This window comes from Coregonus clupeaformis, chromosome 33 (genome assembly GCF_020615455.1).
Source record: "Coregonus clupeaformis isolate EN_2021a chromosome 33, ASM2061545v1, whole genome shotgun sequence".
Classification (NCBI taxonomy): Eukaryota; Metazoa; Chordata; class Actinopteri; order Salmoniformes; family Salmonidae; genus Coregonus; species Coregonus clupeaformis.
Window position 1 is genome coordinate 34,565,738 of NC_059224.1, and position 60,948 is coordinate 34,626,685.

The 60,948-nt window shown below is 43.7% G+C and overlaps 2 protein-coding genes and 2 long non-coding RNA genes across 5 annotated transcripts; 2 read left to right on the forward strand and 2 right to left on the reverse strand.

Moving 5' to 3' along the window:
• Window positions 1-25,908: 25,908 nt before the first annotated feature.
• Window positions 25,909-45,490, reverse strand: cd109 (CD109 molecule). The gene is made up of 32 exons (XM_041861042.2): window positions 45,321-45,490; window positions 45,084-45,112; window positions 44,139-44,366; window positions 43,865-43,990; window positions 43,383-43,422; window positions 41,682-41,763; window positions 41,359-41,452; window positions 41,040-41,208; window positions 40,831-40,940; window positions 39,903-40,181; window positions 39,603-39,704; window positions 39,286-39,348; window positions 38,989-39,165; window positions 38,634-38,786; window positions 37,251-37,340; window positions 37,055-37,124; window positions 36,839-36,956; window positions 36,579-36,696; window positions 35,958-36,071; window positions 34,958-35,176; window positions 34,309-34,450; window positions 33,419-33,595; window positions 33,244-33,325; window positions 32,914-33,142; window positions 32,644-32,815; window positions 32,203-32,393; window positions 31,162-31,317; window positions 30,971-31,036; window positions 30,197-30,330; window positions 29,840-29,996; window positions 26,435-26,537; window positions 25,909-26,320 (listed from the first exon to the last, which is right to left on the reverse strand). Exons 3-32 carry the CDS (start codon window positions 44,313-44,315, stop codon window positions 26,136-26,138), a joined length of 4,095 nt encoding a protein of 1,364 aa, XP_041716976.2. The 5' UTR covers window positions 44,316-44,366; window positions 45,084-45,112; window positions 45,321-45,490; the 3' UTR covers window positions 25,909-26,135.
• Window positions 45,491-46,348: 858 nt separating this feature from the next.
• On the forward strand, window positions 46,349-47,637 carry LOC121549052. 2 transcript variants are annotated; one of them, XR_005996729.2, is made up of 3 exons: window positions 46,349-46,792; window positions 46,918-47,012; window positions 47,215-47,637. It is a non-coding gene; the product is annotated as an uncharacterized LOC121549052 (long non-coding RNA). The 2 variants fall into 2 exon arrangements; XR_005996728.2 differs by having other exon boundaries at window positions 46,918-47,008.
• A 6-nt stretch (window positions 47,638-47,643) lies between these two features.
• On the reverse strand, window positions 47,644-53,088 carry LOC121549051 (crooked neck-like protein 1). Its single transcript, XM_041860869.2, has 14 exons — window positions 52,942-53,088; window positions 52,349-52,501; window positions 52,087-52,178; window positions 51,804-51,962; window positions 51,430-51,596; window positions 51,030-51,208; window positions 50,759-50,929; window positions 50,469-50,660; window positions 50,298-50,357; window positions 50,085-50,165; window positions 49,753-49,992; window positions 49,478-49,579; window positions 49,083-49,331; window positions 47,644-48,318 (listed from the first exon to the last, which is right to left on the reverse strand). The coding sequence occupies exons 1-14, from the start codon at window positions 52,987-52,989 to the stop codon at window positions 47,803-47,805; spliced, it is 2,409 nt and encodes an 802-aa protein (XP_041716803.1). The 5' UTR covers window positions 52,990-53,088; the 3' UTR covers window positions 47,644-47,802.
• A 75-nt stretch (window positions 53,089-53,163) lies between these two features.
• Window positions 53,164-56,043, forward strand: LOC121549053. Its single transcript, XR_005996730.1, has 4 exons — window positions 53,164-53,476; window positions 53,627-53,769; window positions 54,335-55,483; window positions 55,700-56,043. It is a non-coding gene; the product is annotated as an uncharacterized LOC121549053 (long non-coding RNA).
• Window positions 56,044-60,948: the final 4,905 nt, after the last annotated feature.

Sequence of the window (60,948 nt, forward strand, 5' to 3'; positions counted from 1 at the left end):
CGGAAACCGGATTGCATAGCGGAGAAGGTACGGTGGTATTCGAAATGGTCGATGATCTGTTTGTTAACTTGGCTTTCGAATACTTTCGAAAGGCAGGGCAGGATGGATATAGGTCTGTAGCAGTTTGGATCTAGAGTGTCACCCCCTTTGAAGAGGGGGATGACCGCGGCAGCTTTCCAATCTCTGGGGATCTCAGACGTTATGAAAGAGAGGTTAAACAGACTAGTAATAGGGGGTAGCGACAATTTCAGCGGCTAGTTTTAGAAAGAAAGGGTCCAGATTGTCTAGCCCAGCTGATTTGTAGGGGTCCAGATTTTGCAGCGCTTTCAAAACATCAGCTGTCTGAATTTGTGTGAAGGAGAAGCGGGGGGGCATGGGCAAGTTGCAGCAGAGGGTGCAGAGTTGGTGGCCGGGTTAGTGGTAGCCAGATGGAAAGCATGGCCAGCTGTAGCAAAATGCTTGTTGAAATTCTCGATTATTGTAGATTTATCGGTGGTGATAGTGTTTCCTAGCCTCAGTGCAGTGGGCAGCTGGGAGGAAGTGCTCTTATTCTCCATGGACTTTACAGTGTCCCAAAACTTTTTGGAGTTAGTGCTACAGGATGCAAATTTCTGTTTGAAAAAGTTAGCCTTTGCTTTCCTGACTGCTTGTGTATATTGGTTCCTAACTTCCCTGAAAAGTTGCATATCGCGGGGGCTATTTGATGCTAATGCTGTACGCCACAGGATGTTTTTGTGCTGGTCAAGGGCAGTCAAGTCTGAGGAGAACCAGGGGCTATATCGGTTCTTAGTTCTGTATTTTTTGAATGGGGCATGTTTATTTAAGATTGAGAGGAAATTACTTTTAAGGAACAACCAGGCATCCTCTACTGACGGAATGAGATCTATATCCATCCAGGATGCCCCCGTGCACAAAGTGCCCCCGTGCACAATGCCCCCGTGCACAAAGTGAAGTCTATACAGAAATAGTTTGTCGAGATCGGTGTGGAAGAACTTGACTGGCCTGCACAGAGCCCTGACCTCAACCCCATCGAACACCTTTGGAATGAATTGGAACGCCGACTGCGAGGCAGGCCTAATCGGCCAACATCAGTGCCTGACCTCACTAATGCTCTTGTAGCTGAATGGAAGCAATGTTCCTAGAAGAGTGGAGATTGTTATAGCTGCAAAGGGGGGACCAACTCCATATTAATGCCCATGATTTTGGAATGAGATGTTCGACAAGCAGGTGTCCACATACTTGGCCATGTAGTGTACAGTCAGTGCATTCAACTAAAACGTTTGTCTAGTAAGATTTTTTAGGTAATTTAGCATCCAGAGCAAATTACTACTTTTTGCTACTTAGCATGTTAGCTAACACTTCCCCTAACCCTAACTCCTAACCCTAATCTTATCTCCTAACCTTAACCCCTAGCCTAGCTAACGTTAGCCACCAAGCCACCAAGCTAATGTTAGCCACAACAAATTGGAATTCATATCATATCATACATATCATACATATTGCAAATTCGTAACATTTTGTACAAATTGCAATTCGTAACATATCATACGAATTGTAATTCGTAACATATCATAAGAAATGGATGATGGACATCCACAAATTAATACATACCATATGAAGCGTAATACACTGCTTTCAGAAAGTATTTAGACCCCTTGACTTTTTCCACATTTTGTTAAGTTACAGCCTTATTCTAAAATTGATTCAATAGTTTTTTTCCCTTATCAATCTACACACAATACCCCATAATGACGAAGCAAAAACAGGTTTTCAGAATTGGTAGCTAATTTACAGTGGGGAAAAAAGTATTTAGTCAGCCACCAATTGTGCAAGTTCTCCCACTTAAAAAGATGAGAGAGGCCTGTAATTTTCATCATACGTACACGTCAACTATGACAGACAAAATGAGAAAAAAAATCCTGAAAATCACATTGTAGGATTTTTAATGAATTTATTTGCAAATTATGGTGGAAAATAAGTATTTGGTCAATAACAAAAGTTTCTCAATACTTTGTTATATACCCTTTGTTGGCAATGACACAGGTCAAACGTTTTCTGTAAGTCTTCACAAGGTTTTCACACACTGTTGCTGGTATTTTGGCCCATTCCTCCATGCAGATCTCCTCTAGAGCAATGATGTTTTGGGGCTGTCGCTGGGCAACACGGACTTTCAACTCCCTCCAAAGATTTTCTATGGGGTTGAGATCTGGAGACTGGTTAGGCCACTCCAGGACCTTGAAATGCTTCTTACGAAGCCACTCCTTCGTTGCCCGGGCGGTGTGTTTGGGATCATTGTCATGCTGAAAGACCCAGCCACGTTTCATCTTCAATGCCCTTGCTGATGGAAGGAGGTTTTCACTCAAAATCTCACGATACATGGCCCCATTCATTATTTCCTTTACACGGATCAGTCGTCCTGGTCCCTTTGCAGAAAAACAGCCCCAAAGCATGATGTTTCCACCCCCATGCTTCACAGTAGGTATGGTGTTCTTTGGATGCAACTCAGCATTATTTGTCCTCCAAACACGACGAGTTGAGTTTTTACCAAAAAACCATATGACATTCTCCCAATCCTCTTCTGGATCATCCAAATGCACTCTAGCAAACTTCAGACGGGCCTGGACATGTACTGGCTTAAGCAGGGGGACACGTCTGGCACTGCAGGATTTGAGTCCCTGGCGGCGTAGTGTGTTACTGATGGTAGGCTTTGTTATTTTGGTCCCAGCTCTCTGCAGGTCATTCACTAGGTCCCCCCGTGTGGTTCTGGGATTTTTGCTCACTGTTCTTGTGATCATTTTGACCCCACGGGGTGAGATCTTGCGTGGAGCCCCAGATCGAGGGAGATTATCAGTGGTCTTGTATGTCTTCCATTTCCTAATAATTGCTCCCACAGTTGATTTCTTCAAACCAAGCTGCTTACCTATTGCAGATTCAGTCTTCCCAGCCTCGTGCAGGTCTACAATTCTGTTTCTGGTGTCCTTTGACAGCTCTTTGGTCTTGGCCATAGTGGAGTTTGGAGTGTGACTGTTTGAGGTTGTGGACAGGTGTCTTTTATACTGATAACAAGTTCAAACCGGTGCCATTAATACAGGTAATGAGTGGAGGACAGAGGAGCCTCTTAAAGAAGAAGTTACAGGTCTGTGAGAGCCAGAAATCTTGCTTGTTTGTAGGTGACCGAATACTTATTTTCCACCATAATTTGCTAATAAATTCATTAAAAATCTTACAATGTGATTTTCTGGATTTTTTTTCCTCATTTTGTCTGTCATAATTGACGTGTACCTATGATGAAAATTACAGGCCTCTCTCATCTTTTTATGTGGGAGAACTTGCACAATTGGTGGCTGACTAAATACTTTTTTCCCCCACTGTATATATATTTTTTAACGGAAATATAACATTTACATAAGTATTCAGACCCTTTACTCACTACTTTGTTGAAGCACCTTTGGCAGCGACCACAGCCTTGAGTCTTCTTGGGTATGATGCTACAAGCTTGGCACATCTGTATTTGGGGAGTTTCTCTCATTCTTCTCTGCATATCCTCTCAAGCTCTGCCAGGTTGGATGGGGAGCGTTGCTGCACAGCTATTTTCAGGTCTCTCCAGAGATGTTATATCAGGTTCAAGTCTGGACTCTGGTGGGCCACTCAAGGACATTCAGAGACTTGTCCTGAAGCCACTCCTGCATTGTCTTGGCTGTGTGTTAGGGTTGTTGTCCTGCTGGAAGGTGAACCTTCGCCCGAGTCTGAGGTCCTGAGCGCTCTGGAGCAGGTTTTCATCAAGGACCTCTCTGTACTTTGCTCCGTTCATCTTTGCCTCGATCCTGACTAGTCTCCCAGTCACTGCCGCTGAAAAACATCCCCACAGCATGATGCTGCCACCACCATGCTTCACCTTAGGGATGGTGCCAGGTTTCCTCCAGACGTGACTCTTGGCATTCAGGCCAAAGAGTTCAATTTTGGTTTCATCAGACCAGAGAATCTTGTTTGTCATGGTCTGAGAGTCTTTATGTGCCTTTCGGCAAACTCCAAGTGGGCTGTCATGTGCCTTTTACTGAGGACTGGCTTCCGTCTGGCCACTCTACCATAAAGGCCTGATTGGTGGAGTGCTGCAGAGATGGTTGTCCTTCTGGAAGGTTCTCCCATCTCCACAAAGGAACTCTAGGGTTCTTGATCAGAACCATGGGGTTCTTGATCACCTCCCTGACCAAGGTCCTTCTACCCTGATTGCTCAGTTTGGCCGGGAGGCCAGCTCTAGGAAGAGTCTTTGTGGTTCCAAACTTCTTCCATTTAAGAATGATGGAGGGCACTATGTGCTTGGGGACCTTCAATGCTGCAGAAATTTGTTGGTACCCTTCCCTAGATCTGTGTCTCGACACAATCCTGTCTCGGAGCTCTACGGACAATTCCTTCTACTTCATGGCTTGGTTTTTGCTGTGACATGCACTGTCAACTGTGGGACCTTTTATAGACAGTTGTGTGCCTTTCCAAATTATGTCCAATCAATTGAATTTACCACAGGTGGACTCCAATCAAGTTGTAAAAACATCTCAAGGATGATCACTGGAAACAGAATGCACCTGAGCTCAATTTCGAGTCTCATAGCAAAGTGTCTGAATACTTATGTAAATAAGGTATTTATGTTTTTTATTTTGAATAAATTTGCACAAATTTCTAAAAAACTGTTTTCACTTTGTCAATATGGGGTATTGTGTGTACATTGCTGAAGATTTAAAAAAACATTTAATCCATTTTAGAATAAGGCTGTAACGTAACAAAATTTGGAAAAAGTCAAGGGGTCTGAATACTTTCCGAAGGCACTGTATATTGTACTAATTACAGTGTCACAGATTTACATTTACTATGTTACGTCTACCCCTGAGTCCAGGTTTCCATATCCAGTGGTGTAAAGTACTTAAGTATAAATACTTTAAAGTAGTACTTAAGTCGTTTTTTGGGGTATCTGTACTTTAATTTACCAGTTATATTTTTTACTACTTTTACTTTTACTTCCCTCATTCCTTAAGAAAATATTGTACTTTTTACTCCATACATTTTCCTTGACCCCCAAAAACGTGTTACATTTTGAATGCTTAGCAGGACAGGAAAATGGTCCCATTCACACACTTATCAACAGAACATCCCTGGTCATCCCTACTACCTCTGATCTGGTGGACTCACTAAACACACATGCTTCATTTGTAAAGAATGTTGAAGCGTGCCCTTGGCTATCCCTTAAATTTTAAAAACCAATAAAATGGTGCTGTCTGGTTTGCTTAATATAAGGAATTTGAAATGATTCATACTTTTACTTTTGATACTTAAATATATTTTAGCAATTACTTTTACAGTTGATGCTTAAGTATATTTTAAACCAAATACTTTTAGACTTTTACTCAAGTAGAAATTGACTGGGTCACTTTTACTTGTGTCAGTTTCTATTAAGGTCTCTTTAGTTTTACTCAAATGTAACAATTGGGTACTTTTTCCACTACTGTCCATATGACAGTGTGGTCTGGTTTACTATATGTTTTTATATAAAGCAGTTGCAGTATAACTGTACTAATACAGGACCGTTAGAAAACTACAGTGCCTTCAGAAAGTATTCATACCCCTTGACTTATTCCACATTTTGTTGTGTTACAGCCTGAATTCAAAATGGATTAAATATATGTTTTTTCTCACCAATATACCATAATGACAAAGTGAAAACCTGTTTTAGAAATTCTAGCAAATTTATTGAAAATGAAATACAGAAATATCTAATTTACATAAGTATTCACACTTCTGAGTAAATACATGTTAGAATCACCTTTGGCAGTGATTACAGCTGTGAGTCTTTCTGGGTAAGTCTCTAAGAGCTTTGCACATCTGGATTGTACAATATTTGCCCATTATTCTTTTCAAAATCCTTCAAGCTCTGTCAAATTGGTTGTTGATCAATGCTAGACAACCATTTTCAAGTCTTGCCATAGATTTTCAAGCAGATTTAAGTCAAAACTGTAACTCCTGAAAATCTCCCCAGTCCTTAGCGATTACAAGCATACTCATAACATGATGCAGCCACCACTATGCTTGAAAATGGTACTCAGTAATGTGTTGTATTGGATTTGCCCATAACACTTCGTATTCAGGACAAAAAGTTAATTGCTTTGCCACATGTTTGGCAGTATTACTTCAGTGCCTTATTGCAAATAGGATGCATGTTTTGGAATATTTTTCTTCCTTCTTTTCACTCTGTCATTTAGGTTAGTATTGTGGAGTAACTAAAATGTTGTTGATCCATGCTCAGTTTTCTCCTATCACAGCCATTAAACTCTATAACTGGCCTCATGGTGAAATCCCTGAGCAATTTCCTTCCTCTCCGGCAACTGAGTTAGGAAGGACGCCTGTATCTTTGTAGTGACTGGGTGTATTGATTCACCATTCAAAGTGTAATTAATAACTTCACCATGCTCAAAGGGTTATTCAATGTCTGCTTTTTTTTTGTCATCTACCAATAGGTGCCCTTCTTTGCGAGGCATTATTTAGGCTTGCCATAACAAAGGGGTTGAATAATTATTGACTCAAGACATTTCAGCTTTTAATTTTGAAATACTTTGTAAACATTTAAAAATACATAATTCCACTGTTTTTTCAAGATTATTATTTTTTTAATCAGCAACTTTTACAAATTATTATACTCATTAAGAAGAATCAATGTCATCTGAGGTGTCACGTTCGTTGAACGGAGTAGACCAAGGCGCAGCGTTGAAGGCAAACATACTTTATTATCCAAAGTGATAATACGAACAAAACAATAAACGAATAACGTGACGTCCTAGGTTAAACAACCAACACGGAACAAACCAAAAGGAACAAACCAACTGGAACAAGATCCCACAACTATTGTGGGAAAACAGCCTGTATAAATATGGCTCCCAATCAGAGACAACCAGCAACAGCTGACACTCGTTGCCTCTGATTGGGAACCACTCTGGCCAACACAGAAATACAAAACTAGAATCCCGACATAGAAACACAACACATAGAATATACACACCCTGGCTCAACATATAGAGTCCCAGAGCCAGGGTGTGACAGTACCCCCTAAAAGGCGCGGACTGCGACCGCGCCTCAACATAGACCAAACAGGGAGGGCTGGGTGGGCATTCCCCCTCGGAGGCGGTTCCGGCTCGGGCTCGCCCACCACCCTCCAATAATCCCCCGTAGCGCCCCTGGTCCGGTCTGGCCCCGCTGGCTGGAGCTGGACTGGACATCGTAGGAGCGGATTGCTTAAGCTCCGGTGTGTAGCAGCTGACCGGTACCTGACCAGGCACCGGTGACCCAGGCACGGGTTGTGCCGGACTGACGACGCGCACCCCTGGCTTGGTGCGTGGAGCAGGAACGGGCCGGACCGGGCTGACGATGCGCACCCCTGGCTTGGTGCGTGGAGCAGCAACGGGCCGGCCCGGGCTGACGATGCGCACCCCTGGCTTGGTGCGTGGAGCAGGAACGGGCCGGCCCGGGCTGACGATGCGCACCCCTGGCTTGGTGCGTGGAGCAGGAACGGGCCGGACCGGGCTGACGATGCGCACCCCTGGCTTGGTGCGTGGAGCAGGAACGGGCCGGACCGGGCTGACGACTCGCACCCCTGGCTTGGTGCGTGGAGCAGGAACGGGCCGGACCGGGCTGGCGACGCACACCGTAGGCTTGGTGCGAGTGGCAGGAACAGGCCGGGCCGGGCTGGCGACGCACACCGTAGGCTTGGTGCGAGTGGCAGGAACAGGCCGGGCCGGGCTGGCGACGCACACCGTAGGCTTGGTGCGAAGGGCAGGAACAGGCCGGGCCGGGCTGGCGACGCGCACCGTAGGCTTGGTGCGAAGGTCAGGAACAGGCCGGGCCGGGCTGGCGACGCACACCGTAGGCTTGGTGCGAAGGGCAGGAACAGGCCGGGCCGGGCTGGCGACGCACACCGTAGGTTTGGTGCGAAGGGCAGGAACAGGCCGGGCCGGGCTGGCGACGCGCACCGTAGGCTTGGTGCGAGGGTCAGGAACAGGCCGGGCCGGGCTGGCGACGCACACCGTAGGCTTGGTGCGAAGGGCAGGAACAGGCCGGGCCGGGCTGGCGACGCGCACCGTAGGCTTGGTGCGAGGGGCAGGAACAGGCCGGGCCGGGCTGGTGACGCGCACCGTAGGCTTGGTGCGAGGAGCAGGAACAGGCCGGGCCGGGCTGGCGACGCACACCGTAGGCTTGGTGCGAGGAACAGGAACAGGCCGGACCGTACTGGGAACACACACCACTGGCCTTAAACGGGGATCAGGAACGGGCCGGACCGGACTGGCAATACACCTCAGTACCTCTCGCCGTGCCTCTACAACTTCCTTCCCTCCTCTCACCAATGGCTCCCGTAACCCGGTGGCCTTCTCTCCTCGTCTCCCATTTCGCCCTGTGGCAGCCTCCTGCTGCCCAGTCGCCCATGCCGTGTGCCCCCCTAAAAAAATTCTGGGGTTGCCTCTCGTCCGTCCGACGACGACACTGTTGACGCCGTTGCTCCTCTCTCGCCAGGGCCTTAATCTTAGCCCATGGCCCCTTGCCCCCGAGCATGTCCTCCCAGGACCACGATTTGCCCACCTGGGCCATCGCCAACCTTTCCAGCTCCTTTCCCGGCGCTTCCTCCCATGTCCAGGCCGCCTGCTCCTGGACACGCTGCTTGGTCCTGGTATGGTGGGATCTTCTGTCACGATCGTTGAACGGAGTAGACCAAGGCGCAGCGTTGAAGGCAAACATACTTTATTATCCAAAGTGATAATACGAACAAAACAATAAACGAATAACGTGACGTCCTAGGTTAAACAACCAACACGGAACAAACCAACACGGAACAAACCAACTGGAACAAGATCCCACAACTATTGTGGGAAAACAGCCTGTATAAATATGGCTCCCAATCAGAGACAACCAGCAACAGCTGACACTCGTTGCCTCTGATTGGGAACCACTCTGGCCAACACAGAAATACAAAACTAGAATCCCGACATAGAAACACAACACATAGAATATACACACCCTGGCTCAACATATAGAGTCCCAGAGCCAGGGTGTGACATGAGGACTGACATACATACAGCCTGACTTAAAAACGTCAGTAGACTTTACATATAAATCTCACTTGAAAGGGTGATTTACTTTAAATAAATGCAGAAAATGTCTGAAATATCCTTGTTGCCAACATGGAGCCTTGCATTTTACCTTCTCTATCCATACTCATGTCATCTGCAAGATTTACATCAGTCGGTGCTGGCTGTAAAGCCAAACTGTATGGCGCTTGGGTGTGCTTTTCATTTCTGATAGCTCTTTACCATGTCCCTGGAAAAAGGGAGAATTCTAATCTATCTGCTCTCATGGATTACATATTCGTAGAGTCCTCAACAGTATCAAGCAATGGGGAAAGAATGCATATGGTGAGGAGCAGAGGAGACATGGGGTATGTTCTCCACACACATATATATATACTGTTTGGCATATCCTCAACTTTAAAGAGGGAAAAATATAATACAAATGTGAGTGAGGGAGAAAAGCTAATATTAAAAATATATATATAATATATTTAATATTAGCTTTTCTCCCTCACTCACATTTGTATTATATTTTTCCCTCTTTAAAGTTGAGGATATGCCAAACAGTTTGAGCCAGCCACTGGGAAAATTTATAGCAGTGTGATTGATACCACATTGTGGAATAAAGCCCCATATTAATTGGGATTTGAAGCCATAGATCCCTTCAGAACTGTTAGTCGAGCTTACATTGTTCAAATGCAACTATTCTAGATTTGAGGGTAAAGACACTTTGGCTAAACCCTCAAATTACTGTCATTAGATGATAAAGAGCTCTGACTTAAAGCAGTTTTCAATTACAATTATAAATTACATGGACTTACCTATACTCCCCATATGGTCTCCTTTGACTGGCTTAAACATGAACATAAGCACTTATCAAGGATTTAATAACAGTTCATCATCCATTGACCTTATAAAGCTACCCTAGCAGCTTTCTTAATGATAATATCTGCATCAAAGAGGAACCGGATTTGTACATTCACACGAAAAACGTTTCTCCCTATAGCGCAGCAGATTTGCCTATTCATCGGGTTAACTTTCTTTATGGCTTACATAAAGACAGTCCCCAGCTCTGCAGGGCCAGAGAATGGTTACGTCCCAAATGGCACCCTATTACCTATGTAGTGCACTACTTTTGGCCAGATCTTCAAGGGCCCTGGTCAAAAGTAGTGCACTATGTAGGGAATAGGGTGCCATATGGGACAGAACCTATATGATACTACCCACCCTGCAGGAATGGGGCACCCGGAACAATCTCCTCACTGGGGTCCTGCTCTCCACCCTAAGCCCTAGCTCACCACTGATGCTTCCAGCCAGCACTGCGGCAGTGGAAATGTTGCTTCTGGAAGTCTAATATAATCTGGCATAACTGATTCTATCCAGCTCTGCAGCTTTAAAGTGAGAGCCCTCCACAAGGTCAAATGTGTTGCCATTACTGTAATGTCTTTATTAGAATTTTGGATGAAGATTTGATGTTATAACGCATTCACCCAGAAAGACTGAAGACTGATACTTTTGAGAATGGCTATTGTTGTTGTCACGCACAAGGTAAAGGAAGCAATTCTGTGTGAATCAGGTATGGCCACAACTATCATGTTTTCCACACATTAGTCCATTCATATGTACGGTGGTGACACGTGCCACAGAATATTAATGCAGTGGCCTGTTTCTCATTACGCTAAATTGATGACTGTGGTAAGGAAAATGTATGGCAGCTGTCTAAATTTGTACTAGTAAGCTCATGCTGGGCTTGGGCAAAATAAATGAAAGCTCTTCTGCTAATAAGAGAGGCTGGCTGAAGCAGCGACTTCCCAGTAGCTTCACCTGCCTGGCAGCATCTAAGAACTTAACAGTTAGCTAAGGCTCTTGAAAGCTCTAAAGCCGTTTTCAATGGCTTTAAGCTGGAGCCTCTCGTTTTACCTTTGGTCATGTTTGGCCAACCCATGAAGAATTGCCCCCCTCTACCACAACCACTACTACCAACCAGACCCTAGCAGTGTACTGTAGCTAAGCCCCTTTCCCAAATCTGTCCTTTGAGCTCAGTTTTCCACGATACAGCACTTTTCCCATCAGCAGAGACCATCCGGAAACCCCAACTGAGAAACACTCACACTCCCAGGAACCATAAACTGGCCTCTCCTCCTAGCATGTTGGAGAATGACTTACTACAGACGGCCTGTGGACACTGCCAATCATCCATTCCTTTGGTGTGTATGCAGGGAGAGGGCCACAGGCACTCCGGGGCCTGCCCTTTTGCCCTTTCGGTGGAGACAGGCACGTTTTTTCCACAAGCCGTGGGTTTTTGACCCTGTTAAAGGTTTTCAACTCTCCCTTTTTGGGATTCCATTCATAAATCATAGCTCCAAACCATACTTACATCACTGACAGCCATAGTAGTTATTAATGAACTGTATTATTTCATGGGCATCCAAGGAATGGAATGGATATCTAGTTGTTGAACACAGTAGTTACTCGGTTATATGATATATGCTATAAGTTATGTAGGCAGTAACTTGTGGCGGTAGAAAATGATTGTGTTGCGCGTTTACCAACAGTGCTCATTATCTTCAGAACAACCATTATCCCATATTTTCGAAGAGCAGAAGTTCCATGTTAATCACAGTGAATAAGGGTAACTGCCTACAAATGGTACTAAATTAACCCAACTGACTTAAATTGACTAAACTGCGGATTAGATTTATGATTAGATAAAGAAAATCATCAGATCTGGTCTGGGACTCCCAAGTGGATCGCTGTCTTGACAGGTACTGTAATCCCCGTTGTAACTACAGCTGTTTCAAGCCTAGCGACAGAAAACAATAGACATTCGTTCCATCAGCGCTTTAAGTGAAATGTGATGTATAACTCCCATAATGTTGTCTCACATCACAACGTTCTCTTTGATTTCTCAGTGGTGCTCCCAGTAGTGTGGCTAGCCAAGTTGACTCGGTGTGCTTGGCCTGTGAAACCTTAGACTGAATTATGAGTTAGCTTGTGGGAAGAGGACCAGAGGACTTTCCATGACTCCCCGGGATGAGATGAGCGAGTCCTGCCAGATGCATGCATCATCATCACCACGGCTGGCGAGCCGCACTAAGGTCATGTTTGGTTCTTTGTCAGAAACAAATGAGAGCTCCCCCATGGGCTATTCCAAGGGATGGGATGACATCATGACTTGATTCTGGGCCAAATCAGGATTATGCTGGTAAGGCATGTTTGCTTTTGAATCTTATCAAATCAAATCAAATCAACTTGTATTGGTCACATACACGTGTTTAGCAGATGTTATTGTGGGTGTAGCGAAATGTTTGTGTTTCTAGCTCACACATTGCAGTAATATCTAACAAGTAACGATTAACAATTTCACAACATATACCCAATACACAAATCTAAGTAAAGCAATGGAATTAAGAATATATAAATATATGGACGAGCGGCATAGACATCAGTGGGACTTTGTGTTAGGGGGCTTTCAGCTTAATCTGAAGATAATCATTACACAGCTGTGATTTTGGGCTCACGTTTTGAAAGGAGGTAGTTGAAGGGGATGAGTAGGCATTCATAGTTTAAGGGAGTTTTAGAAAAATGTAATCAAAGTTCCATCACTTGTCCTGTTAAGCAATTTTGGATAATTAAGATAATGAGACATGGGCTATTACAGTAAAACATGTATAGCATTGATAGTGTAATGGTTACAGTGCGCCGAAGACGATTTAGTGATACCTTTTATAATTATCTATGAGAGCTAGCGCTCAACCTTTGCACTTATTTCCATGGCAACGGTTATGTGGTGGTGTTGTCTTTTATAATTAAGGGCAGGCAAAATAAATGAAAATATTTGTGACGCTAAGGTTGACTTGGCTGAAATAGTTGCAATACATTCACGGTTTTAAGTAGCCTACCCACAATTGATCATGCATTAAAGCTCCTTCCAATCCAAATATGTCATAGCATTTCTGTATTAAGTGATTCTTGGTAAGTGTTGAATTTGTATTTGTTTATGACATCTGCATCCTCATGGTAAACATTTTATAGGTGTTATTTGAGGTATTTCTTAATTCCTGGACATCATTACAGTGCCTTGCAAAAGTATTCATCCCCCTTGGCATTTTTCCTATTTTGTTGCATTACAACCTGTAATTTAAATTGATTTTTATTTGGATTTCATGTAATGGACATACACAAAATAGTCCAAATTGGTGAAGTGAAATGAAAAAAAAAACTTGTTTAAATTTTTTTTTTTTTATACATAACGGAAAAGTGGTGCGTGCATATGTATTCACCCCCTTTGCTATGAATCTCCTAAATAAGATCTGGTGCAACCAATTACCTTCAGAAGTCACATAATTAGTTAAATAAAGTCCACCTGTGTGCAATCTAAGTGTCATATGATCTGTCACATAATCTCAGAATATATACACCAGTTCTGAAAGGCCCCAGAGTTTGCAACACCACTAAGCAAGGGGCACCACCAAGCAAGCGGCACCATGAAGACCAAGGAGCTCTCCAAACAGGTCAGGGACAAAGTTGTGGAGAAGTACAGATCAGGGTTGGGTTATAAAAAAATATCTGAAACTTTGAACATCCCACAGAGCACCATTAAATCCATTATTAAAAAATGGAAAGAATATGGCACCACAACAAACCTGCCAAGAGAGGGCCACCCACCAAAACTCATGGACCAGGCAAGGAGGGCATTAATCAGAGAGGCAACAAAGAGACCAAAGATAACCCTGAAGGAGCTGCAAAGCTCCACAGCGGAGATTGGAGTATCTGTCCATAGGACCACTTTAAGCCGTACACTCCACAGAGCTGAGCTTTATGGAAGAGTGGCCAGAAAAAAAGCCATTGCTTTAAGAAAAAAATTAATGAATGAATGAATAGTTATGCACGCTCAAGTTTTCTAGTTGTTTGTCTTATTTCTTGTTTGTTTCACAATAAAAAATATTTTGCATCTTCAAAGTGGTAGGCATGTTGTGTAAATCAAATGATACAAACCCCCCCAAAAATCAATTTTAATTCCAGGTTGGAAGGCAACAAAATAGGAAAAATGCCAAGGGAGGTGAATACTTTCGCAAGCCACTGTAACTGGTTATTTGATTGTGACATATGCTCTTACCTAGACCTCCTATTGTGTTCTGTTGAACTGCGGTGTGTTACAGTTGAAGTCGGAAGTTCACATACACCTTAGCCAAATAAATTTAAACTCAGTTTTTCACAATTCCTGACATTTAATCGTAGTAAAAATTCCCTGTCTTAGGTCAGTTTGGATCACCACTTTATTTTAAGAATGTGAAATGTCAGAATAATAGTAGAGAGAATGATTTATTTCAGCTTTTATTTCTTTCATCACATTCCCAGAGGGTCAGAAGTTTACATACACTCAATTAGTATTTGGTAGAATTGCCTTTAAATTGTATAACTTGGGTCAAACGTTTCGGGTAGCCTTCCACAAGCTTCCCACAATAAGTTGGGTGAATTTTGGCCCATTTCTCCTGACAGAGCTTGTGTAACTGAGTCAGGTTTGTAGGCCTCCTTGCTCGCACACGCTTTTTCAGTTCTGCCCACAAATTTTCTATAGGTTTGAGGTCAGGGCTTTGTGATGGCCACTCCAATACCTTGACTTTGTTGTCCTTAAGCCATTTTGCCACAACTTTGGAAGTATGCTTGGGGTCATTGTCCATTTGAAAGACCCATTTGCGACCAAGCTTTAACTTCCTGACTGATGTCTTGAGATGTTGCTTCAATATATCCACATAATTTTCCTTCCTCATGATGCCATCTATTTTGTGAAGTGCCCCAGTCCCTCCTGCAGCAAAGCACCCCCACAGCATGATGCTGCCACCCCGTGCTTCACGGTTGGGATGGTGTTCTCCGGCTTACAAGCGTTCCTCTTTTCCCTCCAAACATAACAATGGTCATTATGGCCAAACAGTTCTATTTTTGTTTCATCAGACCAGAGGACATTTCTCCAAAAAGTATGATCTTTGTCCCCATGTGCAGTTGCAAACCGTAGTCTGGCTTTTTCATGGCGGTTTTGGAGCAGTGGCTTCTTCCTTGCTGAATGGCCTTTCAGGTTATGTCAATATAGGACTCGTTTTACTGTGGATATAGATACTTTTGTACCTGTTTCCTCCAGCATCTTCACAAGGTCCTTTGCTGTTGTTCTGGGATTGATTTGCACTTTTCACACCAAAATACGTTCATCTATAGGAGACAGAATGCGTCTCCTTCCTGAGCGGTATGACAGCTGCGTGGTCCTATGGTGTTTATAGTTGCGTACTATTGTTTGTACAGATGAATGTGGTACCTTCAGGCGTTTGGAAATTGCTCCCAAGGATGAACCAGACTTGTGGAGGTCTACACATTTTTTCCTGAGGTCTTGGCTGATTTCTTTGGATTTTCCCATGATGTCAAGCAAAGAGGCACTGAGTTTGAAGGTAGGCCTTGAAATACATCCACAGGTACACCTCCAATTGACTCAAATGATGTCAATTAGCCTATCAGAAGCTTCTAAAGCCATTACATAATTTTCTGGAATGTTCCAAGCTGTTTAAAGGCACAGTCAACTTAGTGTATGTAAACTTCTGACCCACTGGAATTGTGATACAGTGAATTATAAGTGAAATAATCTGTCTGTAAACGATTGTTGGAAAAATTACTTGTGTCATGCACAAAGTACAAAACTATAGTTTGTTAACAAGAAATTTGTGGAGCGGTTGAAAAACAAGTTTTAATGACTCCAACCTAAGTGTATGTAAACTTCCGACTTCAACTGTACGTATCGAGCCAAATAAAACTAGCCAATTACAAACTGAATCCAAAGAGCTTGGGCAGTGAGCTCATTACATAACCCCAAAAATCTGTTAGCTAATAGCAGATTCAAAGTTTAGTGTTCTTTTCATTTTTGAAAATGTTCTTGTAACCACATCCCATAAGCAATGTTTAGACGGGAACATTTTTGTAATGTTTCCCTTCCCTGATTTTATCAACGTTAACAGCACAAACACATGTCAACATGTGATTGAGTAAATAGCTGCATCCACGACCACACGTGCTTGTTTCAATAAACGGCAACCTCAGCTTGATGCAGTCAGTGTCACTAAGGTAATGGAAATGTATTATTGGGAGATGCAATACAATTATGAAGAGCATGGCAATGGAAATCAATAATTGAATCTGATACTCTGGAGGCTGGGGTCTCCCATAGTGACTGTAAGCTATGTGTGGGATAATCAGGCGCCCCAGTATTGGAACATTTCATCACAACAACAGTAGCTCAAACCTCTGGACAACCAAACCCACCTGGACATACTGGACAGTTTAATAATGATCCTCTAATGATCTATTTGGATTTTCCTTTCCCTGACCTGCCCCTGCGGATGACCTCACAGAGGCAGCTTAGGGTGTACCGAGGGGCCACAGTGACTTAGTGCCCTACCAGGATCCTGAGAGTCAATAGCCCCTGGCAGGCCCTGAGGCTGTGGATTGACTTCTATGGCCAGGGCCCCTGAGTAGAGCTGAGCTCAATACTAATGAATGTCATACATCACCTCCAGCCAGGACTGCTCTGCTCTCTCCAATGTTGGGATGGACTTATGTTGTAATAATGCTTTCACTCTGCATCCCAAATAGTAACCTATTCCTTATATAGTGCACTACTTTTGACCAGAGCCCCTGGTCAAAAGCAGTGCACTATATTGGGAATAGGTTACCATTTGGGATGCATCCTGTGTGTTACGTTACCAAACTGCCTCACTCCCATCCCCGGGGAAACCTTAATAATCAATTTTTATTTTATGACTTCCATTATCCTAGTCAGCAAAATGAATGCTACATTCATAAATTCACACTTGAGTCGTGAGCCATTTATGTATACGTCCATGCCTGGACCTGATCTGCTATGCTCTGGGGTTTATGGAAAGCTGCACTGCATATCTGCCTGCCTCAGTTCACTCCAGATTCCTGTAAACTGGGGCATGAAGAAGAAGCATCCCTTGTTCTGAGGAGCGCCTAGCTGACCAAGATTCACATGACAGTTTAGTATGAATAAAATAATGGAATGAATTGAACGATAACTATTGCTGTTGCGAAGCAGTCGTTAAGTAGATTGAGAAAATAACTTCCCTGGTGCATTAACGAGCCTACCACATCCTTTTTTGTTTTTTTATTGGCAATTTTGTATTATTACTATTATGCTTTAGTTGCGAGAATACTTTCAAACAGAGCAAGAGCAGTGTTTAATTGTCATGGTTACCCTTACCCTGGTCCCAGATCTGTTTGTGCTGTTATGGCTGATATTTTTTCCACTAATTCGTCCTTTGACCAATCACATCTGATTTTTTCACAGCAGATCTTTTTCAGAGCTGATCTGATTGGTCAAAAGACAAATTAGTGAAAGAATATCAGAATTTGGCTGCCTGTGTAAAAGCAGCCATGTCAACGTCTCGTTATGGCATGACAAGGATTGGCAAGGAGTAGCATGATGGCACAAACAGACTGATACCTAGGCTAAGTTACCCTCACCCAAGGTCAGTCGTGTCACTTTTCACTGTAGATAGACATTATATAAATACACTTGTAATGTAAAATGGTGTGAGGATATCCACCCTAAGTGAACCTTAGCATACTGTAGATTTGGTGCTAAACAGATCATAGGTGTTTCTGTGTGGTGTGCTATACTTCCACTGATCCCATATTTTCTTAATTATTTTTGTTGCATGTGGTCTATGAGTCTCTGGCAGTGATCTCGGCCCATCTGCCTTCGATTAACAGTGACAGTCAAAAAGGCTCTCTTCTCACACAGTTTGACTTACACAGGCGATGTGAAAGCATCTATAAAAAGGTTCCTGTTGTTACCTTTTTTGTCATGGAAAGTAATTTACTTTTTTTTCTCACTCAAAACTTTCTCTTGAGCAAGTTTGCCACCTAGTGGTGAAATGGATGACTCTTATGGTCAGCACAGAGCGAAGACCATTCAGGATCCACAATGTATTAATTAAATCTGAGGGAAGGTTATTATTACACATTTTCTCGTTGCCCCAGAGGAAGAGGTGTTGTGAAACTTGGCTCCGTCATCTATCACTAATATGAACCAGTAAGACCGATCTTTCCCAATCTTTAGTCCCAGAGTAGCCCAATTTACAGTGGTTTTGATTCCAACAACTGCTCTAACAATCAATTATGTCTGGTTATCTACAATATAAACTAAAATGTGATGGGTGTCCTTGGTAAATTAATTAGAATGTTGGATTTCTTGTTGGATCCGATGATTGACCTTGTCCTTTACCAACAAATTAGTGGAACTGGATCTTGTTGGAAAATTGGAGCCAGGTGGTTGTTGCAAGTATCATACAGTAATTACTCATCCGCTTTGTCTAAGAAAACACTATTTTCTTCTATGAAATAATACTGAAGCACAGAGTAATTTTGACATTCCTGCCTGTATGTGTTGTTTGATGTCCAAGGGAATGACCAATGTGGTCTGTGCTACATGTGTTGGGTGGGGGTGGATAGATGTAGGATTTACACAAGGGTCTGGCCTATTTAGAATGACTAACGATGAACCAGAACCGTGTGTTTGTATGGAGTAAGAACCTACACTGAGGAAATATTTAACCTTTATTGTGTTTATATTCTCAAGGTCTAGACGCACAATTTTCTGGCTGGGCGTGCGGCGAGCAACGTGTTTATTTACAGGGACGTATCAATTTTTTTTGTACTCGTTGGAACCAGAGGTCTGTCTCTCATGACCAGATACACTAACAAGTAAACAACCGTTCCTCTTGTGTCCTTATTACAGACATAAAACTCACTGTATTATTCCATACTGTACAGTACTGCACAGTGTGCATGATAAAGCTGGGAAAAAACAGGTAGTTTGCTATCAAAGCCTATTTAATTACTATGGGCACATCCGAAATGGAACCCTATTCCCTATATAGTGCCCTGGTCAAAAGTAGTGCACTAAATAGGTAATGGAGCCTATGAAATAAAGTGTTGCATGCTCCAGTCAGTACCATATGGTCCAAAGTCCACAGCTCACCTCTGTAATTCACAGCTGCGTTGAATATCCCTCTAATTGCCCTGCTTCCTGGTTTGGCTGTTCAGGTCTCCCTGGTTGCCTGGGTAATTTCTGAAGGCATATCTCCTGAGCATGACGTCCATCTCTGGTATCTCCGACTGAGTCCAATGTTGTTCTGTTACCAGTGGGAGTTGACATGCAACCCCTTTCTACTGTTGATATACCCTGAAGCACCTCCTAACTATGTAGGGAATAGGGTGCTATTTGGGACGCACACCTAACTGAGATCAGAGGCAGGCTGAGGGGCAGGAAGTGATTTTTGGACGGACCTAGTTGAGAGACACCCAAAGTAAAACCCTGTCTGTGCCATTTGGTGCTGTATCCAGTTCAGACCCAGGCCTGCAAGGCGTCAGATACCGGTAAGCAAAGACAGGATTCCCCTCCTCTGGAAGAAGCAACACTTTGGCTCATGGACATTTACGCATATATAGAACCTTAAGGCTTGAGGCTGAGGGATTTGATTGTATAGTAGTTTGTAGGTTCTTTAGATGCTGGATGGATGACTCTCTAAATAGACAAACACCGGATGGACACTGATTACTCTTTTGAGCTGACGACATTCACACCCATGCATCAACTCAACTACTTCTTGTTCTGTCCCAACGATTAACCAACATCTGACCAATCAGAATAGAGCAAGGTAGAGCTAAGTAGTAGCTAGGTAGATAACCCATAGAGCTAAGCCATAGCTAGACAGATAATCAATAACCATTACAATTCCAAACAACTGATTCACCATTTTTGAGAACTACAAAACAGTGACATAAAATAATCCTACATGATCAACAGGGTAGATGTATGTCAACTCTGCAGAACTATAGGAATTAACAACATCCATTGCAGTTCGTGAGTAATCAGCGTTACAATGCTTGTAGTGAGTACAATGTTGAAGAATCGTAACCAAATGATTCTACCAATATCTGCCATGTAAGTACACTACCAGCAAAGGAGTAGTATGTTGTGATAGAAGTGTTTCCCCTCCCCAGCTGTCAGAAGGAATGCCAATAAATAAAAACAGCAGTGTGAAACAGCATGCCAAGGCCCAGAGGGCATCCATTGACCAAACAAAACCTCAAAGGAACTATGAATAAGGATCCAGAACATGAGGTCAAAATGACCTAACAGACTAACGTCATTCACTACACAGTCTGTCTGCGAGGGCATGATTCCAACTGGGCACAGACGTCAATTCAACGTACATTTCATTCAAATGATGTGGAAACAACATTGATTCAACCAGTGTGTGCCCAGTGGGTTGGTTCTTTGACTTTGTTCGGTCAGGGCCAGATCTCCAACCCCACTCATTTTTTTGTGCCGATTGAACGTTTTTTCAATTATCACTTAATTCACTTGTAACTCTCTCTTCTCCTCATTCTGTGTCCAGTAAGGGCGGTGTGTGGTTGATGTATTTCATCGTCATGGAAACAGCTTGGTTGTATTAAAGAAAATATTGACCCATTTTGAATGTTATACTGTTTTTCGTGCATCCCTGAGCGATGTTCTATCGATTTCCAGGGTCATGTCATGTTTTCATGTGTATCTGAGCTATTCGCCATTCAAGCAGGCAGAAAAACAGTGATGCAAAACTCGTCATACCGGCTGTATTTCTGCCTGCTTAAACGGCTAGCTCAGATACACATGAAAACATCAAATGACACCGGGAATCGATAGAACATTGCTCAGAGATGCACAAAACAATATAACATTCTTCTTCGATGAGGTTTAACGGCGGTTGGCATCCAATAAATGTTGCATTACCGCCACCTACTAGACTGGAGAATAACACCTTATACTCTGGTTAAAAAAAAGTAAATAATAATTATTATTGTTATTAGAATTCTAATACCCTACCATCTAACACTACACTCACAAAACATTTTTAAAAAATGATACCATACTCCAATATTTACATCTATTTAGTTTTACTTCAGGCCAACAGCCTGAAAGCATTGGACACCGCCACTTAACACACACTGTAACGCTTGATGTCAAGTCTCGCACACCCAAATACCTCTCTGCAGCTGCCACCACAACCTCTATTTTCTGCGACTTACGTTCCATCCCTGCAGTACAGTTGATAACCATTGCTATAAATGCCAAAAATCCAATCTTACTGAAACATATATACAGTGCTATGAAAAAGTATTTGCCCCCTTTCTAATTTTCTTTACTTTTGCATATTTGTGATACTGAATGTTATCAGATCTTCAACCAAAACCTAATATTAGATAAAGGGAACATAAGTGAACAAATAACACAACAATTACATATTTATTTCATAAACAAAGTTATGCAACACCCAATTCCCCTGTGTGAAAAAGTAATTGCCCCCTTACACTCAATAACTGGTTGTGCCACCTTGAGCTGCAATGACTCCAACCAAATGCTTCCTGTAGTTGTTGATCAGTCTCTCACGTCGCTGTGGAGGAATTTTGGCCCACTCTTCCATGCAGTACTGCTTTAACTCAGTGACGTGTGGGTTTTCAAGCATGAACTGCTAATTTCAAGTCCTGCCACAACATCTCAATTGGGATTAGGTCTGGACTTTGACTAGGCCATTCCAAAACTTCCAATTTGTTGCTTTTTAGCAATTTTCATGTAGACTTGATTGTGTGTCGCCAGGCATAATGGGACCCATCTCGTCCAAAATGTTGACTCAAGTTTGCCAAAAAGCACCTGAATGATCATCAAGACTCTTGGAAGAGCGTTCTATGGACAGATTATTCAAAAGTATAACTTTTTGGACGACATGGTTCCAGTAATGCCTGGCGAAAACCAAACTCTGCATTCCACAGTAAGAACATCATACCAAAGGTCAAGCATGGTGGTGGTGGTGTGATGGTTTGGGGATGCTTTGCTGCCTCAGGACCAGGACGACTTGCCTTAATAAAAAGGAACCATGAATTCTGCTCTGTATCAGAGAATTCTACAGGAGAATGTCAGACCATCCGTCTGTGAGCTGAAGCTGAAGCGCAGCTGGGTCATGCAGCAAGACAATGATCCAAAACACACAATCAAGTCTACATGAAAATTCCTAAAAAGCAACAAATTGGACGTTTTGGAATGGCCTAGTCAAAGTCCAGACCTAATCCTAATTGAGATGTTGTGGCAGGACTTGAAACGAGCAGTTCACGCTTGAAAACCCACACGTCACTGAGTTAAAGCAGTTCTGCATGGAGTGGGCCAAAATTCCTCCACAGCGACGTGAGAGACTGATCAACAACTACAGGAAGCATTTGGTTGGAGTCATTGCAGCTAAAGGTGGCACAACCAGTTATTGAGTGTAAGGGAGAAATTACTTTTTCACACAGGGGAATTGGGTGTTGCATAACTTTGTTTATGAAATAAATATGTAATTGTTGTGTTATTTGTTCACTTATGTTCCCTTTATTTAATATTAGGTTTTGGTTGAAGATCTGATAACATTCAGTATCACAAATATGCAAAAGTAGAGAAAATTAGAAAGGGGGCAAATACTTTTTCATAGCACTGTAACTTGTTGGTTTATCCCTCTGTACTGGTACAGATCTACTACTCACATCACTCCTCTCAGGATCCCTCCCCCTTGACCCATCTTCCTCTACTTTCTTCACTGCCTCAGCATATGACAACTTCTGCACTACTCTAACCCTGGAAACCTCAACCTGCCTCTCTCGCATGGGACATTTCTGATCCCCAGCCCAATGGGCACCACTACAATTAACACATACCACTACTTTCCCCAATGCTACACATTCCTTTGTCTCATGCCCTTCTGCACACTTCTCTCACCTAGGAACATCCCTCCTACACACTGCTGCCACGTGCCCATAAGCTTGACACCTGTAACAACGTAATGTATTTGGCACAAAAGCTTGTGCAGGATAACTTATATATCCTAACATCACTTTGTCGGGCAAAGACTCAACATAAAAACTCAAAAGAACAGACAATGACTTTTCTGTTTCTCCACTCACGCCACCCTGTCTGCGTCACACCAAATGACGAGCATCACAAACACCGGGAATCTTCCCCTTCAGTTGGTCAGCTTTCACATTTACCGCTACCCCAGTAATCACTCCTTTCAATGGCGCCCTTTTCTTGAGAGCAAAACAATTCTCATCTCTTGTCCTCATTCATTTAACATGGAGCGCCTGCTCCCTCTGACCAGCAGAAACACAATTATCACAAGACCACTTCTCGTTACCTTCACCGATTCCACAGCACCCAACTCTGTTTTCAACCCCCCTGAAACCACAAATGGATCAGCCAAAAGGCAAGGGTCCACTTTTTCCAAAACCTTCACTCCTACTGTCACAGACTCCTCTTTATTCTGACAATTTGCGCAATCCTCGAACTTCACCACACCTACCATCTCCGATACTTTGCTCTCATTCACTTCCATTTCTACTCCTGTCTTCAACTCACTCTGCTTACACTTTCTACCATTCTGCTTTAAACATTTACATGTATTACATTTTAGTCATTTAGCAGACGCTCTTATCCAGAGCGACTTACAGTTAGTGAGTGCATAATTATTATTTTATTTTTTCATACTGGTCCCCCCTGGGAAACAAACCCACAACCCTGGCGTTGCAAATGCCATGCTCTACCAACTGAACTACACGGGACTGTAACAAACCATCTCCTTTTTTCCCGCCATTTTTAACCGACTCAAGTTCACCCTCTTCCTCCCTCTCCCTCTTTGACCTCCTCTGCCTCTCTTTTTCCCTCCATTCCTCCTCCGTATTCCAAGTATAACTCCTTATGATAGTACTGCACTTCTCTTGACATACATCTTGTTCTTGCCTTGTCAAGGGATGCCATTTAATCACAATCTCTGTACAATCAGCACAAACCCCTCGGGCATCACAATATAACATTTAAAATAGGTCAACCTTTTTTTAAAGGGGCAGTGCAGTCAATAACATGATTTTCCTGTGTTTTTTTTAAACATATTTCCATACTATGAGGTCGGAATAATTCTGTGAAATTATGATAATGATGATAATGAGCTGTTTGAAAAGACCGCCTGAAATTACAGCTTGTTTTGCATGGGTGGGGTTTTGGACCGCCTGGCGACATCACCAGGCGGTATAAGTTAATAGGCCAATAACAAAGCGAGTTTGCCCTCCTCTCTGCCAATAATAGCTATTTTTCAGGTTACATATCCCTCCCATTAGGCTCCTCCAATTAGGCCCCTAGGTCACTCAGACCACTCCCAGACAGTCCTAGCAAAATTCTTGCTTGAGAAATAGCTTTTTGCTAAGAAGCTTTTTTGTATCTTTTTTTTTTATTATTTTTTTAATTGAAAACAATCACAGTAAGGTACTTAATTGTTACCCATAAATTATATGATATTGAGATCAAAATGGCTGCATTGGATCTTTAAAACTCCACTCTGTAAATACCTGACATGACCTCTAAATTCCAGTGCCCCACCATTTGTGACTTGGTAAACTGCAATGTGTCTCAGTAATTATATGTTAGTGAACACTAAAGAGAGAATTCATTTCAACATAAAATGTCTAGTGAATACTACAGATAGCACTTTCTGTAATGGGTAATTCCCGGAAAGTATTCCCGATGCATACTGTCTGTCATTTACTTCAAAAAGGTTTGCATGAGAGGCTGGAGGGGTTGTGAACTATGTGTTGTCTGATCTGTTCTGCCGTTTCCAGTTGCCAGCCACTTGAGTATATACAGGTATAGGATCTTAAATTGACCAGTTTCTCACAGCAGGAAAATTATCCTGCAGCAACAGGAAATTTGAATTATTGTGTGGATTATAATGAATGGACATTTTTGTCGGGGTTGATACATTTTTAGTTAGGGCAAATCAAGTCTGACATGTTTAAGTGGAAATTACAAACTTTAGAAGCCTTTTTAAACCTTGAATACACTAAAAGTTTTCATTTCCTGCAATAACAGGGTGATCAAATTAAGATCCTACACCTGTATTACTCAGGTCAGTCAGTCTGCTCTCAGAGAAGGGTGTCTTTCTCTTTATTCAACAGACTTTACATTACATTGTACACTTTCATACCCAACATATGAAGACATATCAGATTGTGACAGTCAGTCATTATATTGATTGTGATATACTATATTGTACTTTTCATGAATGCCTTAAAAGTGATGACAAGAAGAATTGAAGTAAATGCATAATATGCCTGTAATGTTCTGCAATCTGGTAAACCTCTATTTATATTTCACTTAAATGTCCAATAAAAAATTCTAAACAGTATTTACAAACATTCCAGTGCATGAATAAACCCCTACAACTTATCCAGAACGCTGCAGCCCGTCTGGTGTTCAACCTTCCCAAGTTCTCTCATGTCACCCCGCTCCTCCGCATACTCCACTGGCTTCCAGTTGAAGCTTGCATCTACTACAAAACCATGGTACTTGCCTACGGAGCTGTGAGGGGAACGGCACCTCCTTACCTTCAGGCTCTGATCCTACACCCAAACGAGGGCACTACGTTCATCCACCTCTCGCCTGCTAGCCCCCCTAACTCTATGGAAGCACAGTTCCCGCTCAGCCCAGTCAAAGCTATTCGCTGCTCTGGCACCCCAATGGTGGACCAAGCTCCCCCACGACGCCAGGACAGCGGAGTCACTGACCACCTTCCGGAGACACTTGAAACCCTACCTCTTTAAGGAATACCTGGAATAGTATAACAGTAATCCTTCTACCCCCCCCCCCCATAAAAAAAGGGGTGGTTGTCCCACTGGCTATCCTAAGTTGAATGCACCAATTTGTATGTCGCTCTGGATAAGAGCATCTGCTAAATGACTTAAATGTAAATGTAATGACTGTGAGATGTCTAAGACAAAACATACTGCAGAGCAAGATTGAATATAACGTTGATTTTAAAAAAAATACTTCCCCAACCTATTCAGTAAAATCACAGTTTCCACTTACTTATTATTAAACAACCGAATGATATAACAAGTCTATACAGATCTCTTTTACAAACTGCAGGCCAGGAGGACAAGGAGAGAACAGGCGAGAGTGGCCACATGGTGGCAGACAGATATACTGCCAGACACATAGGCCTCCTGTCCTTTACACTGGCTGCAGTCTTCCCCACAGAATGAGCAGGCGTCCATGTCATTCCTCCAATAGGACTGGTATGTCCTCACCGTCTTCCTCCCTTGGTATGAAACAAGAAAGGAAACAATTAGTTTACAGGTACAAGTCCACCAAGAGATTTCAAGTAATTTCATGCCTCATTTTGAATGTGTGTTGAAACTTAAGTATTGCTTACGGGGCTCGTAGTAATCATAGATGAGAACCGTTGCATCCTGGACGTTGGCAACCTTGAAGTCCATGATTAGAGGGATTTTCACACACATCTCCTCTGTCATCACCTGAGGAGAGAGTCAACATGAGAATACAACGAGAGGTGGTTTCCCTGCTGAACAGTGAACTTGATGTCATATAACACAAGTTTTGACTTCTGACCAATGCCTCCATACCTATAATGAGTACTTATAACAATCATACAGTGGGGGGAAAAAAGTATTTAGTCAGCCACCAATTGTGCAAGTTCTCCCACTTAAAAAGATGAGAGAGGCCTGTAATTTTCATCATAGGTACACGTCAACTACGACAGACAAATTGAGGAAAAAAAATCCAGAAAATCACATTGTAGGATTTTTAATGAATTTATTTGCAAATTATGGTGGAAAATAAGTATTTGATCACCTACAAACAAGCAAGAATTCTGGCTCTCACAGACCTGTAACTTCTTCTTTAAGAGGCTCCTCTGTCCTCCACTTGTTACTTGTATTAATGGCAGCTGTTTGAACTTGTTATCAGTATAAAAGACACCTGTCCACAACCTCAAACAGTCACACTCCAAACTCCACTATGGCCAAGACCAAAGAGCTGTCAAAGGACACCAGAAACAAAATTGTAGACCTGCACCAGGCTGGGAAGACTGAATCTGCAATAGGTAAGCAGCTTGGTTTGAAGAAATCAACTGTGGGAGCAATTATTAGGAAATGGAAGACATACAAGACCACTGATAATCTCCCTCGATCTGGGGCTCCACGCAAGATCTCACCCCGTGGGGTCAAAATGATCACAAGAACGGTGAGCAAAAATCCCAGAACCACACGGGGGGGACCTAGTGAATGACCTGCAGAGAGCTGGGACCAAAGTAACAAAGTCTACCATCAGTAACACACTACGCCGCCAGGGACTCAAATCCTGCAGTGCCAGACGTGTCCCCCTGCTTAAGCCAGTACATGTCCAGGCCCGTCTGAAGTTTGCTAGAGTGCATTTGGATGATCCAGAAGAGGATTGGGAGAATGTCATATGGTCAGATGAAACCAAAATAGAACTTTTTGGTAAAAACTCAACTCGTCGTGTTTGGAGGACAAAGAATGCTGAGTTGCATCCAAAGAACACCATACCTACTGTGAAGCATGGGGGTGGAAACATCATGCTTTGGGGCTGTTTTTCTGCAAAGGGACCAGGACGACTGATCCGTGTAAAGGAAAGAATGAATGGGGCCATGTATCGTGAGATTTTGAGTGAAAACCTCTTTCCATCAGCAAGGGCATTGAAGATGAAACGTGGCTGGGTCTTTCAGCATGACAATGATCCCAAACACACCGCCCGGGCAACGAAGGACTGGCTTCGTAAGAAGCATTTCAAGGTCGTGGAGTGGCCTAGCCAGTCTCCAGATCTCAACCCCATAGAAAATCTTTGGAGGGAGTTGAAAGTCCGTGTTGCCCAGCGACAGCCCCAAAACATCTCTGCTCTAGAGGAGATCTGCATGGAGGAATGGGCCAAAATACCAGCAACAGTGTGTGAAAACCTTGTGAAGACTTACAGAAAACGTTTGACCTGTGTCATTGCCAACAAAGGGTATATAAGAAAGTATTGAGAAACTTTTGTTATTGACCAAATACTTATTTTCCACCATAATTTGCAAATAAATTCATTAAAAATCCTACAATGTGATTTTCTGGATTTTTTTTCTCTCATTTTGTCTGTCATAGTTGACGTGTACCTATGATGAAAATTACAGGCCTCTCTCATCTTTTTAAGTGGGAGAACTTGCACAATTGGTGGCTGACTAAATACTTTTTTTCCCCACTGCTCAAAAAAATAAAGGGAACACTTAAACAACACAATGTAACTCCAAGTCAATCACACTTCTGTGAAATCAAACTGTCCACTTAGGAAGCAACACTGATTGACAATAAATTTCACATGCTGTTGTGCAAATGGAATAGATAACAGGTGGAAATTATAGGCAATTAGCAAGACACCCCCAATAAAGAAGTGGTTCTGCAGGTGGTGACCACAGACCACTTCTCAGTTCCTATGCTTCCTGGCTGATGTTTTGGTCACTTTTGAATGCTGGCGGTGCTTTCACTCTAGTGGTAGCATGAGACGGAGTCTACAACCCACACAAGTGGCTCAGGTAGTGCAGCTCATCCAGGATGGCACATCAATGCGAGCTGTGGCAAGAAGGTTTGCTGTGTCTGTCAGCGTAGTGTCCAGAGCATGGAGGCGCTACCAGGAGACAGGCCAGTACATCAGGAGACGTGGAGGAGGCCGTACGAGGGCAACAACCCAGCAGCAGGACTGCTACCTCCGCCTTTGTGCAAGGAGGAGCAGGAGGAGCACTGCCAGAGCCCTGCAAAATGACCTCCAGCAGGCCACAAATGTGCATGTGTCTGCTCAAACGGTCAGAAACAGACTCCATGAGGGTGGTATGAGGGCCCGACGTCCACAGGTTGGGGTTGTGCTTACAGCCCAACACCGTGCAGGACGTTTGGCATTTGCCAGAGAACATCAAGATTGGCAAATTCGCCACTGGCGCCCTGTGCTCTTCACAGATGAAAGCAGGTTCACACTGAGCACATGTGACAGACCTGACAGAGTCTGGAGACGCCGTGGAGAACGTTCTGCTGCCTGCAACATCCTCCAGCATGACCGGTTTGGCGGTGGGTCAGTCATGGTGTGGGGTGGCATTTCTTTGGGGGGCTTCACAGCCCTCCATGTGCTCGCCAGAGGTAGCCTGACTGCCATTAGGTACCGAGATGAGATCCTCAGACCCCTTGTGAGACCATATGCTGGTGCGGTTGGCCCTGGGTTCTTCCTAATGCAAGACAATGCTAGACCTCATGTGGCTGGAGTGTGTCAGCAGGCCCGCCCGTTCCCCAGACCTGAATCCAATTGAGCACATCTGGGACATCATGTCTCGCTCCATCCACCAACACCACGTTGCACCACAGACTGTCCAGGAGTTGGCGGATGCTTTAGTCCAGGTCTGGGAGGAGATCCCTCAGGAGACCATCCGCCACCTCATCGGGAGCATGCCCAGGCGTTGTAGGGAGGTCATACAGGCACGTGGAGGCCACACACACTACTGAGCCTCATTTTGACTTGTTTTAAGGACATTACATCAAAGTTGGATCAGCCTGTAGTGTGGTTTTCCACTTTAATTTTGAGGGTGACTCCAAATCCAGACCTCCATGGGTTGATAAATTTGATTTCCATTGATAATCTTTGTGTGATTTTGTTGTCAGCACATTCAACTATGTAAAGAAAAAAGTATTTAATAAGATTATTTCATTCATTCAGATCTAGGATGTGTTGTTTAAGTGTTCCCTTTATTTTTTTGAGCAGTGTATATAATAGTAACACTTACAGAGTCCAGGTAGAGGATGACTTTCCCCGGAGGCGTTTCCACTCTCCGAACCACATCGTTGGTCTCAATGCCATCCTGAGTCAAGATGAAGCCACTGAGAAGGCCCACGTCGAGAATGGCCATGCCAGTCTGGTTAATGCCCTGGCCCTCCAGCAGACTGCAAGAGAGCAATACATAAATAGCTACATCTAACGCAGTAGGTACTTAACCTTTAGTAGCATACTGGCACGCCAGACCATGTGGTCCTTTCCAATATCTGTCTTATTTAACAGCAAGCGATTGAAAACAGAGATTTCTTTCTTGTTTTCCATTTTTAAGTTGTAAATGTGTGTTACCAAGCCAAACTCTAACTCTTACCTTGTGCAAATGTAGAGATGGATGTAGTACATGTTAGTGTCAAACAACTCTATGTGCAAATCAAAAGCCTCCTGTGTAGTGTCTCTCCGTTTTCGTGACAAACCTCTGCTCTCTAAATTGTAAAACACATTCATCTAGAGAGAGAAATTGAGAGATATAAATAAAGGACAGGAAAATCTAAACAATTTACAGGCATTTTTCATTTCCATTGTTTAACTGACAGAATGTTTTCTTCAAAATGACTGCAGGCTGATTTGTTGCAGCCCATTCACACGGATGAAAACAGGTCAAGATGACTGAGACTAAAGGCCGATTAACGTTTTGCAGCAGCAGGCTCCATCATAAACTCCCTGGGACACAATCGGACAGTGTTAGCGTGAGATAGGTGTACTCAAATAACAGTGCAAAGTGGACATTTTTACTATATATTTTGGTTATTTCTTATCCTTTTGATATGAGTTTAGTCATTGGTATGATGCAGCAGGCTGGGTAATCACTCACAGCTGTAGAACGTTTTGTTTTCATGTGTTGTACCTTGTTCTAGGCACTGGCAACCTCTATGTCATGGGGCTCATGTGAATACTATAATAGCCCAGCAACCGGGGTGGCTTAGCTTTTGTCTGTAATGTCTTGTAATCACTTACTAACGCAACATTGCTTGGCATGGTGGGTCTACTATTATGATCGCTAAACCAGGGTGACAGGTTTTCATTATTGAGATTGATGGAAATTGTTGGCAGACATGACATCAAGTACATATAAGATTATCGCTACCTGAAACAGAGCAAATCCTTGGCCCTTGGCAGAAACCTTTAAGCGTACCTCTCGGCCTGTCTCAATCTGAAACGTAAATCACAGCAATCAGTTGCAACATCATCACTAAGATGGCGCCAACCTGGAGAATCATGCGCTGATTTGTTCTTTATCAGTAGATATTCATTTGAATGGGGATATTTTTTATTTACCTCTCGGATTTGGTATAGCAAATAGTTGGTGTAGTTGATGTGGAAGCTGGCCACTGTAGTTGAGGGTGCTGTGTTGACTGTAACGTGGAGATTGATGAGTTGAGACCCACTGTAAACTGCATACTCAGACAAGGCCTGCAGGGCTATCACTGTATCCTGAGGAGAGAAAGGGACAATAAAGCAGCTAGACTCCGGCAGCGTCCCAAATGGTACCCTATTCCCTATATAGTGCACTACTTTTGACCAGGGCCCTAGGGCTCTGGTCAAAAGTAGTGCATTTTGAAGGGGAACAGGGTACCATTAGGAACTCAACCCTAGACTTCATTTCCAAATATGGAGGCAAGAAGAGGCCACATTCATACACCCTTTTACTAAATGAATGCCAATTCCCACAGAATGAAACCAATATCTGTTTTTGCTTTGGATGTTGTTTGTGTGTCTGAGCACGGACTGGGCTGCTCACAATAACTTTTCTTTTAGCCCAGCCAGCAACAGAAAGTCTCCCTAACGACTTGACAGAGCAGCTGTTCCTTTTCCCTGTTGGTTATTATAATCCTCTCCCTAGCTCTAGAGGTATCTCCATGTCAGCTCAATACAGCCAATTCCTCCTAAATCCTATCTTCACTGAGTATCTCTTGTAAGCTCTTGGGCCCCTAATATCTTTTTATACCCTAACTCTATCCGTGGTGGGATTTTGGGTAATGTGGAAAATTTTATCACAACGTGCCTCACAGCACTTGAGGGACTTCATTTCAATCCATTTGACTGACACAGAACAGGCTCCATAAACACTAGACTAGGGGATTGTTCTTTTGGGTTTTGTGAATGTTCCTTTTGATTATATTCAGTGAAACTGGAATACAGTATGTTCTGAGCCAACCTAACTGATCTGGACTCAGAGATTGACCCTTTAAATGCTTCTGTTCTGACCCAGCCTAACTGATCTGGGTTTAGACACTGACCCACAGTGACCCTTGAAACGCATATGTTCTGACCCAGCCTTGCTGATCTGGGATCAGAGCCCGACCCTTCCTTCCTTGCCTGTGTGGAGCCGTATCCTCCCAAGTGGTTCCTCTGCTGGCTGAGCCATTTCATGAGGCCGAAGCCCTCCACCACCCTGGAAAGCTTGTGGAGGGAGAGCAGCAGGTAGGCAGCCATTTCGATGTCTGCGGAGCGTGGCTGCCACGACTCAGAAAGCCCTACGCCTGATGAACTCCAGGATGGAACACCGTCTGCAAACAGAGGAAGTAACGGAGGGAAACACAAATTAACTACATCATCAACAACAACAACAATGACGACAACATCTGGAAGAGAAGGCTTGCACTGTATATAGAATAACGTATCATTAAACATGCAGAAATCAAGAAAGTGTCATCAATTGAGTGTTTTCTAAATTCCTCTTGAAATGTTTTTACATATAGCTAGCACCTTTGTAAAGAGGTGTCTCATCCATCCCCATCCAACTCCCCAAGTGTTTACCCTTCATCTCTGCTCGTCCAATCAGCTGTGCCAGCGCTCGGTCTGCACTCTCGCTGTTGGCCAGGGCCAGAGCGTAGGTGGCCAGACACAGGCTGTAGTTACTGGAGATCCCTAGAGCAAGCCTGGTCTCCAAAAACACCAGGGCCCCGGACACCTGGCTCGCATACATGTTCTGAATAATAGAAACAAAGAAAAGGCCAAGATTTAACAGACTCAGATTTAACAAACCAAATACTGTAGCACAGAATCTTATTGTAGCATGACTCCCACCTTGTAGCTGTCATCCTCCAGTAGAGCCATGAGAACGTAGGCTGTGAGAGATACAGGGCCATCCAGGCCTCCCTGGAGCTCAGTGTGGATGACCCGGCCGGGCTCCAAGAAGGCCCCGTCATCCCCCTGCTGGGCCCCCAACCAGGTGGCAGTACTGACCAGCACTCTGCCGTCGATGGAGATGAAGGGCCTCGCCTGCAGGAAGCACTTCAGTACGAACGCAGAGAGCCTTCAGAGAGAAAACATGGATACAGGGTTACAGACAGACAGACAGACAGACATACATACAGACGGACGGACGGACGCAGACACACCGGCCGAGTTACTCACCATGTGCTTCCAGAGTAGTCACTATCCCCAAAAGCACTGAAGGAACCATCATCTCTCTGGTAGGACAGTTCATGCTCATAACCTACATGGTTAAGAGACCAAAAGGTTCATTATGAATCTTCATCGTACAAATTTCAGCTCAGTGACATGCGAGTTGGTATTATTAGCAATGCACCTTTCATCATGTAAGATGTGGCTTTAATCACGGTATCATGATCAGCTTGTCCAGACGCGGTCAGATACTGGATGACATAGATGTTGGGCGCAAAGTGGATCATGTTCTGCTCCCCGCAACCATAAGGCATCTGGATGAGGGACTCCAGGCCCGTGATGGACGGTCCAAGGATGTCACCTTTTACACCAAGAAAGAATATAAATGAAAGAAGAGAGTGACCAGATAGAAACCATGAGATATGACATCTTGGTCTCACAATGCATCACCAGACTGAGACAGCTCGTACCATAGAATTAGGAATTAGAATACAAATAATTGAATAGGATCTCTATTGTCGACATCCAAAGGAGCACACGTGGTAACAGACAGCTTAACAAGTAACAAACAAACATGGGCTTCCTTTAATATGGTGACACACAATTAGCCTAACAAGTAACAAAAATACATACTCTTCCCTTATATATTTACAAGAGCTGCCACTTAAACAGCAAGCATGTTTACCGGGCAACAAATACAAACAACCAAAGTAGCCTGCTAGATTGACAGGTTGACTACAGTGACAGATGCAGCACTCTGTAGGGTTCCATTCTTAGAAGGGTAAGAAACAATCACACAGCTGCTGACCATAAAAAGTGAAGGAAACGTTGCCAAACATGTCATTATTTTCCACTGAAATGTATGATTCAACCTGTTTGAGGCTTTGTCTTTGCTTGTCATTCTTTGTCAGTGTTTCCAAAGAGTGTTCATTTCGCCATTTTATAGGGGTAAAGTGTTCATAAAAAAAGTCAAATATATTGTGAATATGCTCATTATAAGACCGTAGGAAAGGAGTTTTGGGTCACTAGCTTGTGACTGGAGTGGAAGAGGCCAAGCTGGATGTGTTTGCATACCGACTGCAGTCACTTGTGCTCGCTGACTGCCCTCCACAACATCTGCAGGGAAGGTGAATGCCATTTCCCTGTAAAGGCTTTTCTCTGTCCCCACCAGCTCCAGAAACATGGTCTTTGAAAAAGACTGCTCATGTCCTTCAGGCTACCAAAACAACAAGGACGAAAAATGAGTACACACAAATAAACAATAATGTGTCATACGACCTGGGCGAGACTGAAAAGTATTTTGAAGAAGCTGCTGCTACTCTGTTAAGTATTTATACAGTCACTTTAACTCTACCCACATGTACATATTACCTCAACTACCTCAACTAGCCGGTGCCCCCGCACATTGACTCTGCAACGGTACCCCCCTGTATATATAGCCTCCCTACTGTCACTTTATTTTACTTCTGCTCTTTTTTTCTCAACACTTTTTTGTTGTTGTTGTTTTATTCTTACTTTTTTTGTTTAAAATAAATGCACTGTTGGTTAAGGGCTGTAAGTAAGCATTTCACTGTAATGTCTGCACCTGTTGTATTCGGCGCATGTGACCAATAAAATTATATTTGATTTGAAATTAATTTGATACTCCAATTAGGAGAAAAAAATGTATTGCTTTCGTTAACTTGTAAGTTTATCAAAGTAAAATGAAACTTGTGATCTGTACCTTGACCAGAACCATCCGGCGGACGGCGTCAGAGGCCACAGACGATTTGGCTTTGACCGAGATGGGGATCTCCCCCAGGACCAGTGGCCTGATGGGAAATAGAACAGAGGTTCCTTTCTGACTCTCCACAGACACAGTACGTGTACTGGCCATAGAGAGCTCCTCATTGTCCGGGAAGACAAAATCAAACGAGTCACTCTGGGCAACAATCACCATCACCTGGAAGAGGAGAAGAAGAGCAAACAAAGAGAGAAAGAGAAGAAAGGGAAGTCGCCCAGATCACATTACACGTTTCTCAAAAGACATGGAATGTATGGAGAGGCAAAAGGAACTGTTCTTTACCGCCAAATGTTTGTCATGTAACAATATTACAGATTAGAACTATGATAAATGGATTGTCTTGTCTTGATAAATGGATTGTCCACATAGAGGTGAGTGATAGTGCTGGGATAGGTCCCTGTTGGATTAATAGGTACAATGCTTTGTTACCTCTGGCATACAAACATACAAAGTGACCCAAACTGGTTCATTCTTGTTCTGGCTGCAACTCCACTACAGGATTCTATTTGTAACTGTAAACTGGGTGGTCGAGCCCTGAATTCTGATTGGCTGAAAGCCGTAGTATAGCAGACTGTATACAACGTGTATGACAAAACGTGTATTTTTACTGCTCTAATTACATTGGTAACCAGTTTATAATAGCAATAAGGCACCTCGGGTGTTTGTGGTATATATTCCAATATACCACGGCTAAGGGCTGTGTCCAGGCACTCTGTGTTGCGTCGTGCTTAAGAACAGCCCTTAGCCGTGGTATATTGGCCATATACCACACCCCCCCGGGCCTTACTGCTTAAATATGTTATGGTGAATGTGTAAAATAGGGAAATCAATACTGTAACATGTACTGTAGTGAGAGATTCTCAACACAGTAAATAATATAAAAGTGGCTATGCCAGAGAGACATCTGAGAGGCACATTGATGCCAGACAGTGAAGCTCACCTCAAGGTCCTGTTCAAGGTAGTTGAAGAGAGTGACCTCCACGACCAGCAGCTCTCCTCGGATGATGAAAGCAGGTAGATTCAAGGACAGAAAGAAGTCCTGAAACACTGTGAGCTGAAAACACAAGAGAGGAGAGGAGAGGAGAGGAGAGGAGAGGAGAGGAGAGGAGAGGAGAGGAGAGGAGAGGAGAGGAGAGGAGAGGAGAGGAGAGGAGAGGAGAGGAGAGGAGAGGAGAGGAGAGGAGAGGAGAGGAGAGGAGAGGAGAGGAGAGGAGAGGAGAGGAGAGGAGAGGAGAGAATCGTAGATTAAAGTAGAGTAGAGAAGGGTAGAGTAAAGTAGAGTAGAGAATCGTAGATTAAAGTAGAGTAGAGAAGGGTAGAGTAAAGTAAAGTAGAGTAGAGAATCGTAGATTAAAGTAGAGTAGAGAATTGTAGGTTAAAGTAGAGTAGGGTAAAGTAGAGTAAGTCTATCTGGGAATGAACAATGACTCGTAGGGGGCCAACATGCATATCAGGGTGTGTGTGAGGATATAGTACAGGAAAAGTTGGTAAATAAAATATTGCATCGGAGCTATTAGAGTGTGCAGCTTTTCCTTTTCTTCTAAAGGGTATAGAACAGTACCTTTGCAGGGGTCTCAATGATGCCCATTCCCAGATCTGCAGACATGACAAAGGCAGTGGCTACCCAGGATGTAATGCTGTCTGGTACAGTCAGAGGGAACTCAGCTGTGGTAGAATCACTGTGACCAAGATAAAGAAATGCATGTCGTCAGTAAAAATAGAATTAATGCACATTTAATGAAAGTGTGTGTATGTGTGTGTGTGTGGGTGTTTGGGTGCGTGGGTGCGAGTGTATTATGGACCATGGTTCCTGTCCATCACCCTGTGTTGGTGTCCAGCCACAGCCAGGTCTCAGGGAAGTCCCTGCGTTCCCGAGGCTCCTGCTCCTCCTGTTCCATATCATCCCCCTCATCACCAAGCGATTGGATTCCCTCCCCTGCTGTAGGGAACACAAGGGTTAACACAGCCAAGATAAATACTGCACATAGGCCAACTGGAATCACAATGTGCTTTGTGGGTAATTATATCTGAGCTTACGGAATTGAGGTCTCAATTGCTCCCCCATCTTCTCCAACTTGGCATCTGTCAAAACCATGATGCCAGATGTCTGGGGGTGTAGAGAAACAATCACAAAGAACATAAGAAATATGCAAATGTTCATAGGAATGTGATATATAGTATGTGTGATGGTCTTATGGCATCTGATATGCCTGTCAAGGTCACAGCTAGCCACCGTAAAGATGGAGTAGGGATCTCCCATTCTCCTGGCGCCGGGGGGAAAGTCTGTCGTCTTTATGCCGTACTCTGCCATCTCCTCCAGCACCTGAGAAAAAACACCATCATTCACTAAAGCCTGCTACTGTTACAATCTACACAGCACAACAAAACAGCTCGAGACAAATATGCAATGTATTGTTAAGACCTGTTTGGTCAGGTTCAAAACAGACAGTTCATAGTGACTTTGTTTACACCTGACCGATACTTGGGTGGGGGCAATAGATAGTGTTTCATACGTGTACCTGCACAGGATATTATGTCATGTACAATATGTGTGGTGCACATTGAAAGTCAGACAATGAAAAGCTGTAGGGAATCACAAAATGACAAAAAGCTCGCCATAGACCAGGGTTGGGCAACTAGCGACCCGCGGGGCTCCCCCCTTTTGTAGGCCCGCGGATCTATTTCCCCCCAAAAATATAATTTTTTTGCCTGACCCATGAACACTTGATAGGGGGATGAGGGAGGACAGGAAAGGAGGAGAGGATAGAAGAGGGATGCAACAACAACAAAAAAATGGTGGTCTCAACTTACTGTTGAGAGTTAGAATAGTAGAATACACAAGGTGCAATTTCTAAATTTGGTTGTGCATTAACAGTTTGTCTCATGTTATGTCAGTTACTGACAGTCACTCAATTTTTTGATTGGTGTGTTAGTCTATCCAGCTATCTAAACTTGTATTAAAGTTGGCTGAATACAGACTGGGCACGAGCCCAGGGAACCTGACCTCCAGAGGGCCCCCATTTATTTTGTTAGTCACTCTCACTCAGATATCATATTAACATGGCATAAGTCATGGCAAAACGTGTAGAATTGCATGAAATGTACTTAAAAACAAAAAAATATTATCTCTGCTTCAAGACAGGGGCCAGTAAAATGTTTTGCCTGTGAGATGGGGGGACCCCCAAACAAATCTCGCTTAGGGCCCACAAAAGGCTAGGGCCGGCCTTGGCTGCTGGTATAATGCATTTATTTAAGAGAGTTAAGTAGTTTAACTGCACAATTAGATTGAATGCACAAATCAGTTGACTCCATGTGTGGGTATGGATGTGGGTAAGCAGACCCACGAGCCACTGCGGCCCCTCATGATGAGTTCAGATTTTTTGTGGCCCCCACCCCCAACAAAGTTGCCCATCCCTGTGTCATCACTGGTGCTATCTAGTCCAAGGTTACAAAATGGATCACACTCTTTTGTGAAACAAACAATGTCTTTCAAAACGAGAAGTACATACAGTCTCTGCTTACATGCATTTTCCTTATATTACTGAATTCTGTGGCAGTCAAGTTCACGCATGTTTTTGATGCTGTTTTTTGCTTTTACGACATTGGTCTTCCTCACCATGTCCTTGGTGATGTCATTGTGTGAGTGGGGCCAGCATGTTGCCTTATCCACCACCAGAATCCCCACCAGTGACCCAGGCTCAGCCACAGACACCTTGAGAGACACCTTTTCAGCAGGCCTAACCCTGTCCTCACTCCAGCTCAGAGACACCTGCCAGACAGAGGTCACACCACAATATACTGGGGCAGAATATCACAGTCAAGATGATGAATGACTATACTGCTAAGTTGACTGTTACTTATTCCAATGATTCAGTTTAGAGATATGATGAAGGGCATTGGGTGTCTCAATCTTCACCTTGAGCTGGCGCAGCACTACAAATGTTCAAAGTAAAATAACAGATGACAACTACCTTGTTTTTTAGATCTTGGGCGATGGGAACATGAAGTGCATCATTGAAGATCTCTCCATCTGAATGTACACAGTATACGACAATGCAGGCCAAGGGAGCCCAGGACTCCTGTGGGGTCAGGGTGAGGGAAGAAGAGCTGCCTCTTCCAGAAGACAGCACCTGTCCCCTGGACATTACCTGAAGACAGGGGAGACAAGAGAAGAATGCTGGGCCTTTGGATACTTACTGATGAGATTAAATTAAAGATCAATCTTTTAAGGTATCATTATATGACAGGTAAACTGCTGAGGTACTTACCAGGTAGTGAAACTCTTTCAATGGGAAATTGCTCTGAAGTGTCAACTGGAGCGGGACATCAACCTTCAGAAAATCAATGTTTGGTTTTATCACTTACAGTAAATATACCACGAGGATCTCACCATGTTACTAGCGTTTATGAAACTGTCCATTATTAGCGCAAGGTGCTCAAGCCTAAAGCATCTCACACATTTATGACACAATCTGGTATGGTGTCCATATTAGGACAGCCTCAGTCTCAGCTGGACTTCTTTCAATCTCCTAATACGGACATCTGGTAACATTGATTTAATCTTAACCATCCCTGTGAGATTTACCTGTGGAGTTGAACTGGACTTCTGGATCTGCAGGTACGATTTACTGGGGGACTTGTAGCTGCTATAGACCTGTAGCATCTTATAGCCATCCTTGAATGAAGCCTATATATTTTTTTTAAATATCATTAAAATCAATCCTTGAATGAAGCCTAAAAAATATGAAATATTATCACAAATGATGATATCTTTACCATGTACTGCGGTACCTACAACAGGTACAGTTCAATACAAAAGAGAGATACTGTACATTGTTGGAAGTTGGCAGTGATTTTGAAACAGTGATTTTGAAAGGCCACTTACATCTAGAGTGAGTGTTGCCACCTTATCTGAGAGCTGTATGTGAATGGGGATGACCCCGTCTGCAGGCACAGGTAAAACCATTGTCTGGACTTGTATCTCATCTGGCATTGGAGGGAGGCCAGGACCAGTAGAGTTCAGCACCACACGAGGCAGCATTAACCCCAAGTCATCCAACTTCCAGCTCCATGGACTGTGCCTTTGCTGTGTTACCGAAATTGTAACAGTCTTCCCCTGATCACCTCGAGTCAGGGGCCGCTTGTCGTACGTGGATATTTTCAGCTGCAAGAACAAGGTGTTTGTAACTAAACGTGTTTCAATACATGACATCCATACTCCAGTGATCATAAAGACTTCTATTGTTTTCTGTGTTGAGAATTGGAGTAGTAGGGCACAGCGTTCTGAAAAACCTGGGTATGGCTCGGGAAAGTTCACCAGCATTTTCAAATACTTATAGTAGTACCTTTGTTTCCATGGCATTGATATGAGGTAGTCTGAAACCGTGATATGCCCTACTCTTGTACATTTACATTTTAGTCATTTAGCAGATGCTCTTATCCAGAGCGACTTACAGTTAGTGAATGCATACATTTTTATTATATTTATTTTTTATACTGGCCCCCCGTGGGAAACAAACCCACATCCCTGCCGGCCAAACCCTCCCCTAACTTGGACGACACTGGACCAATTGTGCGCCGCCCATGGGTCTCCCGGTCACGGCCGGCTGCGACAGAGCCTGGACTCGAACCAGGATCTCTAGTGGCACAGCTAGCACTGCGATGCAGTGCCTTAGACCACTTCGCCACTCGGGAGTCTATAGTATCACTGATCACGCTGCATGAAAACAGCCGTACTGATACAAAACGTGAAAAAGCTACTTAACCTACTTTGTCAGAGCTGCAATACACTATAGACTTATAATTTCGCTTACCTCAGCGGTGAAACTCAAAGAGGGCTTTATATAGCTGGGGTATCCACGGAAGGCAAGGTTATATCTACATTTAACCACAGCCACCTCCATAGTGCTGTGATAGGTCAGTCCTTAAAAATCAATAAACAACAGATTCTATAGATCAGTAATAGTCTGAATGCGAGAGTTATTCTTCATTCTTGATAAGAAATTAGTGTACAGAATCTAACTTATATGGTTTGAAATAACTATATGATTACCTGTCAGGGACTCTGTGACATAAACTATGATAGTAAGAAACTCATCGTTCTCATACTCCCCATACATGTAGTCTGTAGATCGTTTATACATGACCTGGTAGTCAGGCACATCAAAAGAGAAACCCGTTGAGCCGTCAATCTGTATAAAAAAGACAAACATTGAATCATCTCCCAGATCTCCACTTTAGGTTTTATGAATGTCATTCAAATGCCAACAGTATCCCTTAAGTGATTCATAAGACTAAAACTACAAATGTAACTTAGGGGGTTTTGGGGGGGACGAACTTACCTCTTTATGTTCACCATTACTCACATCGATGCCATGAAAACGATGCAAGTAGGTTATGTTCATGTGACCTTGCACAGGCTTCCCATACATGTATCTGTGAGATAGAGAGAGAGAGTAGATTACAATCCCTCTTGCTGCAGTGGGACCTTCAAATGATCTGAACCAAATAGTTTGGATTGATGTTATTGATTTTATTTCAGTGTTATACACCATTTGGTGCCCAGCCCATATGGGCTTATAAAACACAATTTCTTCAAGTACGAGTGTACAAAACACATAGCCTTGTTCAAACCATAAGGTAAAACATTATCAAACTGATTTACTTAGCAGTGACCATGCCCCAGAGAGTATCGTCATGATGAAGGACACTGGGGGCCTCTATCCGCACCTCAAACCTGGGCAGCACTGAAACAAACACACAGAACATTCATTGAAATCGATTACAATCACACACACACCTCAGCAAAAGCTTTCCAAATGTGTATTTTTATTGAAGATGCACTACATGACCAAAAGTTTGTGGACACCTGCTCGTCGTACATCTCATTCTAAAAGCATGGGCATTAATATGGAGTTGGTCCCCCCTTTGCTGCTTCTGGGAAGGCTTTCCATTAGATGTTGGAACATTGCTGCGGGGACTTGCTTCCATTCAGCCACCACAGCATTAGTGAGGTTGGGCACTGATGTTGGGCAATTAGGCCTGGCTCGCAGTCGGCATTCCAATTCATCCCAAAGGTGTTTGATGGGGTTGAGGTCAGGGCTCTGTGCAGGCCAGTCAAATCTTCCACAACGATCTCAACAAACCATTTCTGTATGGACCTCGCTTTGTGCATGGGGGGCATTGTCATGCTGAAACAGGAAAGGGCCTTCCCCAAACTTTTGCCACAAAGTTGGATGCAGAGAATTGTCTAGAATGTCATTGTATGCTGTAGCGTTAAGATATCCCTTCACTGGAACTAAGGGGCCTAGCCCGAACCATGAAAAACATCCCCAGACCATTATTCCTCCTCCAGCAAACTTTACAGTTGGCACTATGCATTCGGGCAGGTAGCGTTCTCCTGGCATCCGCCAAACCCAGATTTGTTCGTCGGACTGCCAGATGGTGAAGCGTGATCCATCACTCCAGAGAATGTGTTTCCCTGCTCCAGAGTCCAATGCTGGCGAGCTTTACACCACTCCAGCCGACGCTTGACATTGCACATGGTGATCTTAGGCTTATGTGCGGCTGCTCGGCCATGGAAACCCATTTCATGAAGCTCACGACGAACAGATATTGTGCTGACGTTGCTTCCAGAGGCAGTTTGGAACTCGTTAGTGAGTGTTGCAACCGAGGACAGACGATGTTTACGCGCTATGCGCTTCAGCACTCGGCGGTACCGTTCTGTGAGCTTGTGTGGCCTACCACTTTGCAGCTGAGCCGTTGTTGCTCCTAGACATTTCTACATCACAATAACAGCACTTACAGTTGACCGGGGCAGCTCTAGCAGGGCAGAAACTTGACAAACTGACTTCTTGGAAAGGTGGCATCCTATGACGGTGCCACGTTGAAAGTCACTGAGCTTTTCAGTAAGGCCATTCTACAGCCAATGTTTGTCTATGGAGATGGCATGGCTGTGTGCTCGATTTTATACACCAGTCAGCAACGGGTGTGGCTGAAATAGCAGAATCCACTAATTTGAAGGGGTGTCCACATACTTTTGTATATATAGTGTATATTGAAGTACACAATCAGTAAATGCTATGCAGTTCAATTACAGCCTATTTAGTTACAACCTAAATGTACCATATTGAATGTGTTTGGTTTATGTAAATGAAAAATGTATAGCTTATTAGCTGAAGTTTAATGTCAGAGTAAATAGTTCAGCTTTAGTCCTGTTCAAAATGAGGGGGCGTCAGTGAGTATCCCCTGGTGGGTCATCTACCTTTGTTATGAACAACATAAGGAGGAACCAGAACTCACGGAAAAGGTCCAGGAGCCTTAACTAAGCTTAACTATGATGTAACGTTGATGAAAGCGATCTTACCATAATGTTCCACATTGAATTGGTTTTCACTCACAATTTCCTGCAAGACAGAGAGAAAATGTGAGAGGTGACCACATTTCAGCACCATGAACTATGTCTTGTGTATTTCTAGCTCTCCTACAGTAAGACTTTTAAAATGTCTGGACAGTTTTGTTCTAGTTATCTACTCTCTATTGATTAAAATAACATGAGGGGGAAAGTCTTGACACATGTTTCAGTGAAGACACATTTTTTTAATAACACTCATTTATTTGAGTATTTAGTGTCAATTATTCCTAAAGATTAAAACATTTGCAGACAAAAAACGCATCCAAGCCCCAAGGCCGTCTGTTAACAATGGTTTCCAGAATTAAATGCAGCATCGTCAAGATGAAATATAAAACCTGTGTCATCCTGAAAAGCTTTAATAAAGCTATAATAATAAATCAATGTTTTGAGCAGCAAAATGTTACCATGGTCCTTTAAATTTTAATAGGACTTACATTGACAGAAGTCACAATGGTCCACTTGCCAAGGGATGGATTCTTAGACAGCTGAAACTCTTTGGACAGAACACCCAGAACACTGTCCAATGACAACCACTGCCGGATCATGTTTGCCTTAGGATCCTGGCTCACAGCGTTCATAAAAGGAAATTAGAATGATAAAACTGGCCATCATAGTTTCATATCTCAAGTTTCCATTAATCCGCATGCTATCACTTCCACACTGAATGTTCATACAATACCCGCTTGGTATGTTAACAGTAACACACACCTTAATGATAATATCTATCTTGCCCTTATATGGCTTGCCATCTGGGTAAATGGACACTGCCCGGATCTTCACAACCTGTCCAGGACTGTAGTTGGCCTTGTCTGTCTGAATAAACGTGGATGAGCTTTTGGGGTTAAAACGCAGGACCGTTGAGTTGGTGAACACCATATTGCCCATCCCGACATAGCCTTTAACCACCAGCGTGTAACTCAGTTCACTGTCAGGGATCTGTAGAGGGAGGAATGGCAGAATAGGTCAAAGGTCAAAGTGGGTCAGAAAGAAGAAGTATTCAAGTATTCTGGCAGACACGAGTCAAGGCTAAGGAGTCCTGTTATCTCAGACACAATGATGTACGGTGATACTTCGAACGTGACTTACTTCGTCATGTTTGTGGTTGTTTTTTATTTTTATTTTTTATTATGATGCTATGCCTGACACAAAAGATACACCTGATCCAAGCCTCTCTCTATAAAAAGTATGGTGTGGGACCTCAGAGTTGAATACCAAAACTCAAGAGGCATTTTCTATGTGCCTGTGACCAACAATACTGTGATCATCAGCACATACTATAAAAAGACAGTCTCTACTTTGAAAGGGGGAATACAACTCAAGTAACCAAAATTGTAACAACATCACTGCCACTGTAACATTTGAATGTGTATCTTCATTCATACCATGTATAACTGAGCCTCCTCTGTAGCTCAGTTGGTAGAGCATGGCACTTGCAACGCCAGGGTTGTGGGTTCGATTCCCACGTTGGGCCAGTATGAAAAAATGTATGCACTCACTAACTGTAAGTCGCTCTGGATAAGAGCGTCTGCTAAATAACTTAAATGTATAAATGATAGCTTTGACTGTGACATCTAATTGCTACTTTCATGTAATTCATTGTTTTTATATTGTATAAGCACACACATTATACATATCAGAAAAATGAATACTTACCGGTGAAAGAACAAACAGCTCAGTAGAACCTGTATAAAGAAAATTTGATAAAGAAAAAGGGATGTTTATCATCAACTGAGTCATAATCAATTGAGTTAAAGCACTGATAATCATACAACATCATTATAGCAGAAATTTCACGGTTGCTGCTTGGCGTGTGAAACAAAATTCAAGCAAACATTTACCATTCAAACAGTTATAGAAATATGAAATGTTGAGTTGAAAATAATATCTTACCTCCTTGAATTATGGTTGCTTCTGAGACGACAGTATTGTTACCATTAACAATCTCAGTAACGACGTGGACTTCCACCGCCTTGGTGAGGATAGTGACTGATAGTGTGATGGGGACACCAGGCAGTAGCACACTCGGAACAGAGATCAGGTATGAAGGCCTGGGGGCCGTGCTGGGCCTGAATGAAAAGAGAATGGAGAAATGTGAAAATAGTGGAGGCAATTTAACAATTTTGTATCCTCTATAACGACAAATAAGTATATCATCTTCTATAATGGAAAAAGTATAGGATTGCAAATACATTTGTCTAGAATACTTTTGAAGTACTCTTTTTTCCCCATACCTTGGGGTGTTCTGGGCTCCACTGAAAACGGCAAATAATCCAAGAAATCCCAACACTTGAAACCACTCCATTTGCATGAACCACACACCAAAGTGCTTCACTGATCAATGGAACCAAGTCATTTCTGTCTTCATACGTGTTCTAAAGTAACTCCACCTACTCTGTCCCCAGAGAATACATATTATACTCTCCACCAACCATATCAAACGAAAAAAAAACACCTCCCAAAAACATGTTCTTGTTCAATCAATATTTTTGTGTCGGGAAAATTGTAGTTCAGTTACTGCAATTAGACGCATGTACTTTTGTTCTCATAGGCTACTTACCCAGTACCCAGGTATGTTTTTTCCATGAAGCAACAACTAGCAAATGGTTTTTAAATTGCCACCTAATTAATGCATTTTAATTGGACACTACAACAGTATCAAGCATCATTCAGCTATCCATTTGTTTGTGAATTCACTATTGCAAAGTCATGGATTCATATCTCAATTTACCATACAAAACTTGATGCGATAGGTCATACCATCGAAATATCTTTCTGAACATTGCTCATCACGTTCTGCGCCAGTGTTCTAGCCTGCTATTCTTCAGTCCAACAGCAGATGGCAGTAAATCAACAGTCAATGACACCTCCCCAACGATAGAGGGCATCGATGTATTTATTGATGCTGAAGTTTTACGAGCTTTCACGTGCGATGATTTGTTGAAGTTCAACAACATATGAGTTAATTTCGATTTCCCCCCCCCCCTAATAATGTTGAATAGGCTAACCTTCTAGCTACACAACACTTATGTTTTAGTGGACAATATCAATAGCATTTTGCTTGTTGGCTAGTTGCAAGTATAGCTAGCCAGAAGCTAATTCTCTTTGGCCATACAGTGAGATGCATAGACGCTAGCTTAAACGAGTCAACTCTGTTGACATAAGATGCAACATTTGGTATGTATGGACAATAGCTCACTAGCATTCTAGCTAGCTAAACTCTCTTTCAAAGAAGATAGCTAGCTAGGCATAAGACAGTAAACTGAAGTCTGCTGCGCCTCATCATCATTCATTGCATTGAATGCATGAAACATCTCAAGCTTTGTTTCTCCCTTCACAGCAATCTGGATCCATTGACAGAGACTGTATCCTTTAACACGTACAAATGGAACCCCTGCATTGTAATAACATACATTCTGTCTATCTATGCATAGAAACCCCTTTGTCTTGTTATATCAGAAGACAAGCAGTCCTTAACTTTCTTTTACAGTATGGAATCCGATTTTACCTACATTACCTGGCCCACTGGCCTGAGTACTTCATTGTTGCAGAGGCCCCTGGTGGAGAATTGATGGGTGACAGTAGGTACATGTCGTATGTACCTTTCTATATGATGATTGCTTTAGAGAAAATGCAATAGAATACATAACAATAGCAAAGGCATACATTCTGGATAGCCTCCATCAAAATTACACTTCTGACTTTGTCCTTGCAGTCATGGGAAAGGTGGAGGAATCAGTGGCGTGAGAAGAGTAGCATTTTGTTGATATTTGCTCACTCTTTGCAGATATGAGGAAAGCCTTGTCGAGAGACACAGAGAAGAAGTCCATCATTCCTATACCACATCCTGTCAGACCAGAAGATATAGAATAATAGTAGACTGTGGCATTCTGACACTTTTGAAAACAAATACATTTATATTTCCCAAAAGTCTGCATTGGAAAATGAAGGGTGATTAGGACTAGTTTTATTGTTAAGGTGTAGTGTGTGAAAGCTTACAGTATATCATTGTACATAATATTGACTTATCCAAAAAATGATCCTTTGTGAAACTTGTGTGAAATTTGAAAGTACGAAATGCTATATGGAATTGAAAGGACTAATTCAAATTCAATAAATGATATCTACTTACATGACTCACCCAGGTAAATGATATCTGCTGCGTTGTTACAATCAGTTATATGGTACAAATAAATGAAAACATGTTGGATATCAGTGGTTTTTTTAAATTTTATTTACAATGTCATTGCACTACAGTAAATGAAACAAAGACATGGAATAAGAATTCACATTAACAAAAACATGTTTGTAAAAAAGCACTAGAAATTACCCGATGAGCTCCAACTTGTCACAAGTGAAACATTTTCCAGACAAGCTAATCATTCACTGAATCCTTTTTGCTCTTCCTGGGCTGTTTCTCACCACCATCTTTGTCACTATCACTACTGCTGCTACTATCACTACCGCTGCTACTATCACTACTGCTGCTTTCATCAGAATCATCTCGGTCATCATATGTGCTCTCTTTGGAGTCTTTTTCAGGCCCAGGCTCACTGACCATAGGATTTTCTGATGATGGTGATGCCGAGTCTTCTGACATTTCTTTGTCTCTACCTTTCTCCCCTCTTCCGTTTTCTTCTCCATCTATTTCTCCATCTCCATCTCTCTCCACTCTTCTGTCGTCATCTTCCTCCATTTCTTTGCCACTACCTCTATCCACTACTCCATTGTTTTCTTCTTCTTCTTCCTCCTCATCTTCCTCCTCTTCGTCATCATCTTCTTGTTGCTGCCTCTTCCACATCTTGGCCATGGCGAGTAGCTTGAGGTTGGGCTGGTTGGCTGCATCCTCAGGGAAGATATAGTCGTAGTACTCCTCCCACCCTGCATCCGACTGTTGAATCAAAATGAAAAGTAAATTAGTGATCAACCGAACCACATCATGACAAACTTGCCGAGTACCTCAACTCCTCCAACTAACCTCAGACTCGATAATTCAAAAATGTAAATTCTTAAACCCTTACTGTGTACCTATTTTTGCGTGCCTTTCTTTGTTTGCTGAAATCCATACTTTTTAATAAAACGTTAAATACAACCACTGACTGTTTCGTCATTGCTGTTGCTCTAAGATGGCAACTCCGCGTGAATGGTCATCACTAGCTTCTATTGGCACAAAGTCATAAAACCCGGCCATTTCTACTATTTATCTTACAAAAATTTGATTTTAAACCTAATCACACTGCTAACCTTATGCCTAACCCTAAATTAAGACCAAAAGGCTCATTTTTGTAGCCCATGTTGTGGCTGTGGAATCTGACTTTGTGGCTATAGAAGCTAGTGGGCACCAGAGCAAATGCGCATGTGCCAATTGAATCTCAACATGGAAACAGTCGGTGGTTGTATTTGATTAACATTTTATTAAAAAGTATGAATTTCAGCAAACAAAGAAAAGCATGCAACAACAGAGGACAAACATAGGTACACAGTAAGGGTTTAAGAATGTACATTTTTGAAGTGTCGAAGCATAGCGAGTCAGGTTAATGGAAAAAATATATATAGTGCGCTCTCAACTCGGAAGAGATGAGTTACTCGGCAAGACATAAACAAAGGTAATGAATTGATGTTGGATTGGTATTTACCAAAGGAAACAACACTTACCCCATCCTCTGCTGTGAGCTTTCTCCTCTTCTTCACCTTTTCCGGCAGCAGTTTCTTCACCCTCTCCCTGGTCGTGTCCGAACCAAACTCCTGCTCAAACTCCTTCCAGGACTCCAACAGCATCAGACGCTCCTCCTTCTCCTCACAGCTCCTCAGACCCTTGTTGGCCTCCTCAAAGATCCCCCTACACCTCTGCAGCCGGTCCGAGGTATCGATGGACAGCTCGTACTGGGCATAGCTGATCCAGACCTGCAGGAAACATTTAGCGAAATTACACAATGAACAGGTATTGTTTGACGAGTTGCTGCGCTACAGTGAGTGTTAGGCAGGTGAGTTGTTGCATGGGACGGTTGGTAGCAAGACAGTCACTTCAAGGTTAAAGGGACAGCTCTCACCTTGACGTGCTGTGTGCGCTGCAACAGTCTCTGGTAGAGGCCTCTGGTGTTGTCATACTCTTCCTGCTCAATTTCAAAGTCGATGTAGGACTTCCACAACACCTAAGATTGGGGGAAAAATTTTACATTTTAAAGTAAAATTGTTCAGAGGTATCTTCATTAGTTTTCACTACAATACTTTTCACTTGACGGTTGTTTTCAGACATGCTAAAAGACAGGAAGTGGAAAGTCAATACAGTGAGTAAAGGCCCTGGGTGAGCGTTTTTGAGCCTGACCTCTGGCATGTCCAGTCGTGGCTGTCCGATGGCCAGCTCGAAGATGGCCCGGGCCCTCTCTGTGTCTCCTAGAATGGTCTCCAGCTCAGAGAACTTGATCCAGGTGGTGCAGTTCTCTGGGGCAAACTCCAGGTACTTCTCATAGAGCTTCCTGCATCGGTCAAACTCTCTGAGCTGCAGCTCCAGCTCAATGTAGCCCTTGAACAGCTTGTTTTTTGGACATTTACCAATGGCAGTGCCCTGGGGAGAGGAAGAAGGCCCAAATTAGAGAAAGGTTTGAAGTATAACAATGATAAACATAAATAATCTTCAGCAATCAGTAGGGACCTTACCAAGCCTCGTCTGGCTGCTTGAAGGTTCTTCTGGCGGATTTCAAACTGGCCGTACAGTAGCCAAATCTTGGCAAATGTGAACTATGAGGAAGGATGCAAAGTAATAAGTATGATAATTTGTTGATTCATGTTTTTGTTCAATATCAAATGTTGATTATGTCCCATTTCAGAAAGGATGTGCCATTGATTGTAAACATTGCAAATTGCCAATACCTTTTTGTGAGGGATGAGATCCAGACATGCCTGGTACACCTGTCTTGTTCTCTCTGGGTCCTGCCAATCAAAAAAATAAGCACTGAAATCCACAGCCATATGCACAATGTCACACATAGCAATGTGAGAATTATAGCCATTACATAAACACACAAGATGAAGGCGGCTTACCTTGACCTCCAGTTCTTCATATAGAGCGTAGTTTATCCACAGGTAAATGTATCTTCTCCAGTGCCTCTTCTCCTGTATAGGAGGGATGTTGGCGATGGCTCTCTCATAGACCTCCCTGGCAGTGTCAGGATCCGCATCGCTCTCCACCAGGCGGAGGTAATCAAACCATGCGTCGTAATTGTGTGGGCTTGCCTACACAGGAAACAAAACACAATACAATAGAAAGCTATTAGGGGATGAATTATTGAACCATAAGGGTTTCTTTGCACATTTGTACAGGTTGAACGTACCTTGACTTCCTCCTCATACTGAAATCTCCGCTTGCTGACGATGACGTCCTCAATTCCTCTCCGGTCTCCAAACTTCTTCTCAAATACAGTGTAGAACTTGAAGAGCTCCTGAGCCTGATGCTTGGGGATTCTGTCCAGGGCGTATTTGTAGATTACTCGAACGCGCTCAAACTAAGAGACAAAGGGGGAGAAAAGTTGGGTTGTTCTGTTGACCACAGTATAAATGTGTGGGAATAAAACTGACATGGTTCAAAGTGTCAGATTTACACACCTCTTTCTGTTTCTCTTCAAATCTGGCGAAGGCCACAAAGAGGTTCTCATTGACATGCTCCTCGCCAAAGAACTCCACCGATCTCTCAAACACCTTCCTCCCATGGGCGATGTAGCCGTGCTTCTCTTCAAAACGGGCATACTTGATCCAATTCTTCACGTCAGGGTGGACAATCACAAGTGCACTGGAGTTAAGGAGCTTTAAAAGAGATGCACTCTACAGGCATGACGACAATATGAAGGTAATACCACTACAGTAGGTTGCAATGCATCATTACAAATGTAATCACCTGTTAAAATCAAACACCTGTGAATTAATAATGCACTCTACTGCAACCACAACTAATTTACCAATACATTGTAGTAAGTTTATGCTTAAGCACTTCCCATCAAAAGGATATATCTCTCATAGATGGAGCGGGCCTTGTCGACCTCCTTGTAGCGCAGCTCAAAGTTGATGTAGGAGTGCCAGGCTTGTTCCTCTGGTTCCCACTCTGTCCAGCGCTCAAACACCTGTCTGCAGCCAGCAATGTTTCCCAGCATCTCCTCCATGTAACTGTACTTGTACCTGAAAGGGGGGAAAACAGCAAAATAACAGATGAGCCGCAACATAATTTTGCACATTGGTGGTAGACTCTGCATGCTTTAGTCATTATTCTGCAAAAGTGTGATTCATTGAGGATCAAAACAATAATGTGACCACATCAGATGATTTTTTACCAAAACGTTTTTAACCAGATATGAACGGTTTAGGAGAGGTAAAGTTGTTCATTACCAGAACTGGTTGACACGGGGCAAGATGGTGATGGCTCTGTCCCAGATGTTGCGGGCGTGGTTCACCTGCCGGTTCTTCATCTCCATTTCGGCATACTTCAGCCACAGAGCAATGTTCCGGTGGTCTACATCCAGAGCACGCTCGTAAATAGAGCGAGCCCTGGGGGGGAGAGACGAAGGTCAGACAACAAGTATCCCAGTCAAAATCCATCTATAATATTCACATCCGATTTCAAATAGGTATGGTTCACAATCATCAGCTTCACAATGTGAAATTAGCATACCTCTGGACTTCTTTCAGGCTCTCCTCCCATTGTGCGTATTTTATCCAGTTGCTGATAACAGTACGATTCTTTCTGATGTTGTCTTCAAATCCCTATGAGAAGGTGTTGAGCCCAATATGGATCTAATTAGATCAATGTATTTACTTTGTTCTTCACAAGATTTACAGACAATGATAAAACAGGCAAGTTGGCAGACCAACAGAATATCAACAGTAAAAGTTTGAAGTGTAATGCATGTGTCCACTGTCACGTGGGGTCTTACCTTCCTCTTCTTCAACTTGTAATCGTTCAACTCCTCTTCATCAGTGATTTTCTGTTTGGGCGGCGGTGGCAAAAGCTCGAGCTCCCTCTCCTTTGCCTCCCTGAGCAACTGCTCAGCTGTGATTTGTACCTCTGCTGGAGCTTTGTTTTTCACCTACACAGAACAAATTAAGACGTTAATTTAAGAATGGGTGAAACTAGCTGATTGGAGATAATACTAGTTAGCTATATAGTACATGTTCCAAGTGGAAACAGTTCGTGTGGCCAACGTTAGCTGGCCTTAAATCTAACTCGCTAACCAATTACGTAACAAGCTAGCTAACCCTTCATCACAGACACTGACTGTTGGGTCAGAGTATCTAGCTAGTTACGTTAGCTTTCTAAATACAAGTATTTGCAGTGCTTAGTTAAGTAGCCTGCTACCCTTTCGTTCGTCTAAAGCTAAAAGTAATTTAACTACATTTGTACCATAACAAAGGACAAGTCTTGTTGTGGTTAGCTAGCTACCTGGCTAGGCCCATATAGACATGTCATGGCTAAGCACTACAAGTTCGCTAACGTTAGCTAGCTAACTGTTTTGAAATGTTTCGTTACCTTAGCCACTTTCGGTATCCTCTGTTTCCCTGCCGCAGTGGATGCCATTTTGCTGGGTTCTATGGCAGAGTAAATGAGAAACAACTATTACAACGAACCGATAAAAGTTTAGAATATTTTCACAGCGCAGTGGGCTCCGCTACGACACTTTCAAACGTGCGTCGAACGTAACCTATAAACTGTAACCTTTCACCCCAAGACGTCACTGAACGTTTTGTTTCTCTGGTTACACAACACATCCCCATCAGCTGCAGCTGGGGCTAGCTTTACCAAAGACAGTACAGTGGCATTACTTTATTTCTTAGTTTTGTTTAATACAGGAGGACAAACAACTATTGACACTTTATGTTTCAATAATTAGCTAAGCATGAAAAAAGAGAAACCCTGATTTGCATCCTTGTTGTAAATTCGGAAGAATTCTAATAATAGAGTATGTTTCCATGATGCTAATTTTACAAGAATGCTGGAGTGGACTTCAAACGTAAATACTTGTTGATATGATACCCCATAGCTATTGCATTTTTAACTATTACAGGTATGCATTTGTTGTGTTTTGTTTAATTTTGTATTGGTAAGCCATTTCCCAACGTTTACACCCTGTATTCAGTGCAGGTGACCAATAAACGTTGATTTGATTATCATTTAGTTGGTTTGCTTGTCATTTGCTTTTCTCTCCCAAAATCAGAGAAAGATGAGGACCATAACTTCCTCGGGTGGCAAAGTTCAGACTGACTGAGGAGAACAGAGTCATTGGATGCACACGAGATCAATAGCCTGATCAGTCCTGCCACAGTACATATTTGGAAGAGTAAACGTCATTCATCTACTGTGAGTATGCATAATCTTACTCATGCCAAATGCATGCAACAGATATTGACACTCAAGGTGGGACAGATCTTTCGATACATCATTAGTTTACTTTTATCATATCAGAATGCATGAACATGCACATGTCAATCCATTACATGGGCCACAATCAATCATTTATCCTCGCCTCACTGTCTGTATGTTGGTATCCTCAGAGAGAAGGCTAATCTGGCAGTGACCCTGAACAATGCAAAGAATGAGGTGCTGGCCCATGCTGCCTTCTCTGATCACCCCATTGGAGACATTGTGGTCCTCTGTAGCTCAATTGGTAGATCATGGCGCTTGTAACGCCAGGGTAGTGGGTTCGATCCCCGGGACCACCCATACGTAAAAATGTATGCACACATGACTGTAAGTCGCTTTGGATAAAAGCGTCTGCTAAATGGCATATTATTATTTTGGATCAAGTTTTTTGGGAACCATTCCTGCATGACAATTACAGCACTGAAAAATACTTGGTTTGTATGAACTAAAAGAGAGACTACACTTGTTCTTGTTTTCTTTCATATTTTTCTTTCCTCTTCAGCCTGTGAACACAATTTTCCTGCACCTCTTCACAGCACAGCCGATCTTCTCCAGCGGGAGTACCAAAGAGATTGGAGATGATTAATGTTTTCAATGTCTGGTATGAAATCAGCAAAAAACAGAGTGGCAGAGTGAACAGCACTAACGAGTGATGGAATGGCATTGCTCATAATCATGTAACAGGCCCTTTCATAACATAGGCTCAAAAATATAACATGTTAAACTTTTCCATAATATAATAAGACTAGGGGTGGGTTGCACCAACATGGTTTAAATTAATCTAGGATTAGAGCTAATCTAGGTTTTGTAAATCTAGGTTTATAATTAATCAGAGATGTGTTGCACCACTTAATTTTAAATCTGGATCAGTAAATCTATGATTAACGGGTTTAAACTATGATTAGTGACATTTTTACACCAATATATGAGGTATTTCGTGAGTTGAAACGAAGTAGCTAGCCTATTTGACAAATGATGCCACAAAGTTGCTGTTCCTTGATAAAATAATAACAATGTAACGTTAGAACTACTGCAACTCCATCATGAAAGGTTCTCATGGGTTGGCTGATTTGAAATAAAATCCGTTATTTACCCTACCAGTTCTAGACAGAAAACTAATTTGTTAGCTAATGTTAGTTACTGTAGCTAGCTAGTTTATAAACCAAGCTAGCTAGCATAAAATATAATGTATTATTGTCATTACTTAGCGTTATTTAGCCATTTATTATTTGTCCGCTAGCCACGTGATCATGGCACGTCAAAGATTTTCAAATTTCTCCGCTTATGAAAATAACCTCTTGTCGGAGTTGATGGAGGAATTTAGTAACGTACTGGAGGATAATAAGACAGACAACACGACTGTCAAAAAGAAGGAAGACACCTGGGCCATTTTATTCGGCAGATTTAATGGATCGACACAGATTAAAGAGAAGAGGGGCCCAAATCGGATGAAGGCGTGCTGGAAAAACTTAAATGCGAAAGCCAAAAAGGATGCTGCAGAGGAGAGGCGGGGGCTATTTCAGACCGGAGGAGGGCCTCCGTCCAAGGGAATTGATCCTCTCCCAGAAAATATGTGAGATGATTCCCCAGCAGTTTACCCCTCTCCTTAACCCCTATGATGACGACAAACAACTCGACCCACCAATATTGAGTAAGCATAAATAACTGGTAAATATCAATGACTATAATGAACGTTAAAACTAACGTTAATGCTACTTCACTACAATGTTACCGTTATCAGGCCCATTACAGCATGTTGCATTACATCATCATTCGTACCAAGGCTGGGCATATCATAAGCCCCAATTCAATTGTTGTACGTAAATAGCCTACTAATAATACGTTAATTTTATTTCCTTTCCTTTAGTTGAATTGATACCTTGTGCCATGGAGAAACAGCAGTGCCTGGAACTTGCACCAGCAGCAAAAATACCAGACAGGCCAAGCAAACGCCCCAGAACTGACATGAACCAAGCTCATATTTATGTTTTGGTGCTGGAGAGAGAGAAGAATCTACTGCAGATTGAGGTCTTGAATTTACAAAAAGAGCTACTGCAAATTCAGAAACTGAAACTCCTTCAGGGAAACAAATGCCCACTGAGTAAAGAATGCTGATCTTTTTATTTATTTAAGCAATTTGGTGTCCTCCAGTCTTCTTCCCACTCTTCTGTTCTGGTGCTTCCAATTCCATCCTGTATGGTATTGAGAATAACAAAGTCTAAATAATACATTTGAATACATATAGCCTAATTAGGAATTGTATGTGTCGATCAAAATATAATATTGCTTTTTACATGTTACATTATATACACCTTAGGCTGCAAAATTGTTCTCAATCAAGGTTCTCCTCACAGCATTCCCATTTGCATTGGCAGCATGTTGCACCTGGCCATCTTCTGCATTCTCCTCAGGTAGGTCCTCCTCAGCTTCCTCAGATAGCTCGTCTCCTTGTCTCTTGCCAAAGTTATACAGAACTGCCACTGCAATAATGTCCATCTTCGTGCGGAGCCCCTCCTTTAGGCACAGGAATCTTTTTTTCCACACTCCAAAAACTCTCTATGAGACCTCTTGCCAGGATATGAGAGGTGTTGTATTCTCTCTCTTCAGGTGTCTGGGGGTTTAAAAGGGGAGTCATAAGGTACCCGCGACAGGCATATCCATTGTCACCTAGTAGTTGGCCTTCATAAGCCCCCCTTTTCAGCATTGCTCACAGACGACTATTGTCAAAGATTCTGCTGTCATGTGGATCCTGGCCATCTAGCTATGATGTTGGTGAGCTGACCTTTGTCATCACGTTGATGGAGCAGTAACCTTTCAGATTACGGAATAGTTCTCCATTCTCACCACCAGGGTTGGGAATAGGAATGTGTGCACAGTCTATTGCCCCTAGTACACCTGGGAATCTAGCTCTCCTGTAAAATTCAGCTGTAGGCTTGAACCTTATGGGGGACCTCCCGCACCTCAGACTCCTGAAGCGGACCAGCTACCACTGGCCTGAGGAGAGACACAAGAAACGAGGGGTTAATACGGTAATCAGCGGGAAGTAATAACCTATAAGTGACCTCGTTGACTCTCCTCAGGACTTTGAACGGCCCCACAATCCGCGGGCTCAGCTTCCGGCAGGGCAGACGGAGGGGCAGATTCCGGGTCGAGAGCCAGACCCAATCCCCCGGTACAAAGACGGGGGCCTCACTGTGGTGGTGGTCAGCGTTGGCCTTCTGACGACGCGTTGGAGGTGAACATGGGCAGCATACCACGTCTCCTCCGCGTGCCGAAACCAGTCATCTACCGCAGGAGCCTCGGTCTGGCTCTGGTGCCACGGTGCCAGAACCGGTTGGTAACCTAGAACACACTGGAAAGGCGTTAGGTTAGTGGAGGAGTGGCGGAGAGAGTTCTGGGCATATTCTTCCCATGGCAAGAACACCGACCACTCCCCCGCACGGTCCTGGCAGTAGGACCGCAGGAACCTACCCACGTCCTGATTTACCCGTTCCACCTGCCCATTATTCTCGGGGTGGAACCCAGAGGTCAGGCTGACCGAGACCCCCAGACATTCCATGAACGCCTTTCAGACCTTGGACGTGAACTGGGGACCTCGGTCAGACACTATATCCTCTGGTACCCCCTAGTGCCGGAAGACGTGTGTAAACAGGGCCTCTGCAGTTTGCAGAGCCGTGGGGAGACCGGGCAGAGGAAAGAGGCGGCAGGCTTTAGAAAAGCGGTCCACAACGACCAGGATGGTGGTGTTACCTTGGGAGAGGGGAAGATCAGTTAGAAAATCAACACTTAGGTGAGACCATGGTCATTGTGGAACTGGTAAAGGTTGTAACTTACCAGTTGGGAGGTGAGGTGCCTTACTCTGGGCGCACACTGAGCAGGATGAGACCTACACCCTCACGTCCTTAGCCAAGGTAGTCCACCAGTATTTTCTGGTCAGGCAGCGCACTGTACGGCCGATACCTGAGTGACCAGAGGAGGGTGACGTGTGTGCCCAGTAGATCAGACGATCACGGATAAGAGCAAGCACGTACTGTAGCGTAATGCCTGCTCTATATCCGCGTCCATCGCCCATACTACCGGCGCCACAATGCAGGAGGCCGGCAGTATGGGAGTGTTGTCGCTGGGCCTCTCCTCTGTGTCATACAGCCGGGACAGTGCGTCTGCCTTCACGTTCTTTGTACCCGGGATGTATGATAGAGTGAAATCAAACCGGGTGAAGAATAGGGCCCAACTGGCCTGGCGAGGATTCAGCCTCCTCGCTGCCCGGATGTACTCCAGGTTACGGTGGTCCGTCCAGACGAGGAAAGAGTGTTTCGCCCCCTCGAGCCAATGCCTCCACACGGTCAAGGCTCGGACAACAGCCAACAGCTTCTGCTCCGCCGGGCTGAGCTTCTTCGAGAAGAATGCACTAGGGCGGAGCTTGGGTGGCGTACCCAAGTGTTGAGACAGGACAGCTCCTATCCCAACCTCGGAAGCATCCACCTCAACTACGAACGGTAGTGATGAATCGGGGTGGGCCAGTACTGGGGCTGAGGTGAACAGACCCCGCAGTTTGCTGAAGGCCAGGTCAGCCTCAGCAGACCAGCGGAGCCGGGATGGCCCACCCTTCAACAGGGAGGTAATGGGAGCTGCGACCTTGCCAAAGCCCCGGATAAATCTCTGATAGTAGTTGGCAAAGCCAAGGAAGCGCTGCACCTCCTTAACCGTGGTTGGAGTCGGCCAATTACGCACAGCTGAAATGCGATCTCCCTCCATCTCCACACCTGAGGTGGAAATGTGGTATCCAAGGAAGGAGACGGACTGCTGGAAAAACATACACTTCTCTGCCTTAGCATAAAGGTAATTTTCCAACAGTCGGGCCAGCACCTTGCGAACCAGGGACACATGCTCGGCGCGTTATGAATACACCAGGATGTCATCGATGTAGACCACTACACCGCGACCAAGCATGTCCCGAAACACCTCGTTCACAAAGGACTGGAAAACTGAGGAGCATTCATCAAACCATAGGGTATCACCAGGTATTCATAATGCCCCGTGGTTGTGCTGAATGCTGTCTTCCACTCATCTCCTTCTCGGATATATACCAGGTTGTACGCACTCCTGAGATCTAATTTGGTGAAGAAACGCGCCCCATGCATTGATTCAATCACTGAAGAAATGAGGGGGAGAGGATAACGAAATCTTATCGTCTCCCTGTTCAGTGGTCGATAATCAATGCACGGGCGCAGACCTCCGTCCTTCTTCACAAAGAAGAAACTCGAGGAGGCGGGTGAAGTGGAGGGACGTATATACCCCTGGCGCAGGGACACGGTGACATATGTCTCCATAGCCACCGTTTCAGCCTGTGACAGGGGGTATATGACTCCTGGGAGGTACAGCGTCTACCCAGAGGTTTATCGCGCAATCCCCCGCCCGATGAGGTGGTAACTTAGTCGCCTGCGTTTTTAGAGAACGCTTGCGCCAGATCGAGGTATTCAGGGGAATGCGCACGGTGGAGGTACTGTCTGGACTTTCCACCGTGGTTGCACCAATGGAAACACCTAGACACCTACCCTGACACTCTCGCGACCACCCCGTGAGAACCCTCTGCGGCCATGAGAGTGGGGTTGTGGAGTGCTAGCCAAGGGATACCTAATACCACAGGGAAAGCAGGAGACTCAATAATGGAAAAAGTAACCTGCTCACAACGAGTCTCCTTGGTAATCATGGTGACTGGTGCAGTAACTTCCTTAACCAACCCGGACCCTAATGGTCGACTATCAAGTGCTCTGATGGGGCGTGGAATGGATAGGATAATCAATGGAATGCCTATATGGTGTGCGAATGCCCTGTCCATAAAGTTCCCGGCTGCGCCCGAATCAACTAGCGCCTTACACTGGGGAACTACCATGTGCTCAGGAAAGGAGATGTGTATTTTACAGTGCGCAGCAGAGGGCTCTGAACGAGTGTGGGTGTTCGATACCTGGGGTGATGCGAGAGTGCCCTGCCTGCCGCCTCCAAACTCAGAAGAACGTTGACGAAAACGTGTGGTGAAATGTCCCTTCGTGCCACCAGTGTGGCACTGGCACTGTCGTCCTCCGCTCTCTCGGCTAGCAGTTCCACCCATCTCCATCGGTTCTGGATCCGAGTCGGCCGGGATGGGAACAGGCAGATCTCCTCCAGGACGTCCTCTGGTTGCCAGCAGATTGTCCAAACGAATGGCCATGTCCACCAGTTGCGAGAAGGACAACATGGTGTCACGGCAGGCTAGGTCCCGTCGGACGTCCTCTCGCAGATGGCACCGGAAATGGTCGATCAGGGCCCGCTCGTTCCACCTGGACCCAGCTGCCAGAGTTCGAAACTCCAATGCGAAGTCCTGCGCAGTCCTTGTCCCCTGCCTCAGGTGGGCAGCCGCTCGCCCGCCTCTCGACCCTCGGGCGGGTGATCGAAGACCGCCCGGAAGAGGCGAGCGAACTCCCCATAGTTCTCCAACGCGGCTCCTCCTTCGTTCCACACCGCATTGCCCACTCCAGGGCTTTCCCCGAGAGGCAGGAGACGAGGGCGGACACCCTCTCCCGCTCCGATGGGACCGGACAGATGCTGGAGAAGTAGAGCTCCAGTTGGAGAAGGATTCCTTGGCACAGCGCCGCTGTCCCGTCGAATTCCCGTGGTCGGGATATCTGGATCCCTCCGGGTGCTGGGGTGTAGGTGGCGGGATCCGGTTGGCCAGCTGGTCTTGACGGATCGGGCTCTCTCCTCTCCAGGCATTGGACAGCCTGAAGAACCCGATCCATTTTTTCACCCAAGCTGGCTAGCATAGTTGAATGCTCCTGGACCCGTTCCACGACTCCAGGCATGCGCTGACTCCATAGCAGGTGGGTGATTCTGTGATGAGGTGGTGTTGAAGGAGTCAGGCGCAGGAGGGTAAATCACAGAATAACAGGCTTTAATCCGCAAAATGCAGGTTTACGCAGAAATGCATCAAAAACACACTCCAGGGCACAAAACAGGCACACTGGAAAATACAAGGCACACTGGAGATTCTCCCGTCGATACAAAATACACGAGCTCCACCGAGCTTCACTAACCTCCACAATAAACAATCACCCACACAGACAAGGAAGCAGAGGGAAC

Excerpts from the sequence above, each read along its gene's own strand:
- cd109 (XM_041861042.2), bottom strand. The coding sequence starts at position 44,315 with ATGGGCAATATGGTGTTCACCAACTCAACGGTCCTGCGTTTTAACCCC. Across the intron at positions 33,326-33,418 it reads CACATCTTACATGATGAAAG|GTTATGAGCATGAACTGTCC; the intron begins GTGCATTGCTAA and ends TTAACCATGTAG. Across the intron at positions 33,143-33,243 it reads GACTACTCTGGAAGCACATG|GCTCTCTGCGTTCGTACTGA; the intron begins GTGAGTAACTCG and ends TTCTCTCTGAAG.
- LOC121549051 (XM_041860869.2), bottom strand. The coding sequence starts at position 52,989 with ATGGCATCCACTGCGGCAGGGAAACAGAGGATACCGAAAGTGGCTAAG. Across the intron at positions 52,179-52,348 it reads ACAAGTTGAAGAAGAGGAAG|GGATTTGAAGACAACATCAG; the intron begins GTAAGACCCCAC and ends ACCTTCTCATAG. Across the intron at positions 48,319-49,082 it reads AGCTCACAGCAGAGGATGGG|TCGGATGCAGGGTGGGAGGA; the intron begins GTAAGTGTTGTT and ends TTGATTCAACAG.